At 37.1% G+C, this 72,089-nt stretch overlaps 1 protein-coding gene across 2 annotated transcripts; it reads right to left on the reverse strand.

Annotated features, from left to right (window-relative positions):
- Positions 1-15,032: 15,032 nt before the first annotated feature.
- On the reverse strand, positions 15,033-50,083 carry LOC131040331 (uncharacterized). Of its 2 annotated transcripts, none has more exons than XM_057973232.1 (7): positions 49,557-50,083; positions 46,724-47,035; positions 23,516-23,609; positions 16,295-16,416; positions 16,041-16,214; positions 15,752-15,856; positions 15,033-15,599 (listed from the first exon to the last, which is right to left on the reverse strand). In XM_057973232.1, the coding sequence occupies exons 2-7, from the start codon at positions 47,033-47,035 to the stop codon at positions 15,543-15,545; spliced, it is 864 nt and encodes a 287-aa protein (XP_057829215.1). In that variant the 5' UTR covers positions 49,557-50,083; the 3' UTR covers positions 15,033-15,542. The 2 variants fall into 2 exon arrangements, with proteins under 2 accessions (XP_057829215.1, XP_057829214.1); XM_057973231.1 differs by having other exon boundaries at positions 46,724-47,137.
- Positions 50,084-72,089: the final 22,006 nt, after the last annotated feature.

Below are 72,089 nucleotides of genomic sequence, written 5' to 3' on the forward strand. Positions count from 1 at the left end.
GAAAATGATCAAAACCTGAGACCGGTAGAATAGAGGAAAAGAATTCAAAATCTGAATCAATCCAATTCTCAGATAACAAAAACCGATCTAATCTCTCAGCAATCTGAGAAAAATCCTTTCTCATGTTTGTCCATGTGAAAACCCCATTCTGAAACTTACAATCAAAAAGGCTCATATCAGAAATGAAATCCCCAAAGTCATCCATAATCCTTTTATTAGGGAAAACACCTCCTCTTTTCTCATCTAAATCAGTGAAAGCATTAAAATCACCCCCAAAGATAATAAAGGAACCATGTTTTAAGGGAGAAGAAATCCTCTTTAATTCACCCCATAACTTACTCTTCCCTTGAATTCTTGACGGAACATAAATGTTTAAAAGCCAGAATTTAACCTTCGAAATCTTGCTTATAACTAAAGCCAACATCCAATTTGTAGCAGATGCCACTAACTGTACCTCAATATTATAATTATTCCAAAGCAATGCCAAACCTCCTAAAGCACCACAAGCCGAAGAAGAAAGAAAATTCCACCTTCTCCAAGATGAAAAAACCAAATCAGCAGACTCCTTTGACAACTTTGTTTCTTGCAACATAAAAATATCACACTTAATTAAGTCCATTTGGGACTTAATTAAGCGTCTCTTGTTAGGGGCATTTAAGCCCCTAACATTCCAAGAAATAATTCTCATTTTCCTCGAGGGGAGGCCGAAGCTCCCCTCTTCCCAATAATCAGAGAATTTTTGCGTTCCCCAAAGCAACCTTGCAAATTACGTTTCACAGCCCCTGATCGTGTCACAGGTGGACTAGTCACGAATCTTTTACTCCTCTTTCTTTTTACACTTACAGGAGTTAGGCATGTTTTCTTAGGCCTACCAAGAGAGACCGAATGCCTCCCTTGCCCACCAGCAGGAGAAAGGGACAAAGTCTTTTGAATTCCAGCATCAATTTCCATTTGAGTCTTAAGATTATTTGGAGGCCTACCTCTCCTAGGAGAAACCACCGAAGGTGAAAAAACTGGAGTTGTTTAGACAATTGGTAAACTCTTGCATGACTTTGGAGAATCCAGGATAAATGGATTATCTTCAAAACCTAACTCTATTGTAGCCAAAACCACAAAAGGATTAGCAGATGCAAAAATTGGAAGGGTCGAGTTTATACCCCCCAAATCATTCTCAATTGAACAAACAACTCTATCAGTAATACCCTCATCCATTTGATGTGCATGATTGTTAAAAATATCATGTACTTGCTGAACCATATTCTCATCTGGCATAATAACAGGGACAACCTCTGACGGATTACTATTCCCTAAGGAAGATTCATTAGCCATATTAATTTCAACATTCAGAGGGGAATTATTAGACACCAAATTCTTAATGATTCAAATTTTAATTGAAACTAAATAAGAAAAACTAAAATTATAAAGCACATAATTACACCTCTTTCATTCTCTCTTCCTTACATTTATACTTGATTATTTAAATTAATATACTAAACAAATTATAATTCAACTACTTACAATAAACAAAACAATAAGAAATCTCCTTAAATGTATAAATAATTGCTACATAAAATGATCAAAACATCCACATCAAACCACTCTATAAGAGTATATATAGATAGTTACACTGTCGGCAGTTAACAAACTATATTTCTGCATTCCTTATACAAGATCATCTTCCAACTTAACCTCATTAACTTGCAGGTTGTTTAAACTCTTCCACATAGCTAATTAACACACTGCGATATGGTCAAGTTTGGAATGAGTATGGTGAGGCTCAGAAGATGCTGAAGAATAACTGGAGTTGCTTAACACCTGGTCAATCTCCCACTGTGAAAGACCCACATTAGTTCTGATGAGGAACAGAACATTACGATCAAAGATGAGGGGATGGCAGGGAAGGAGAATGGGTCCATTTTCATTCACTTTCAACTCCTCCTCTGCCTTGTCAAGCAAAGTACTGAGAAGTGGGTGATTTAGACAAGTGGCATTCAGGGATGACAAAGCGCTTCTTCATTTCGCTGTCTCCTACAAAGACAGCCAGGTGGCCTTCTGGCACATCCGCTGGCACACACCTCGATCTTCTTCTCCCTCTCAAAGAAGAAGTAACAGATGAATGGAGAAACTGCGTATGTATGTGTATATATAGATTGGGTGAGGAGGGAGCAGAAGTAAGAAGACATCGTTGTCACAACTTATCTGAGTTGCAGGCCGAAAGTTAAAAGAGATTGACTGCTTTTTTCAACTATTGTTTCCTTTAACTGCACACGGACCAACCGACTAAACTTTTTGGCTCCTTAAATATTTTTCTCCCGCTTTTGGCTCGTGTGATAGTGATTCGTGGTCCAATACCTTGCCTATCACTCACATTTCAATGATATGCCGTACAAACTAAGAATTGATCGAGGACTAAAATTTGATGGCCGTAGAGTTGAGGTTGATATTTTTGTTGTGAAGAATCAAAATTTTAAGAAATTTGAATGAGATGAGAGAAGATATTTTGAGTAGAATGTTGTAAGATATTATTAATAATAGAAGTGTAAGGATTACATAAGATTTACAAAAAGTATTACCAGTGGGAGCATGTGATCATCCCACGATTAATTACAAAACACAAAAACAAGATTACTGGAATGAGGGGAATTTTCCATCCAACCATAGTTACATTGGAGCCCATAGAACACAAGAAGAAATGAGAGGACATTTGAGTCCCTCGGACAGAAACAAAAACAGCATAGAAACGTTTCTGCAATAATAGCTTACCATCCTGTGAGAGGCATTGGATTATGCTATCCAGCGACAAAAGACCAGCATTTGAAGTTAGAGGACAGAATATACATTGGTTCGCTGAAATAAAAATTAAAAAAAACTGGAGAGCAAAAACTTAACAAAAGTTTCCCAATCATCAATAAATTTCCATATCTGCATCAAAATGTGATGCCTGTTCCTCTTCCTCTTCTTTCACTTGCTCTCCATAGAGTAGATTATATGGGCAGACTGGAGTATGTTTCTAGTGAATGATGATCAAGAGCAATTCTTCAAATTTTGCAAAAACTTTTTCGCCCAAGTGTTCGCCCACCTCTAGCTTATGGGCTGATAAGGTTGAATTAAGCTTTGTCTCATCTTTGGCTAGCAATGACCTTTATAAAGCAAGTATACACAAAGATAACCTGAGTTTTTGAATATATTGTTTCTCCTATAGAGACCCCTAATTAAAGCCTTGCTTGTATGCAGGTTGTATATTTTAATGGCTAAATCTAGGGTGTTAACTATCGCTCTCTATATATATAATATTGTTTTTAATTAAATAAGGTGTGTAATTTTAAAAATAAATGTCACGAAAAATATATTTGATAAGGAAGGTCGAATTCAAATTTAGGTTTCAAATGGAATGTATCGATTGACTTTTAAGTTCAATCAATTCAATCCAGATAAAGGTTTTTTATCTAGTTTCAAATAAGTCGACTTTGTTAATTTTGTGTACAAACGAAGTGATTATTCAAATAGTAATTTTTCTTGCTTGTAAGTAATTGGTTGTGCATTTGAACCTTCTCCTTTCATCAACTAAAATATTACAATCAATTCACTTGTACACATAGTGTCACCAACCTCATAGTGTTTGGAGTTTAATCCATTAAGGGTGCACCTACAAGCAAACCACAATGTTTTGATCTCAAATATTTTCTCTACATTATTTATATTTCTTAGAAGCATTTTTAATATGTCATGTTAATTATTAAAAGAGTTTAAGAATATTTTCAGAATTTTTAAAATGAAGAGAAGATCAACCAGCATTCATAGCCAAAATAAATAAATAATCATAAAGTCTATAGAAATGCATAGTTATAAAAGTAAATAGAGACACTTAAGCACACATAATAGCACTAGGTGATGGTGTAGGTGGAACATCACTCCTAGGGACCACTCATTTGCACACTTGGAGCTATTCATCCATCTTGAGAAGTTAACTAACCCTACACATTGATTGGGACCAAAATTTTGCAAATACATAGTGAGTTTATCATTGATGAAGAATTCATAGTATACAAACTCACAACTAAATTGAAATGCATTACCATAGCCTTCCTAAGAAGGTAGAACACCCATGTTGCACTAACAATAAATGAAATAGCATGACTATGGGAGCAATTGTTGCTACATCTATGAATTGAAAGTAGAAATATGGTGTGACTAGCACTTGCCATTCAGAGGAACTCAACTTGCTATGTATATAAGACACTCCCTACTAGTTGATCAAGTACCATATGTGCTAAAATTCTTATGGATTTTTTTCATTTTACCCTTTAATTTAAAAATACACTTGAAAGAAATCAAATTTACTTTTGTAGACATCTATAATTAACTTAATTGATATTTAATTAATTTATCCCTTCTCGCATAATTAATTGTATTAATTGTGCTAGAATCTATTATTCTTAGAATTAATTAATTTATATATATTTAATTAATTTTGTCCTCTTAGCCACACAATTAATTTATCAATTAATTATAGAAATCCCCATTCTTCTTAAAATCTATTTTAATCACTAACCTTAGCCAACCCCTTCAATATTTCTTCTAGTCCCAATTAGTTAATTAATACCCAATTAATTAACTAATATCCCAATTCCTACAAATCCCCCTCTTAATCCATATCATTAAGCCTAATTAATCTAGGCCTAACCTTCATTATCATTTCCTCCAATTTAAAATTCTTCACTCATTCTCTCTCCTTATGTCACATCCTCCTAACTCACCTACTTTCTTTATTAATCCTCCATTATCTCACCTAATTACTTCCACTAATCACTTGCATATCCCTAATCCCTATGATTAGGGATGAATCAACAACATGCCTTAAATGGCTTTCCCATCTCACCTCCCAACCTTAAATGCCACCCACTTTGCTTATCCTTGAGTCTTCCCATATTTCCCCCTCTTCCCAAGGAATTTTTAATTCCTTATTCCTTCCCTAGTGTACTTGGGATCTCTTCCCCAAGTCCTTGGGGAGTGTGGAGACAATAAATGTTGTTATGGAAAAATATCTTGGATCTCTCACTTGACCTCTCCCAATCCACATCACTTTCCTTCAATGTTGGCCCTCCATCCTCCTTCAATCTCAACCATCCATTTTGAGCCCCTCAAGTCGATAAATTTGAGTCTCCTCCCTTCACAAATCATCCACTTCATTTGTATTGCCATGCTGTCAATTTGAGTCTACAATTCATCCATAGTATCCATATTATGCCCAAATTTGCCCTCAACATATCCCCATAATACATTATTCTCAATCTCCTTGACCTACATTGTTGTGTACTTGGAGAGCATCCCACATTCACTCAACAAAGGAGCAAATCAAGTGGAGCATTGGGAACATTCCACTTTTAGCTCAATTGGAGGGGCTTGGAAAAGGTATAAGTTAGTTGTTTTATCTATGCTTTCATAGTTTTATGTATTTTGCTTGTTCAATTAACCTTTACCATTTCTTAACACTTCCAAATTTCTTATTTAGAAAGAAACTACAATGAATATCCTCATTAGCGAAAGTAATTTTGTTTATGGAATTCTAGAGTTGGACAAGAATATTAGATTTAAAATTTCTTAAGTCTGTCAATGTAAGTACGTTGAAGGTTCGTGTCCCTAAAGAGAAGAACTCTTCATGAGAATAAATCTAGAAAAAGAGAAAAGAGGCTATTAATCCATCATCCTATAGCTTGGGCTAAGGGTTTGCCCAAAAAGAATGCCTAAAAGTCTAAATTTTGAGATAAGATAGGAAAATAAGCTTGGTATTACCAATCTGGATAAGTCATTAAGAGGTGGATCTGGATGATAAAAGCACCAAAAAACATCAAATAGGATAAATCTAAGATTGCCAAATCTCTAAAGGATAAAGAGCCAAGTATGATTGAGGAAGAATGAAGGCCTCAAAACAAAATAAACATTTAAATAGAAAAGGAGAATATAGTAATAATTTGGTAAAGCAATCCAAGGATATAGTTTTTGAAATTGGTATAATTATTCTAATGTTATTCTTTTCATCAAGTATGTGGGAGCTTAATCTATGGTCATGTAACATGACATTAAGGTTATGATCCTAAATTCATTGAATAGAAGGCCATTTTGAACTAAGTAGCTTGTATTTTTTATAAAGTGGGAGAAAGGATCTAATATCTAGAAGAGATGAGATCCCTTGGACTATAAATGTATTTTCTTAAAATATGTAGGGATTTGATCCCAAGAGCCTCAAAACTAAGTAATTTGGAAGAAGTAATGATGGAATATGACCATAGAAGTTATTCATCAAAAGACAAACCAATCATAAAACCATAACTTTCCCATGTTTGAGAAATATATTTAAATATTTAAAAACTTTCCACATTCTTTGAACAAAAAATAGTACTTGACCTTGACCAAATAGAAACAATGAGAAGGGAATGGAAACCAATTCCTATATAACAGTCTTGAAATAAGGGCCTTACCTTCCTCATTACAATTATTGAGAATAATCTTCCATATATTTAATGTTCTACTTGGTACAAAAGGCTTGAATCTACGTCTAAATGCCAAGAACACAAATGTCACCTTTATCCTAAGCTAAACAATATAGATATCCCAAAAACCCTATAGAAGATCAATGATCTTTCTACTCATTGTACCATAAAAAATCTCTAAATATTTTAGGAAGAAACTTGTGGGAAAATTTAGAAGGTATCCAACATGAATAATTAGAAACATGAGTGCATATCAAAACCTTAGTTCAAATTTAAAGTTTTATTTTTTTGGGCAATAGGCCATAGGCCTATAATTATATTAATTTTAAACCTTAGTACAAATTTAAATTATCCTCACCAAAAATAGAGATTGAGTGGAAGAATTTTTTTCAGAATAATATACCATTTTCATATAACCATGTTGAGATAACACTAGATGTATCTTAAGAAAACCATCAAAAGAGAAAATATAAACATCCCACATACTCAACATATTATCTTGATAAGAAGCCTTATAATATACTTCTAGAGTCTTCGTGCAAGCTTTTGAAGCCTCAAGAATCATAGTTGCATTCCTTTATTTGAAGATGAAAATGAGAACCATGTAGCCACACGTTCCAATCCATGATTTCATGTATGTAACCTACATTAGATACTTAGTTAAACCTAAACTAACAATACAAAGGTTACACGAGACAACATCAACAACTACTCATGTTCTTGCTTTTATAAGAGAATTTTGTCCAAAACCACAAATATTATTACATATAAACTATGTGCCTCAAAACAATGAGTTCACCAAACCATGACCCCCAAACTAAATAATTGACACTAATTTTTTCCAATATTAAATATTTTACCAATGTGACATCCCAATTAAATATTTATCCCAATATCTCATAGAACACATAGCTTCTCCAAGAATGCCTAATCAATGTGATGAATGCATCTTTGGATGTAACATAGTTATATATTTAATTTAACCTTAATAGCATTATTATTTCTACATTATGCAAGGCATACAAAACACTTTTCTCTATATAAAGATCCAAAAAAAAAAGTTCAACACTTTGCATGGGATACAATCAAAGCATAGCTAGAGATCTTTCAATTGTAAAAGGAATACCCAAGAATTTAAATATCTTTCATTTTAACCCAAAATTATTTCAACCATGGTGACAAGAGAAAGGAGATCGTGTGATAACATTATATCTTTTTCTATTACAATTTAGAGCCATGAGTCAAATAAAAAGTATTAAGACCATTTCTAGCCTAACAAAATTTTCTTGTTGCTCCAACAACACAAGAAAAGAACTATCTATGAATTTCTCATTAGTAATTTATAGTTGAATATTTTGTCTACCTTCTTCCTCACAAATCCTCTCTTGGATTGATTCAATGGATTTTATAGAATATAGAAGATGACAAATCTTAAATACTCTCCGATTAGGAAAAATACAACATGAGGTGTTTAAGAATAAAATGAAATATCACTTAATAAAATCATAGTATTTCTAAAATTATAGCTTCAAAAGGATAATTCATTCCTTAGAGTATTTATCCCACGTCATTCCTTCCTAGATAGAAATGATGTTATCTAGAATATATTGGCTTTGAATCAAACCAATCTACCTCAAACAAGTAATATTAGGTAGTAAGTGCTAGATATGTAAGCTAAGTTCTTTAGAATTTTTTTTATAAAGTAAATTAATAAAATTGATAATCATCTCAACTTAAAATAAGGTCTATATCCATAGATTTTGAGATAAACTTGGTAATACCAATATTGATGAGAGACCCTAGGGAACCTTTGTGAACAAATAAAGGAAGTCCAACACATGTGAATATCTAGGCGGAATTGTCAAATTTAGAATAAAATCCATCTAAGCCCAATTTTTATTATCGGTAATGCTCATAAGAAATTCAGACAACTTATCCATGGGAGTTGAGTGAAACAAAATAAATTAGTTGATGAGATAATTAGGTTGATAATTGCATGAATTTTTTTTGTATTGCATGACTCCTAAAGTTATTACAATATTGAAAAATAAGTTTGAAGGTTTAGTAAAGTAGGTGAAATATTTGGAAGAGATAAAATCCTCTTGGATTTGGCTTCTACCTTGAGGTAGTATGAGTGATCTTCACTTAGTAGAATTTCCATTCAAATGATGTTCTTATTGTCATTTTTTAGTCTTTGGTCATTTCATTTTACCTTCAAGTGGCATGTTCATCTTTTAATTTTTTTGTTCACATTTTTTTGCATCAAGACATAGAGTTCTTTATAGATTCTATTAAGGAAGAGATGTGAGTACTTTCATATTGGATTTGATGTATGATCTCAAGCTTGGTATTTTTGTCTTGACTCTTGAATTCTCAACTTGGAAGTTAGTATGATATATGGCAATACATCCTTGAATTTGTAGAAGCCCTAACCTTGACAAAAATTGGGAATAATTGGTATACAAGGGTCATCATAGTTTCAAATGTGAAAAATACTTTTATTTTAATGCTTTGAACACATTCACTTGGGTATCTAAGGTGTAAAGTCATCCTCATAAGTAATATTTAATAATCATGGCACTATCTCAACTTGCAAAAAATGAAACTACATATCAAAAATTGCATACCCTTGCAATTTCACACAATGTTTTGTGTCCTTCCTCTTAGTGCTTTTCTATGTTTATTTCAATTCTTGGATTAGTCTTACCTCTAATGGTGCTTAGGCTCATCCCTTATGTTCTTTTTTTGCAAGTTGATATTGTCTTTGCATTATCCTTATCATTTTATAGCTCATATTGTTTGGACTCCAGTGCTACATGTAGACACCCATGTGATGTGTTAGCGTCCCTTGATAATTTCTCATTTGGTGGTCTTTTTTAAGCATTTCACCACCTATCACCTTCCTATGTTAGTGGTAAGGGCTCAACATGAACCCAAACAATAACTTTTTCCTTTGGCCTTCTCACTTTTTAAATCAATCTTTCACTCTATCACTATCTTCTTGCAACCTTAATTGTTTGGACTCTCTCAATCTCTCACAAAAATCTTTCAAGAATTCTACAACACTTTTACAACATTCTCCTTTATCTTTGTTTCATTGGTTTCATCAAGCCTTCACAAGTGACATTGTTCTTTTCTTATTTGTGTTCTCCTTGTTCTCACTTTCTCCATAGCATTATTGTGGTTTTAGCATGCCTTTCTTGTTGTGCCCTTGAGCATATTGGGATCTTCACATCCTTTTTACCTTTCATTCTAGTTTCCATTATTGCAATTGCACTACTCTCACCATTACCTAACACACTTAAAGAGCTTCCTCACACACGATATATTATTTCTTTGTATTATTGGCTATTTTGGAGTTAGGAATGCCAAAGAAAGGGTTTAACCTAAAGGAAAACCCCCAATTAGCCCCAAATAATTTTTCCTTCTCTCTGTCTTCATAGATATTTGAGAGCATTTGAGAGCACTCAACTACATATAGGTTTTCTAATGCTTTATGTTTGTTATTGTTTTTATTTCTTCATCAAATATATTGTACTTATTATCATTTAGTGTATGTGTTTATCCATTTCTATCATCTAGTGTTTTCTAGTATGTTGCCACCTTTGGTTTTGTAGATTGGGTGAAAAATTTGATTTAAGTCCAGTATTTTTGGAAGTTCTCTTTTTTTCGTATATAGGGATTCAATGCTTAGCACAAATATATACATTATGTGTTGGCATCTTGGTCAACGTCCTCCTTTGTATGACACTAGGTTCCTATCTTCACCCTCTTTTCAATTTTGTAATCAATTTCTACAACAAAAATATTCAATCTTCAATAAATAGTACTTTCTAATTTCTACCATGCTTTAAGTAGTTAATCCAAATATTTTATTTAAACATTTTTTGGGGATTGTAAATTTGTTTTATTAAACAGTGGCAAACTTGCTCAATCCTAATGTAAAGTAGTGAAAAAATACTTAGTACACATTAGCTAAATCAAAAAATTTCCTCTTACATTTTGGTGAACCTGCATTTTTACACGTAAAACATTCTTTAAAAAAAACAAAAAATTATTTCAGAAAAATATTTTCTTAAAAATCAAATTAAATTAAGGTGTTGCTACAGACCTTGTTCTATGGTCCTAAAGGAGATATATGGCAGCCTTCAACCATCTACACCATTCTTAACATTCACTTGATTCCCAAATGAATTTCTTACTCCCATCACTTTCCAACTTTGTTAGGAATTGTTGAAGGGTATTTTGATCCACTCACCAACAAGCAAGTAGAACATGAAAGTCTATACCACCTCTCTTAAAAGGTGAACAATCTCGATATTTGTCAATCTAGTGCACGAGCAGAATGAAATTCAGAGATGCCTTTTCAAAATCTGCTCTAGCACCTTGTTGGAATTTGAGAGAAAAGAGAGCCAAAGACTCAAACATGTAAATTCTTCATTCATCAACCATATTCCATTATTGCATTCAATGATTTTATATAATCATACGACCTACAACTATCGAACAACTAACTAACTAACTAGCAACTAATCTTTATACTATTTATTCCTAATCTACCTTAGTAAATAAATGAAATTACTTTAATAAACCTGATATAAAATACAACATAATGTTGCATCAACCACCCCCTAAGTGCAACCAATGTTATAAAAAAACTTTTAATAAGACAAGCCATATTAGGTACTCATGCAATTTAAAAGAACTCAATGTACAAAGACAATCAACCCCCCAAAAGAGGAGGATATCTATAGGAAAAAATTATATCCCAAGGAGATGATAATGAATGAATATAAAAGCTACTTTCTATACCTCAATGTTGATATGGATCCATGACTAACATCAATTGATGGGATCAAGAACCATGCAAGATTGAGAGCATTGATCCTACGTTAACGGCTCTCAATTTAATATGTGAATTAGTTTGAATTAGAGCAAGATTCACGAATATTTATCATAGATAAATGGGTCTCGATTTGAGATATAAATCAACATAAATCATAATGTGTCAAGTCATTAGCATGATGTAGTTAAGAGATTAACAAGAAGATCCAAAATAGTTGATGTAACTTTGTACGAGCTTTTATCAATAAATGGAGGTAGACATGTAACGCATGTCATGTGACTACACTACTGATCCCATGATTTCATCGTGTTGAACAACTACAAGTCCATGTATCAAGCTAATATGACACGCATTAATTTGAGTGTGTTTCCATTAATCCCCAAATAACTCAATTTAACATTCAAGCTATAATGTGAGACACTTTAGAACTTCACATGTTTATAAAGAAGCAGCTAATTTTCTAGAATTAGGGTAAGGTCCCATGGAGGGAAATTTCAGTGGAGTGCACTTCAGCTTAAAAACTTCAAAATTTAGGGAAGCTGGTGATCTTATGGAAAATATTGCAAATAAAAAATTCATAAAGAAACACTATTTTCTTTCTATTTATTTTTTGAGGGAATCTAAAATATTAGCTAATTGACAGGCACAAAAATCCTTAAACTGGTGGGGCAATTTCTAGCCCCACCCCAATTGCACTGGCTGAAATATGAAATCCTGAAAAACAGTATTTTCAGGAAAAGATTCCAATCCAAATAATCCTTTAGCATAACCTCCCTGGAAAATAGAAGCCCAAGCTCCCTTATGGGACCTTACCCTTATACGATGTTCAATGTAGACCAAAAAAATTGAAGTGCAATCAATTCCACTTTACGATTGTGAAAGGAAGCTTAGAAGTTCAAAAACCTAGAATTGTTTAACAAAATCTAAGAATTGTTTTTTTTTTTTTTTTAAATCATGTCGTAACTAGAGGCAAATCACATCAACGAGAATAATATAAAATTCTGACCCATTTCAAAAAAAAATGGATCAAAAAATAATCCCACATGGCTAAGATATTATCTTCTGAAGTTTGCCTCTCAAATAGAAAGTTGCATCGTGAGGGCTCCCCAGTTCGATGGCAGGCAGTTGGCGCCTGGGTGGTTGGCATAAGTGGCATCCAATCAGCTAGATGGTGACTGTCGGACAACGATAGCGGGCTGCATCATTGATGGCTACGCGGTAAAAGCATTGGCAATAAAACCCGGTGGCAAATGGCGTAGACCAAGCAGCAGGTGGGTAGAGCTTTGGTGGACCGCTAGGGCGATGGACCAGAGTGGTGGTTGTCCAAGTATATTATCAGCTAGAATTCTTATAAGCATTGATTCTATGTATTTGGAGGAAGGCTAGCGAGGCCCAACCATCCCTATCACCCAACCTACCATGGCAGGTGTGGCAGGGATCTGGCACCCCTGTGGTACCTCTGTTCCTATTGCTGTCAACACATATGCACTTCAGAAATTTCTTTGATTTTTTTTTTCAATATTTTTTAATTTATAAATCTTTGTGATTATTGACAAAGGCCTATGCCCAAGCCATACAACCTTGACATCGACTTGCACGCATTGTCTTAAAAAGAAAATTGCCTCTACTTGTTCTGCTCCAATTTCAACAATTTGACAACTGATCTATGGGTTTTTTTGGTTGTGTCAAATGCAATGGAACTGTCAATTTTGCACAAAACTATTTCAAAATGCATGTTATTTGTGAAAAACAAAATCAAACTCTACAAGTAAATCTACACTAGATTGATTTCACAGTGCCTGATTTTAACAAAATGAAAGTGTAACCAAGCTAATTTGACCCTTTTGAATGCAATAGAATTGTTAATTTCTTTCACAAAGGCTTCCTGTAATGAATGATCTAAAAACACTCAATTTACAAGAATATGAATCCTAAGTAACTAAAACTAAAACAATAAATTGAATTATTTTGTACCTGAACAAGCTTTTTTAATACAATTTTACATTTAATGAAGAATATGCAATATTTAATCTTCTTAGAAACAATGACAAGATTCAAAGGCAACATAATAAAAATAACAAGATTTCAATATCTATATTCAAAGTGTATAAAACAAAAGAAATGCACTGCAATATATAAACTCTGGTAACAAGTCAAGATGACAAGTGTCCCACAAAAGAGCAGTGAACTAGAATATTTTGTTAACTGTAGGAATAGAGATGTCAAGTGAACTCACCTTAATGAGGAAGATGTGGCACCTAACTATCATAAATCTAGGAGATGAATGAGATAGGTGTGACAAAAAATTCCATCAATCAATAAGATTGACATGTGCTCTTATTTCTTAATTTACCTAAGAAAATAAATGAAATTACCTAAATAAACTTAATATAAACACCAACATTCATCATTGATACACACTAGGTATTTGGCTCTAATCACAAGTTTAGAGTTTTTGTACTACTAAAAAAATTGGTTTATATACTTCTTCCACTCTTATCAAGAGAAACAAACCTACCTCTGAAAGAGCTAAAAAGCTCGTGATTGTACACAATGTCTTGCATCTTATGGATCAAAAAACAATTCAGAACAGGGAGAGCACAACGTAGCAGGCTGTAGACCCTAAGGAGCTTTACAAATTTTGATAAGAATCAAGTTGTCCATAAAAGGTTTGTTGGGTTCCAATTGCAAGGGCTAGGCTAGCCTAGCAATTCGAACAATGAGTATGCCACAACATTTGCATCAAACAATAAGTAAGACTAGCCACTATTCCTTCGTGTGCCAATGTTATTTTGTATTTTGTATCTTGAACTTAATGAATAATATAAATATTATGGTATAAGTGCTAATCAAATTGTTGAACTTGCAATTTATCTTTTACTATTTTTTTCTAAATAATTTTTCAAGTAACCATCCCCAAAATTCTAAAAAGAAAATTGTCATTCATGAAACTCAGGAAAACACTGCCAAGAATCTTCATCAAACAAGAGGTGCTAGGATGACTACTAATGCATCAAGGAATAGCTGTCAAAACACGATTAAGGTGGTTATTGTGGATGATCTTTCCATTGTGTGTGGGAAAAAGGAGATAATTGACCATATCTTCTGGGTGTTCAACAGCCAAAAGATTCCAAGATTGGTTAAATGCATAATTTCAACTTCCTTTTCCCTACCTTGCTTACTTGGCAGATTTCTTCTAGGGGATTCTTGGACGGTCAAGGATAGCTACAAGAGTTTACTCATTCGTTTTACTTGGGATTGATCAATTCCCTTACAAGACTCGTGGCTACTTTTCAGGAAGCTCATCGTACTCAATTTGAGTAAGTAAAAACTTTTTGTATATGTTTTCTTTTGATTGTGCAGCATAAGTTTCAGTATTTTTCGAAAGATGTAGACACACTTTTCAAATTGGAATGTCCCTGCAATTGCTTTCTTACCTTGCCTATTTAAGGAGATATTTTCCTTGTAATTTTAATGCTGAGCTGATATAAATCATTTGTTCTCTAGAGTAATATAAGATGCATTTCTTCCAAAACAAGTTTCTTCATCCAAAGGCCCAATGGATTAAGAACACCACTGCTAAGGACAAACATAATATACCAAAAGGTAATAGATAATCTGAAATTTGAAATATTACTAAATGATCATTACATAGCAGTAAGCACTATTGAGATAGATTCAAAGTTAAAATGCAATTATTCCAAATTTAAATAATTCTTCATTAACAGTACTGTATCTGAACAAATGTTTTATCAAAACCATGGTTTCAAGAAAAAAGCCAATTACTCGATGATTCCACCTACCTATGCAGGGTTTAAATTCAGACTATTGGCTTCTAGAAAACAATATCTGACACTCCAAGAAAGGATTATACACTGATCTGCTCACTATATTATTTCTACCAAAGGAATAAGAAAGGATTCTCCTATATTGGACGTTTTGCCTCGGCAAGAGTAAGCAATCATTTCTTCCTTTTAATTTTTGTAAACCACTATTTCCAAGCATAGTGGTAGTAAACCACAAATGAACTAAAAATGTACAACGAAGACAAACCCAATCTCCTAGACTGTCAAATCACTCTCTAAAGAGAATTTCTTGCTATGACAGTTATTTGCCTAAGATCTGAGTCCCTTGGACATGTGTCAATTACTATATAAATTTGTATGACACAACGATTTAGTCCTCCTTTGTGCCAGACATGTCCATCAAGTATCATTTTTGCATGCTTGATAATGTTGATTCTCAATCAGAACTTCTACCCTCTGCAGTACCAAAATTGTTGGATAGAAAAATCATAAATGCACAACATCAATAATACCATTTGAAATAAATATCAAAATCATTAAATACAAGCTAACAAAAATGAGCATGCTACACAGAGAAGTGTTAAGAGTATCATGTATGGTAGTCAAACCTTGACTGAATCACCAACTTCTTCCAGTTTGTGCAGTAGCATCTCCCCAGAGGCCGAATGGAATGAATTTGACTCTTCGATGCAATTATTAGGTGACTCTGATATCTATTATTTTCACCACACCAAACATTCAAATAACATGATAAATCAACACGTAAAAAGCAATGTTAGAACCGGCCTTCATATAAGATAAACTTCACTAATCACATCCCAAGAGAATATTCTCGTCTTCCTATCAACAAATTAAATGCATTCTACTCCATATACACCAATGTGCCATGATACTAACCTGCCAGGATGTCAGATCTTTTCTGCTGTGTTGCCATCCCAAAGTTCGTGAAGTACAATTAATTTCAGGGCTAAATGTTGGCAATTCCTCCTCTTTATTAATATAAATCTTCAACTGAGCATCCTTATCCACAATACGCTCTTTCCTTAAACTTGAAACTGTCTTAAGAACCGCCTGGACATTGGCATATATGATTATATTAGATGCTATACATAAACCATGGAAATTTCCAAGATCACTGAATAGAGCCTTACCTTCCTAAACAGCCTAGGATTTACAACCCCCTGAATGCGAACATCATCAACAGGAGGTGGCCGACTTAAGCCAGCATTTTCTATTCTGATAGAAAAAATGCCAAAAGCAGCTTGTAGACAACCTGCAAAATAAATTAAAAAAATTCTTACTGATGCACTATGAGCTTCTCTGTGGGCCAAAAATAACCAGTTTGTTGCATACTAATTCCTACTTTCTGTAATATATAGATTATCAGGGAGAAAAACTTCAATTTCTCCAGCAGGTTGTGTTTAAGTGCAAACTACAGATCTACTGCAATGATGGCTACAGATCGATTTCTGCTGGGCTTGCTCCAGGTTCAAGCAGTCAATGTTGTGAGTGCATTCAGGATTGTCCAAGCACTAGTTGATAGTGGGATGATGGGAGACATCTCAGTGCTAATATTCTGGGTTTTTAGAGCATAAGTTATAGATTCTAGCATTTCAAATTTTTTTCTTGGTTGTCAAGTTCTTCAGGCAAGGAGAAAAATTGCACCACTTATGGACCATTCTATTTTTTTAAATTAAGGTAAAATATATTAATTGAAAAAAACAGTTAGTGCTGATTTCTCTTATTTGGATACAAGAAAACCATGACGAAACAAGGATGATGACAAAACAGTCCAGAAACCCTTGCAGGATGGAAAAGCAACAGAATTAAAGAGAAGAATCTAGGGAGAAGGTGTCAGATATATAACCACATAGAAACTAGATCCACATACAGTATCAACAGACTGCAGAGCTAAAAGTTTTTTCCAACAGCTATACTGGATCATGTGAATATTACAAGGTTAAGCAGAAGAATTCCTGTTTTGTTTTTTGAAGTTGCTCAAAATGAGAAAAAACAGTGTTACATGCGATTAGCAAAGCAGCATTTGGAGGCCTGGACTCACTGCTAGACCCCGTTCCCTTTCCAGATCTGCAGGTACATTTGCTACTCAATGGCACCAGTCATGGGCACTGGATTTGATAAGGACTCTCTTTGAAGTAATCAGTTTTCCACAATCCATGATGCTTCTTCTTGTTTTTTCTGGATTCGATAGTTTTCCACAATCCTCTTCTCCTCTCCCTTTCCTACATCTTTTTATACACCATGGGTCTGCAACAGTCTATCATTCTAATCCTTGAGCTCCCTATCATCCCGATGATGGTTCACAGAGTGTGATCCGAAACGTCTATTGATGCAAAAAATACAAACACAATCAAATCCAGAAAGAACAAGAAGGACTCTCTTTACTATGTTGAAGCATGTGTTGGAATGGTAGACCTGTATTGTGCATTTTTAGTGGAGGCGTGATACACCACCTCCCTTGAATGGGTTTTGCATATCTTCTTTTTCCCGGATCCCTGTAGCCTATAGAGGATGTTCTCAATGACAGCAATGCAATGCTATTGGTATTGGTTGTGTTGTGAGGTATTCACACATCGCCCCATTGCAAATGGGGACCCCCCACTTTTTTTTTGCTTTCTCGGTTGTGCTAGAGTCTTTGCTATTAGTCTTTGCATTCAAGGGATAGAATTTCTCAAGTATCTAGAGGGTCATCATGTTATAGGTTGAAGTAAGTCATCAAGCATGTGGCAAGAATGATTTATGGGTGAAAGACTTGAGGATTGAACAAACTGAGCAAACTCAGGTGAAAGGACTAAGTCAAGGGTCTTTCCTAAGGATGCGTACCTTGCTAAGGACACGAGACTCCGAACCTTGCTAAGGACATGACACCCCGTACCTTGCTAAGGACATGACACCCCGTACCTTGCAAAGGTTCTAGAGCGAAATTTTTATCAAGGCATGTACCTTGCAAACGTCCTAGAGCGAGATTTTGATGTCCAGTCCTTGAAGAGGTTCCAGAGCGAATTTTTGCATTTAGCTCCCGTACCTTGCCAAGGGTCATGAGCGAATTTCTCCAAGTGAAGATCAAGAGCGAATTTCACCTCCAAGTCATGTCCTTCCTAAGGACATAGAGCGAACTTTTCATCTTGACCTTGTCCTTGCAAAGGACCTAGAGCAAACTTGACCTTGTCCTTGCCAAAGGCCTAGAGCGAATTTTGCTTCAAGTCTTGTCCTTGGAGACGACATGCAACGAATTTTCTACCTTGACCTTGTCCTTGGAGAGGATCCAAAGCGAATTTGTTTCTTGTCCTTGCCATGGTCCTTGAACGAATGTTTGCCAAGTATGTACCTCACAGAGACCTTAGAGCGACTTTAAAGATGTGGATCTTACGACTTTAGGGAAAATTTTGTCCAATTGGTGTACCTTGGAGAAGTCCTAGAGCAAGTTTTGTCTAGAATCATGTGCGTACCCTCCAAAGGACAGAGAACGAATTGCATTTTAAGTCTTGTCCTTGCCAAGTTCAGAGAGCAAATTTCATTTTGAGTCTTGTCCTCATCAAGGTCATAGAGCGAAATTTTCATCAAGGACATTGAGCGAGCTTCTTCACTTAACCATGTATCTTGCATCAACTTGGAACGAATGAATCTTTTAGACCTTGTCTTTGGAGAGTACATGAAACGAGTTTTATTATAGAGCTTGTCCCCCTTAAGGACATAGAGCGAATTCATCAATTGAAGCTTGTCCTTGGAAGGGTCTTAGAGCGAAAATTGCTACATAGGTCCTGTCCTTCCAAGGGACATTGGGCGAAATCATCTGCTTGCCTTGTCCTTGCTCATGGTCTAGAGCGAACTTGAGTACATGTCGTAGAGCGAACTTTGTTTACAATCATGCCTTGTCCTTACCGTGGTCCAAGAGCGAACTTGATCATTTGAAGCTTGTGCTTAGAAGGGTCATAGAGCGAAATCTACATTATAGGTCCTGTCCCTGCCAAGGACACAGAGCGAACTGCACTATAAGTCTTGTCCTTACCAAGGACGTAGAGTGAAAATTTTATATAGGGCCTGTCCTTCCAAAGGACATGGAGCGAAACAATTATCTTGACCTTGACCACCCAAAGGACATAAAAAGAGCTCATGTGAAGATGGCTACCTTGCAAAGGTCAGCAAGCGAATTTTGATATAAAACCTGTCCTTGGAAAGGACAGAGAGCGAAAACTTGATTTATGTCTTGTCCTTCCAAAGGTCAAGAAGCGAATTTTGATATAGGACTTGTCCTTTCAAAGGACGATGAGCGAACTTCATTATAGGTCCTATCCTTGGGGAGGACGTAGAGCGAAATCATTACCTCAAGCGAATTACATGTACCTTGCAAGAGACCTAGAACAAAACTCAACAAGACAAGCATTTGGGCACCTAAACTAATTCAAAAATTCGAATTGATAGAAGGGAGAGTATGATTTATCAAGTCGGCCAGCATCAAGAAGGATAATTTACATTTTTTGTTTATACTAAACCAAGTCGGCCTTGTATCCCAAAAGACACATCTCTACCCTTGAGCAGCAAACGATTAAGGAGATAGCAAAATTTGCTTAGAACCAAGGGGTGATCTCCCCTAAGACTGCACCTATTGGACCTGCAAATCATACAAAATCAGAGATTATGTCAAATTAAGAGATTATATAACCTATATATCAAGTGTATTTGATACTTGCTTGTTTGTTTTGCAGGAGATGAGGAAAGAAATAAGGAGATCACACAAGATGCATTCATTTGCACAAAGACATGATCCACAACGTCAACGAAATGAAGGGAGCCACAAGAGAAGGAATTCCAAAGGAGAGAGACAATGCTAACATCAGAAGTTCATCAATACTTCAAAACTAAGATTTATACCTTGCACTTCCATGATCAAGACATTCGAGAAGACGGTTAGAAGATCATCATCATCATCGCAGAAGCTGGACAGTGTTGAAGTATCAAGAAATATTCCTTCATGATGATCTATCCAATCTACAAAAGTGCAAGTTAAAGGTGGCATCCTAGTCATCATCCCAGTCACCATTCCTCCAGTCAATGAAGTCCACACCGGCATGTCTAGATGCAATGCACCTAGTTCATACATGGATGCACAAACTCCGATGTACCTACCCTTGACATCTATTGGTCCACACTCTCTGAATGTAATTCTCTCATTGGCTAAGAAGAGTTTGTTGTAACAAACCCTAATTAGGGTTTTCATTGTAAAATCTTAGCCGTGGATGGAGATTCAATCCAGGCCGTTCATTGTAAATGAGCTCACTATATAAAGCTCAAACTCTTCATTTGCAAAGGTTAATAGCGAGTAGAATAGCTAATAGTCAATAGATAGTCTTAAGAGAATAGAATAGTAATTAGAGTAGAGTAGGAGGAGAAGGCAGAAATTGTTGCCTAAGTTGTTAATGAACTCCATTTTCATTGAAGTTATGGTGAAGTGTGTTGTTTCTTTATAATGTGCATGATTTCTTGTTGGATCTTCATGTTAGATGATAAATAATTAGATTGAATGGAAGAATTTGTTGAATGCATTTGTGTGGAATCCGCCCAGTCCATACCACTAGCCTCTTACTGATTGTAAGTGTGCCTTGCGTGGTCAACTGGAGTGATATGAGCTTAACTTCGAATCATTAAACGTCCATTGCTTATGCATTAACTTCAATGGTGATCAATGTTGATGGTAATGATTTGAACATCTTTGAAACATCCTTAGAAGATTACGCTGAGCTTGTGTCAAATTGTTCAATTTGATGGTGAGCCTGGCCCAATAGGATTCCAGCTAATCATTCAACTATCTTCTTACATTCTAGGCTTTAGAATAGACTCTCTTAAACCCTTCATCTTTTGCCTTTTTTTCAATTCAAGCTAGTTTAGGATCAAAAGCATCACCATATAGCAACATCAAATGATCGAGTTCCAGCAAATCAAGCATTTAGGCATTCGAATGTAAGTCCCCTTGTGATTCTAGCATAATCACATCAACCAACGGAGCTTATCCACACGTAGTGAGCCTACTTTCATGAACCTTGGAGTCTTCTCAAGTGATCCTTAAGCCAATCTTCAGCATTTGAGAGATTTTGTTCAAGAGAGGATAAGATACTTTAGATATTTTATTTTGTGTTCGCATGTGCATAAAGAAACACATCAACAAGTTGCAAGAAACCAACAGCTCATTTCTTGCCGTAAGGTTGAGTATGAAATTGTGTAAGAAAGGCATCTCAAACCTTTTTCCTTGATTTGTTTGGCTATGCCCTGTATGGATGTTTCCAAGCACTTTATGGCCTCAAGGATGTTGGCTTGAGTTTATGGAGGTTCATTTTGGGCTTAATGTGGAGTTGCATTGATCTAGAAGGGCTGAATTGGATTTTGTAGTGGGGTGTAAGGCCAAGGACCCATTGAAAAGGTATATCACCCTGCCTAAAGGAGTGTTTTCTACAACAGATGAGATGTGAGAAGACTGGGGAAATGGTAGAGAGGAAATTGTGGGAGGCAGAAAGGTGAATTTGTAGCATGTATGTTAGTTAAGCTGTGATGTCCCCTTCCCAATTTGCCCTAGATATCACAATTGCAACAAATTAGGGTTAGGGTTACATCTAACCAAGTAGAATCTCTTTAAATGGCATGATTCCTGGATTTGAATCCTGCAATTATAACAGAAGCAACATATATATACATACATACATACATATATATATAGTTTCAATCATTAGGGTTAGGCAAACCATATCATATTCATAGATTATCAATAATACTACACAAACATATTAGGGTTTGGAGGAAGAGACATGATGGGTCTATCCAAAGCCATTTCTACACGAAGCCCAAGAGTGGATGTCTAACACAGTCCTCTTGCTTTCTTGGCAGCTTGTACCTGCTTTCCCCATTCATGTCTCATCCTTTGGAAGACAGTTGCCATCTTGTGGGGTTGGGAGGAGGTTGTAATGGGGTTCCTTGACTCTGTAAGTGCCCTCTTTGTCCTAGTCCGCTATGGTCCTTTTCGGATGGCCTACTTACGAGCCCGCTCATCACCCTTGTCTTACACCTCAAGTCCTCTCCCGCAAGGTGGATTTCAGACAGTATGCATATCTATTTACTACCATAGAGGCATAAGCTTAAGCATTAATCTTACTAAGCATCATCAATATACATAAATATATATAATGGATTGACAAATATATGTGAGTATTATTTATACCAAGAATATTGGGTTGTAAGGATTATACTGAAATCTCTCAAATGCCGTTTCTTGATCTACTGATTGTAACCTTGACAAATCTGATGTTTGATGCTATAGTTTCAGTCTGTATGTGCTGGAGGATTTGATCTGCTTTTGTGATTGATGTTTTGCTGATGTGCTGATTGGATTCCGATCCATATCTCCAACTGAACCAGCACATCATACATCAATTCCAACACATTGAAGGGGTGGAACATTTGTTTACTGTACTGGACATCACCTACAGGTCTGCAACTCTATTTGTCTGTTTTGTGTTCATGAACTAAGGAAGTCTGCTCATTAATTCTGCTTATGAACTGCATGGGGTCTGTTCTTAAGACTGCTCCATACACTTAACAGATCTGCCCATTGTGTCTGCAATGTAATGTGCTTGCAAGGGTTTCTTAAGCCTGCTTTTTGAGTTCTGCTTATTGCTGCCCTCTTCCTAGGAATTATATTTGTCCTCTCTTATCCCCCCAATGACTAAAAGGATCTCTTATTTATTCCTATCCAATCAAATCTTCAACCAAAGGTTGCATCCCTTCAACCAAGTCAACCAAGGTATTTTACATTATGAGGTTGGCTAGGGAACACACACACACACATATATATATTGTTAAATTATATTATATGATATTATATTATATTATATTATAATTTATTATTATTATTTACTATTAAATCCTATTTCAAAAAAGGGGGCACTAAATTTAATGCCAAATTTTTTTAAATTTTTTACCCTTGTCAAATTTCATCCGAATTTTATTGTTACCAAACTCGAACTTGAATTTGAACCTTGTGACTTAGATTAATATGATATGAGAAACAGATTTTTATTCTCAGGTTTAGAGAGTTGAAAAGACAATGACTTTGGTAGAAAATACTCATTATTTGTTCGGTGTGAAAGATCTTATGAAAAAGAGAAAAATAGAAATCTGTTAAATGGACATGAGTCAAAGCCTTCTTAGACTTCGGTTCCTGATTTCCAAAACTAATTGCATTTCAAGCTTTAAAAGGGGTCTAAAAATACCAAAACAAATAAAAGGAAATAAAAAAATTCCCCATACTCAGCAGCTCAAAGTTCAAACTACAAGCAAATATTCACCATCAACTTTTCAAGTACCTTGTTCAATCACCACATCTGTCACTAGAGGCAGCAAAACATGTTTCTCCCTTCTTGTAAAACCAAAGCATGGAAGAAATACTGGCTTTGTCACCTGCAATCAACCATAGCCATAACTGAAGTTACAAAGAATGTAAATCTCATTCCTGAAATTTGAATCTGATTGAAGCATGGATTTAGAATAACATAGTATGCTTAGCTCAACATTGTCTTGCACTAGCTTTGTCAAGGAATGATCAAATAAATTTAAAAGTTGAAGTGGCTAAGAAATCAACTAATTCATACATTTCTATGAGGTCATCTACAAAGAAATCATGAGGACAAGTACAAATAGCCATGTGAAGAAGAAACTTCTGAAGGAAGCATATAGCTGATTAAGATCAAAGTAAGAGCTCATGACCAAGAACGGCACTGCCATATGCTATAGCCTGGATGGGGTCAGAAGGACCAATCACATTGTCACCTAAAATATCACGGAAGGAACAAACAAGGACCTGAGAGCGCTCAAAGGAGAATGTACAGGGCCGATAAGGCCAGAATAAACACTCCTACGAGGAAACCATGTACTCCCCACAGAAACTATCTTAGTACCCAACATCAATGAATCCCTTTTGGCAGAGAAAAGAACTACTTATGTAAGCCTGAATTCTTGAAACAGTTTGAGGCCAATGAGAAGATCCTCAATGCCAAAACAAAGTACATCGATGGAGCCTATAAATAGAATGAGTTGGTAGGATTCGATGGACACTCTACCCTCTCTTGAACAAAATCACTATGTGTGCCAAGATTGCAAAGAAAGACCACACGGCGACTCCAAGGTTTATATGTGCGAACAAACGACTTTATGTGGGATAGCTTCCTTGGTTATGCATGCTGAAATACAAGGGGGACTTACACTCAACTGATATCATTCACAAGCTAGGACTTAGACAAATTTAACAATATAGGCTCTCTTTTTCTTCTTTTTTTAATTGGATTTTCAGATTCGGACTTCAAAAAAGGATAAAAGGATAAGGGTTCAAAAGGTTCTATGCTACTCCTAAGAACTCAAGAGACAACAAAGATTAGGTGAAACCAATCAACAATACTCTGCTTTGCCACACTAAGGACAACTACTCAAAGTAAGTGCAATCTTCTAAGGTTGTGCTTGAGATTTTCAAACGACGAATGATACCATCCAATGAACAATATTCATCCAAAGTAGAAGTTAAGCATCCACGATATAAGCTCAGGCTAACTTTACACATTGAATAAAAATCATCTATTCAAAGAAAGTATGAGCAATAGTTTCACCAATCTATACTATCAAATCCTTTATTCATTTAACAACTTTGAAAGCAAATTTTCTTTAAGCAAACTATTCTATGTTGAAGAAAGATATGCAACCCCGTGATAATAATAATAAGACTTCAAAGCAAACTGCAAATGAACTTATATTATCAAAATAGCTCTAAGCAACAATTTCATAAATCTCTCCACACTATGAAATGAGAGAATGAGAGTTTATATAGAGTTCTGGAAAACAAATGAAAGGCCGAGATCAATCTAAGATCAACAACTGAGATTAAGACACAACAACCCAAGATAGTGTTTCCTAAAATAACATCAAGAACAAATGCATGTTAGACAAGTTGCATGAGGAGCTATCTCCTAGGAAGGCGCATCCTTATCATCTCGAGTGGCAGTGTGTTCAATGAACCTGGACACGATTGGGCTGACCTCCTCCATCGCGACATGTGGCAACATATTGACCTTGAATTCCAATCCGTCCAAGTTGTCTGCACAAGCGGCAAATGCAATCTCCCATTCCAACTCCTGTTTTTGGAAGGCATCCCAAATGGACAAGAAATTCGACGCCTTGGTCAAATTCTGCTTTAGGACTGGTCCAGTGATGGCGAAGAAAATTTCTTGAGTTCTGTGTTTGAGATTTTCCAGCCGCATATCATTTTCTCGGATGGTCTCCTTTTCAAGCAAATCAGCAATTACAAGGAAAATTTTGCTTTGTGTTTCTTTAATCTGCTCTTCGGCCTTAATGCTATCAGCCTTCACCCTCTCCAGGACTTCGCTTCATGCAACCAATGCCCAGTGCCATGTGTTGAAATCATATGCAGCCCCTACTACAATTATCTTTCCATCAATCAATTCCTATTTAGGAATGCCTTTCAACACCCTAAGGCACAAGATAATTCTGTCTTGAACATAATGAAGGTCAACCCATGCTTCTTCCATGCTCGCAATTCTGGAGAGCAAAGAGGAAGTTTGTCCATATGTCAGTATCAATTTATCCACGAATGTGGTTGCTTCTTCTCTTTTGTTTGCCATCCATTCTTTAGCCTCTCTTGCTGTCACCTTTTCTTCTTCAAAGTTTTCAATTGCTTCTTGTGAGGGATTCGAAAGTGGAGGACTTGCTGCATCGCGTTGGTTAAGTGGCTTGGTCAAGTGCTGAATGTATTCCTTCAGGCGCTCAATTTCCTTCTTGTATTCTCTTTTCTTTCTTATCTCCTTGTCCAATCTCGCCTTCATGGAAGCAACCGAATTGTCTAAGTCTTCCACCTCTTGACCTTTGTAGTTGGTCCCAAGTCATTGGTAGTGATCTCATATTCCTAAGGAATACTATCCTCCTTTGCCTTGTCCACCTTTGGTACAACACTCTAGATTGTACGACAGCCTGTTTCATCTCTCTAAATTGTGGAAAACTTCTTGGCTAGCTTGTTGATTGCCACCTTTCCTAATCTGGCCAGGAAATCGGCCGTGTCATCTTCCTCTTCTTGAACTTCTACTGGTACTTTTATCAACCTTTCTTTCAATCAATCAGGAATCATAGGTTGTTCAATGCCTTCCTCCTGATTATTTTCTTCAGATGGAATATCCTGACCTCCTCAAAGAGCGGAAATCATTCCCTCCTGAAATTCATCGCCCAAAATATCCATTTCATTATCCGATCCCAATATCTCTGTCCCTGTAGGAGATGGTGGTTCTTCTTCCTCCTGTCGAATTGACATCACGTTTCCTTCATGGATTGGAGAAGGAATCTTCAATTCTGCTAATGACTCATCCTCAATACTCAATACATCGTTCACATTCTTGGATGCTACAAAATGGGATGGCTCTAATCTTTGCTTCTTTTGAACAGGTTGCTCGTTAACAACCTTCTTTCCTTTTGTCGTTGAAGAGCCCTCAATTGCTTCCTTCCTTTTCCGAGAGTTGGTACTTTCAATTGGCTCGGCATTTTGGGATGCTTCCACATTCGAAGAATATGACTCCATTTCACCCATCAAGTTATAAGTGAGAGTCACACCTCTTCGCTTCAGCATTTGGACTTGCTGGTCAACCCACCATTGTGAATACTTTACAACTAGCCGCATTAAGGTGGCTAAATCTGCAAGCTCTGGTTCTGACCATCTTACAGGAGGAAGAGGCCAATTCTCATCAAAGTGCGCCTGAGTATACTATCCATCATCTTCTAACAAATTAGGCACCCAAAAAAGCTTTGTCATTCTGATCAAGCTTACTGGCAATCTGGACCACAGTCTTTTCCCGATGTCAAACTCGTCCACAAAATTTGCCCAAAAATCTTCCAAATCAACCCTATGCCTGTATCTCTCCCCATTCACCAATCCAATATGGTTGTGAGGATCGAAATTAGCCCTAGACCAGTAAAATGTGAATGGATATCACTGCATTTCTAACCTGGCACTCTCAACTGCTTGCGTCGTTGGGCAAGACTCCAGCATATTTCCAATGAAAAACTGAAAGGAGATGGCTACCTTCTACTTTGTTCTTTGGAAGCCTTGATACATTTCCAACTGTCTAAAGACTTCAAGCAAGATCATTCTATTAGTAGAATAAATTGGAAGTCGGTAAGGACATCCGGAAAATCCTTGGACTCTTATGTATGTGAATCTTGGATACTAGATAAACTAGGATCCATACTTGCTTATCAAATTCTTGGCCTCCTGAGTGAGCCTCTGATGAGTTCCTCCTTGCAATGTCCTGGTGATGTACATCAGAAATGCATCATTTACCCTTTTGAAGTGGGTCTTCTCGCTCAACTACAGCTGCAAATAACAGTCATAGGACTTAAACTCATTCTCGCCATTGCCTACTATGCCTTTGCAAATCAGTCCTATATATTTGTAGTTTCTTGCCAGTAGATAGACAATGTAGGAACTCATGTAAAAGGCCTTCGTCCTTTCCAAATTTTTCAGCTGTTCGTTCAAGTTGTCACTGATTATCCTGGACCAATTGAACAATTTAACTCCAGAGGTGATCTCGTCAATAAAATAATACATCCATGTTTTGAATGGCGCACCCTAAGGGCTGCCCATTACTCTATTTAGCAATAAAATGATATCACCATAGTCCTCCTTGAAGTCAATGCGGAATAGTCTCTTTGACACTTTCTTGAGACTGGGTCTTGGCTTTTCCAGCCACAGCTTATTAACATTTGTTGCACAAAGTTCAAGCTGATCTTCATAGAGTCTCCTGGTTTCTTCTTTAGTTTTATAGGAAGCCCGATTGTAATTTGGTATCCCAAATGCTTCTTGGATGGCTAACTCTCCAAGATGAGCCAATACTCTTCCATCTGGTGCAACGATTTCTCTCTCTTGGGCATTGTAGTGTATGGCACATTGAACCATAAGCTCCGCACATTCCATGGTGGAAATCCAGCTACTTGGACAATGCCATTTTTCATCATCTGGTGAGCAACAGGTGTTGGCAAAAATCTATCTTGCCCATACATTCTCCTTTTGAAATCTTTGAAGTCCCCGTGCCCGAGGTTGGTGTCTGTAATGTTTTTCCATTTGGAATTAATTTTTGATCCAGGTTGCACCCCTTTGCTAGTGAACTTCATCTGGGCTTTCCTTGAAGGTCCTCCTTTGGTTGTCATTAACCTGCAATAAACACGAGATATTTAACATTACTTTTCAAGTTTTAACTCTGATTTTGGACGTTCTGCTTGAAAATTTCACTTTCAGCCTATCAAAAGGCTAAATTTTTGTTAAAAATCAGACTTGAAATGGAAGAATTTGGCTCAGCACTTAGCAGATTTCGTGAAATAAATGATCAAGACAAAAGAAGAGTGAAAAAAATCAGTCAAAAATATGGATTTTTGTAATGTCCCCAATTTAGCAAACCATGGATTTTGGATTATTAGCCTATTATTCTAACCCTCGTAGGCTAATGAGGATGGTTAGAGGGTCTTCTAAGGCTTGTATCATCCCCAGTGTTCAATGATTAGCAATTTTGGCTTCTCCAGGACTCCGTATGCATTACTTACTATTTATAGTAAGTCAGAGTTACATAGAGAGGGACCCTTTCCATTTTTAGTAAGGCAATTGCACATACAGAGGATAAAATGGTTAACTATCGAGTGCAGACCAAATTGAGAAATAATGTTTATTTGGGGAGTTATGATTATTTAATTATTAATAAAGTGAACACTTTATTAATAATTAATTATAATAAGGCATTTAATGTTATACTAGAAAGTTATTAATATTCCATAAAGGGGTCAATGTATCATTAAAATGGAGCCAATTGATTATTTAAGTGAGGTACCTAGGCCAAGGGGGTGAAATTAAGTTTGGTAGATGATAAAACAGACACCAACAAGGTCCTAGCTTGTCCAAAGTTAACAGATGAGGAGAGGATAGAGTGTCATAGATTGCATATGGAGACAGAAATGGGGAAACAAGGTGGGGCAGTCCTAACACCTTCTTTTGCATCTTCACAAGCATCTGGGCCTACGACATCCACTATTGGTAGTAGTCAAATTGAGACAAGAGGAAAGAGGAAGGTCAGAAGTGACGAGTGAGGGTGAAGCTTCATCCGTTGGTAGATTCTTTTTTGCTAATGCCATCCCATTTCATGCGGCATGTTCCTCTTCAAACAAATGGTCAAGGATATAGCCACTTCCAATCCCACATTCACACCCCCTAGAGATCATAAGCTACAGACTACTCTCTTAGACAGAGTAGTATTCCAAGGTTAATGTGTTAATGGAGGATATGAAACGAACTTGGATGAGGACAGGTTGCTCTATTGTGATGGATGGGTGGACTAATGTTAGACATCGGCCACTCATTAATATCATTGTCACATGTCGTGCTGGTTCTTATTTTCTAAAAGTTGTGGATTGTTCAGGGAAGCGTAAGGATGCAGAGTTCCAATTTGGCATTTTGAGAGATGCCATAGAGGAGATTGGGGCTGCTAATGTTGTACAGGTGATCACTAATTCAACACGTGTGCAAATCAGCAAGTTTGATGGTGGAGGGTGCTTACAAGCACATCTTTTGGACCCCATGTTGTGTTCATGCATTGAACAATGCATTAAAAGACATAGGAACAATAAATTGGGTGAAGCAAGTGGTGGCAAAAGCTAGAGACATTCAAAAGTTCATTTGCAACCACCACACCTCACTTTCTCTCTTTAGATCATTTTCAAAGGAGTTCCTCAAACCCATTGAAACAAAGTATGCTAAATTGCTAATTCCTCTTAATTTTGTATCAAACTTCCAATTTTTTATTTTAATTCTCATTGAATAAAATATAGATATGCCACTTAATTTTTTTATTATTTTAATGAATGTAGGTATGCCACTTACTTCATCTTGTTGGAGAGGATGCTTGAGGTGCATGATCCTCTATAGTTGACGGTGGTGAATCTTGAGTGGGCTAGATGGCGGGAATCAAACTCTACTGAAGGAAAATCTGCCAGACAAAAGATTCTCGATGACAATTGGTGGTCCACTGTGAGGTAAGACATCGCTGATTTTATTATTAAATTGTTGATTGTATTAAATATTAGATTGCCGATTTTCATATTCTAATTTTAATATTTTGAACTGAGCACTTGCAGATATGTTTGCTTTGTCATCTCGCCTATTGTAGATGTCATTAGATATGCCGATACAAACTCTCCTAGTCTAGGAGAGATATATGAGACATTTGACAGTATGCTTGGGAATGTTGGAGTTGTTGGATATGATTGTTCATTGATGCTGCTAGGATATGTTGTTGTCATTGATGTCAACATATTCTTGTGATTTATTCCGGTGAGTTTGGGGAGATCTTTTGATCCGGTTTTATAGTTTGGTTTTGCTAATCACTGTTTTGCAGAGTCTGGTATTTCCTCCGGTATAATCCGGTGTGATCAGTTCTCGTGCTGAGACTTTGGAATATTGTCTTGGATGGTCTTGTGTATCTTCAATTCAGATGGTTTGTGATTTCGTGCTCCGCAAGTTATCTTTTTTCATGACAGTTGCTGATTGGTTGTGTTTTTTAGCTTCTAGACGGTGACCGATGAAGATTTGAAAAGAGGTGTTGGTGCAACTGTTCCGGATGATTCTAACATGCTTGATGGTGTTTCCTAGTCGTGTCCTATTTGTTTTGGCGATCCGCATTGATCGTTGTGCGAGTTTTTGGTGGTTTTTCATCAACTGGTATTGATTTTCATGTTATGTGTGTTGCGGTTGATCTTGGCGTGATTTCCAGTGGATGTGATCATTTGGGAATTTGAATTAGGTCCATGCTATGTAATGGGAATCATTATATTGGTCTGGTGGTTGATCTTTGTATCGTGTAATGTATTTTTTGTAATTATGAGTTGAGGGTTGAGGGTTTAGTCGACCTTGTTATCAAGGTTGATGAATTGTATATATAGGTGAGTTATTCACTTAGTTTTGGTGTCGATATAGTGTCAGCATTATCAGAGAGAGGTAAATGTGCGAACAAGAAATTTATCATTCTGTAAAGTGTTGAGGTGAGAATGGTGTTGCAAGGCAGACAATTGTGTTTAACCGGAACTGTCATCAGGCATTTGTAGATGCTATCATTGCAGTTCATTTCTTTCGAATTGTAGTCTAAATCATATTGTAAGTCAGTGAGACTTCCCTGAGGGTTGTAGCCTTCCAGACAAATATCTTTTGAGCAGTGAGCTCTAGGCAGTGTGCCTGAATGCATGTGCATTCCCCATTGTAATATTTATCACATACTACTGCAGAGTATCATCTTACTGTGGGTAGGTTCCCACCACGGTTTTTCCCTTTACAGGGTTTTCCACGTCAAAAATCTTGGTGGTGTGTTATGCTGTTAATTTGCTTATCTGTTTATTGCTGCAATTTATCAGTTTCTGTTTTGGAGTGTAATTTGTTGTATCTGGTGAAGATTGATTCACCCCCCCCCTTCTCAGTCTTCCTTCTTGATTGCTGCTAACAATTGATATCAGAGCTAGATCCTCCGATAGAAGCTTAATCACTTGAGGAGATCCGGGATAGCAGCTCAAGGTATTCTTTTCAAGAAGGACAGTCTGAGGTTTGATGGGAGTAACTATACTATATGGAAGAGCCGAATGGAGGTACACTTGAAATGTCTCGGAGACGATTACTGGAAGATTACTAAGAATGTCTTATGTTGTTCCTCAGAATGGACCATCTACTCCTGATGAGGTTAAGGAAGCAGAATATAACATCAGAGCGAAGGAAGCATTGTTGAGTGCCCTGACTAATTCTGAAATGACAAATGTCATGGGACTTCAGACCGCACATGAGATCTGGGAGAAGCTTGAGATCCTGTATGAAAGTGATAGTCAAGTGAAAGTTTCTAAGTTGCAAAGTTTGAAAGGAAAGTATGAGACATTGAAGATGGGAGATGATGAGAACATACATTCATACATGGCTAAGGTGAATGAACTTGTCCTTGGTATCAGGTGTGCCGATGGAAAGATTGAGGAAGATGAGATTGTTGCTAAGGTGCTGAGATCTTTGCCTTATGCTTATAAACATAAGGTTGCTGCTATTGATGAGATCCAGAGTGTGACTACAGTAACAAGAGATGTGTTGGTTGGAAAATTGCTACATTTGAGCTGACCGAATTTAGAGAATCACATGGAAAGTCTAAGACTGCATTTAGAGCATCAGCATCTATATCCGGTAAGCAGAAATATGATCTTGATGAGTGCAGGATATCCAGATATGAAAGAGAAAGAAGAGAAATAGCAGAGCAAGAAAGAGAGCTTGATGAGCTTGAAACATTGATTGCCTGGAGATTGCCTAAAAGTGCCGGTAAGTATGATGAAAAGTTGCCCTTGAAATGTTTTTTTTTGTAATAAGATAGGACATTTTGCTTCTAGATGCCCGGAGAGAATGGCTAGGTATGACAGACATGATAAGTTTGATAAGCATGATAGGAATGATAGATATGAGAAGCATGAAAAATATTATAAGCCTTATAAGTCTAACCAGAAGTTTAGGAACCAGAAGAACTGTTATTATGCTGCAAATGAAGGTGTTATAGATGATGAATCAGAAGGAGATGAAGTTGTGTTTATTGCCATTAAAGAAGATAGACCTGTACCTATTGATTCCACTAGCTGTTTTGTTGAGGAGAAAGCTTTGGCTGCTAAGGTAGAAGAAAAGGGTGAATGGGTGATTGACAGTGGTTGTTCACATCATGACCGGTGATAAAAGTAAATTTTTAAGCATGGAAAAGTATGATGGTGGAATAGTTAGATTTGGAGATGACAAAGCCTGTGTAATCCGTGGGAGAGGCTCTATTTCTTTTGATGGTAAACATAACACTGACGATGTCTTGTATGTTGAGGGTTTGAAGCATAATCTTTTGAGTGTTGGACAGATGGTTGATAAGGGTTATGATCTACAATTCAAAAATGGTAAATGCAAGATCTTAAATGCCTCTGATATAGAGATTGCATCTGGGACTAAGACTAAAGGTAACATTTTTCATTTGAATGCTGGTGAGAAAAGTTGTTTAATTGCTAAGATAGATGAGAGTTGGTTGTGGCATAGAAGAATGTGTCATGTAAACTTTGATTCATTGATCAAGATCATTTCTACACAAATTGTTAGAGATCTGCCTAAAATTGTTAAACCTGCTAGTCCGGTATGTAAAGAATGTCAGTTGGGTAAGCAAACAAGGATTTCTTTCAAGAATAAACAGTATACATCTAATGGACTACTACATCTTGTGCATACTGACCTGTGTGGACCTACAAATGTTAGAAGTGTGCAAAGTGATAGATACTTTATTCTACTAATTGATGATTATTTCAGGATGATGTGAGTTGTCTTTTTGAAGGAAAAATCAGAAGCATTTGAGAAATTCAAGATATTCAAAGCTAAAATTGAACTGAGTCCAGATTGAAGCTGAAGTGTCAGAGATCTGATAGAGGTGGAGAATCTTGTTCTAGTGAATTCAATTCATTCTATGAGATGCATGGAATCAAAAGACAACTATCTGCTCCTAGAACCTCACAGCAGAATGGAGTTGTTGAGAGAAAGAACCGTACTGTTTTTGATGCGCCAAGAACCATGTTGATTGAAGGAAATGTTCCGAAAGTCTACTGGAGAGAAGCTATTTGCACTGCAGTCTATACATTTAACAGAGTTCATATCAAAGGTGATACCGGTAAGACCCCTTATGAGCTTTGGTTTGGTCATGTTCCTTCTGTGAAATATTTCAAAGTTTTTGGTCGCAAATGTTATATCAAGAGAGATGAGGATATTGAAAAGTTTGATGCTAGAAATGATGAAGGTATCTTTTTGGGATATTCTACAAAGAGTAAAGCCTACCGGTGCTATAACAAGAGACTGAGAAAGATAGTTGTGAGTGCAAATGTGAAGGTGGATGAGAATCTTGAGAAAGAGATCAGAGCTTATGAACATGGTCAACGTATTGTTCTAGCTCCTATTCAACCTGAAGAGCCCAAGCAGAATGATCCGGTAGAGACTGTTAATCTAGATGTTGCTGCTGCTGGTGATGATGTGCAAGAACTTGAGGATCCGAACAAACAAAAAACTCCGAGGTATGTTAAATTGAATCATTCTAAGAATCAGATTATTGGTGATAAGAATAAAGGTGTGATGACTAGAAGAAGGTTAGTTGCAGAAGAAGTACGTTTAATTTCTAAAGTTGAACCTAAAGATGTTGCTGAAGCCTGTAAAGATGAAAATTGGATGAGAGCCATGGAGGAAGAGTTAGATCAGATTGAAAAGAACAACACTTGGGAACTTGTGCCTAGAGCTAAGGATAAAAATGTTATTGGTACTAAATGGGTATTCGGAAACAAATTGAATGAAGCCGGTGAAGTAGTCAGAAATAAAGCTAGACTGGTCTGCGAAAGATATTCACAGCAAGAAGGAATTGATTATGAAGAAACTTTTGCTCCGGTTGCCAGAATTGAAGCTGTTAGACTGTTGTTTGCTTATGCTACTTATAAAGATTTCAAAGTATATTAGATGGATGTCGAATCTGCATTTTTGAATGGTGATCTAGAGGAAGAAGTTTACATTGAGCAACCTGAAGGATTTTCACTGTCGGATGATGGAGACATGGTATGTAAGTTGAAGAAAGCACTTTATGGGTTGAAACAAGCTCCTAGAGCCTGGTATGCTAGATTAGACAAATACTTGCTGAAATTGAGATTTTCTAATTCTGAGAATCAAATTATTGGTGATAAGAATAAAGGTGCTGCTGACGGTAATGTGTACTTTAAGATTGAAAATGATAACATTCTGATTGTTGAAGTCTTTGTTGATGACATTATTTTTGGTGGTGATGATGATATGAGTATGAAGTTTGTCGGTGATATGCAGAAAGAGTTTGAGATGTCTATGATTGGTGAGATGAAAATTTTTTTAGGTTTGCAGATTGCACAGACAGGAAAAGGTATCATTATATCTCAAACTAAGTATGTAAAGGAACTGTTGAAAAAGTTTGGATTAGATAATTCCAAACTGGTTGGAACTCCTATGGTGACTGGTTGTAAATTGTCTAAAAATGATGAATCTCCGAAAGCTAATCAGAGTTTGTACAGATCTATGGTTGGTGGACTACTATATATTACTCAGACTAGGCCTGACATTATGCATGCTGTGTGTATGGCTGCTAGATATCAAGCTGATCCAAAGGAGAGTCATGTCACTGCTGTTAAGAGGATATTCAGATATGTAAAGGGAACTGTGGATTATGGTTTATGGTATCCGAAGAATGATGATTTCACGTTGTGTGCCTACACTGATGCGGATTGGGCTAGTGATGTTGATGATCGGAAGAGTACTACCAGTGGAGCATTCTTTTTAGGAAAGAAGTTGGTTTCATGGGCAAGTAAGAAACAAGATTTAGTATCTTTATCTACTGCTGAAGCTGAGTACATTGCTGCTGCTAGTAATTGCACTCAGATAGTTTGGATGAAGCAAATGTTGAAAGATATCAGAGTCATTCATGATGAGCCTACTATTATATATTGTGATAATTCCAGTGCTATAAACATGTCAAAAAATTCGGTGCAACATTCAAAGACTAAGCACATATCAATCAAATACAATTACTTGAGAGAGCAAGTCAGTGAAGAGAAGGTGAAGCTGGAATATGTATCTACAAAGGAACAAATTGCTGATATTTTCACTAAGTCTTTGCCTGCAGATACATCTATTTACTTGAGAGACAAGTTAGGGGTATCCACCCCTCCTAATGAAAACTAGATGCATTGAGTTGCATCGATACGATGAATTTCAGAGCCTTATCATTTTATCCGGATTGATGAGTTGGTGTTGCTCCTCTGCTAGAGTAGTCTGTTGATTTGGTTGTGTCCCAGGAGGAGAGAGATTCATGTTTCTGTTTTGGGAGAGTCTGATTTTCTGTTTTGAAGATCTTTGGCATTGCTATCAAAAGGGGAGAGAAATCATGTGAAAAACTGCATTATCTATCTTGATCTTAGGGGGAGTTTGTTGGTGATATCTTCTTTCTTTGCATTGACTGTTTTTCACATTCATATGTTGCCATCAATGCCAAAGGGGAAGATTGTTGGAGTTGTTGGATATGGTTGTTCATTGCTGCTGCCAGGATATGTTGTTGTCATTGATGTCAACATATTCCTGTAATTTATTCCGGTGAGTTTGGGAAGATCTTCTGATCCAGTTTTGTAGTTTGGTTTTGCTGATCACTGTTTTGTAGAGTCCAGTATTTCCTCCGATATAATTCGGTGTGATCAGTTCTCGTGCTGAGACTTTGAGATATTGTCTTGGATGGTCTTGTGTCTTCATTTCAAATGGTTCGTGATTTGGTGCTCTACAAGTTATCTTTCTTCGTGACAATTGCTGATTGGTTGTGTTTTTTAGCTTCTAGACGTTGACCCATGAAGATTTGAAAAGAGGTGTTGGTGCAACTGTTCCGGATGATTCTAACGTGCTTGTTGGTGTTTCCTAGTCGTGTCCTATTTGTTTTGGCGATCCACATTGATCGTTGTGCAAGTTTTTGGTGGTTTTTCATCAAACGGTATTGATTTTCGTGTTATGCGTGTTGCGGTTGATCTTGGCATGATTTCCGATGGATGTGATCGTTTGGGAATTTGAATTAAGTCCATGCTATGTAATGTAAATCATTATATTGGTCCAGTGGTTGATCTTTGTATTGTGTAATGTAATTTTTGTAATTGTGAGTTGAGGGTTGAGAGTTTAGTCGACCTTGTTATCAAGGTTGAATTGAATATATAGGTGAGTTATTCACTTAGTTTTGGTGTCGATATAGTGTCTGCATTATCAGAGAGAGGTGAATGTACAAACAAGAAATTTATCATTCAGTAAACTGTTGAGGTGAGATTGGTGTTGCAGGGCAAACAATTGTATTTAATCGAAACTGTCATCAGGCATTTGTAGATGCTATCATTGCAGTTCATTTCTTCCGAATTGTAGTCCGAATCATATTGTAAGTCAATGAGACTTCCCTGAGGGTTGTAGCCTTCCAGGCAAATATCTTTTGAACAGTGAGCTCTAGGCAATGAGCCTGAATGCATGTGTATTCCCCATTGTAATATTTTTCACATAATATTGCAAAGTATCATCTTACTGTGGGTAGGTTCCCACCATGGTTTTTCCCTTCACCGGGTTTTCCACGTCAAAAATCTTGGTGTTGTGTGTTGTGCTGTTAATTTGCTTATCTGTTTATTGCTGCAATTTATCAGTTTCTGTTTTGGAGTTTAATTTGCTGCATCCGGTGAAGATTGATTCACCCCCCCCCCCCTCTCAGTCTTCCTTCTTGATTGCTGCTAACAAGGAAGATTAAGAAAACAATTTTGGCTAAAGATCCTACTTTGGGGTTCTACGAGCAACATATTAGGCCCATTGTGACACGGAGGTGGAACATAATGAACACCCCGCTTCATATGGCAGCCTATGCAATGAATCCCAAATGGTATGCACCAAGGGATGGAAGGGTGCCTCCATGTGATGATGAAAAGGTTTTAGATGGGTTCACGCAGGCCATTGATAAGATATATACAGAGGAGCAGAATTCCATACTTTGTGCACAATTCCTTGACTTCACAAATCTTCATGCTCCTACATTGAGTAAACCACAAGCGAGGTTGGCCATAGCTATATTAGCCCAAAGAGACCCTATTGGATGGTGGACATGGCATGGGAGGGATACATCACAATTAAAATTGCTTGCCACTCGCCTACTTTCACAAGTTGCTAGTTCCTCTGCTGCAGAGAGGAATTGGTCCACATATGGTTTTATCCACTCTATCAAGAGGAATAGACTTACCTCTAGACGAGCGGAGAAGCTAGTGGCCATGCATAGTGCTCTTCGTCATCAAAATCATCAGACTCCAAAGTATCGACAAACTCCAGCTTTATGATGGGATGTTGATCCCGAAGATGTGGCCCAGGTTGATGAGGAGGAGACACAATAGGGATTGGTTGGGATTCCATTGGATGAGGTGGACGTGGACCATGACAATGGCATAGACTCAGAGGACTTTGATTTTGATGCAATGTTAGGAGATGTAGATTAGGGGCAGCATTATACTTTGCTTTTTAGTATTTACTTAGTACAATTTAGTATTTTGATTTTCATATCGTAATTGACAATGAAACAATATGGCATCAGTGTAGCCTTTGGGCATTTTGTACGTTATTTCTTTAATATCTATTATGATATGCATATTGACAATGTGAATGAATTGAAATTCTGAATTATGAGTGCATATTGAGTATTGAGTGTATTGACAATGTTGTATGTTCAAAGTTTACATTCCACAATGTTTTCATAGTATCATACACATGCTATATCCATGTTTTCATATGAATATAATGTATATATGCATTTTGTATCCATGTTTTCATATGAATGTTTAGAATTTTCCTATATATTTTGAATTTTCCCTATATTTTATAGAGCCATCCCCTTTGCCATCCCCCTCGTTCCCAAATTTGGCAAAAAAAATTGCCATTCCGAAAACTCGGGGTAACATAGCTAACAATCAACCTTCAGCTCTCCTTGAGCAATGGCAAACAAAAAATGAAGTTCAGCAATGGAACAAAGAAGTTATGTTTTTCATTCTATTGTGCAAAAATGAAGTAGGTTTTACCTTTTTAGTGTTTTAAGAGGTCAAATTAAGGGTGGGAGGGTCAGATTTGCATTTTTGGCATTAAAAAACAGTTAGAAAAGTTAACAAAATCAACTTTTCTGCCAAGTTCCTGACAAGTTCTGCGAAGTAATCCAAAATTCCTCCTAGGTTCTTCTAGGTTCGGCAGGGGCAACTGGCAAACCCAGATTTTTTTGGCAGTACCCTCTCCAAACCCAAGGTGAATTGGACCCGAACCAGGACCTGGGGGAACCAGACCGGGACCCAAGGGTTCCTAAGGAAGAACCCGGTAACTTCGGTCAACAAACATGGAATAAAAAGTTGTGACTCCCTCAAACATGAGATATAAAAGGGAGAAGAGAACCTCATTTGAGAGGGCGATAATTTGGGAATCAGAAGTGCAGATCAGATCATGAAAGGTTGTGTCCCTTTCAAAGGGCAGATATAGTGAAGAGTTGCACTCTTTCAAAGGGTGCTAATGGTGGAAAGGGTGTGTCTCTTGCCAAAGGGTATACATGATGAAGAGGTGTGACCTCTCCCTCATATTGAGAGATATAAAGGAAAAGAATCAAAGCATCCACTGACATCACCATGGATCAGATCAGATCAGAACTGTTATTAAGTTACAGGCAGTAACATCCTTGATCTTGGTGGTATGCATGGGGATGTGCTGAATATGTATACTTAATATATGAAGCCTGATAATGTTCTTATGCAGAATTTAGTAGTAATATTAATATAGACTGCAATATGTATGACAGTCATACGTAATTTCATATACATTCATAATTTATGAAATACTATTATATATATAGACCAGTCCTTAGTCTTCCGCTAATGCCTATGTAGGGATAGGGGATTTGTGTAGGGAGGGGCAGAGTAAATTGGTCACTAGATGGGCAAATCCCAAGATGGGTAAGGGCATATATTTCTGAAGCCTTGAGGAAGAGTTCCAAGATGGGCATAAACATATGTTCCTAAGAAACCTTGAGGGAGCCTGCTCGAAGACTGTTTCCAAGCACCCTAGCACAGTAATTCCACCATCTTCCATAGGGTTAGGAAAGAAGTGAGGGTGAACCCTAAAGTTAATTAGTTATTTATTGCATTATATATACTTCTAATCTCAATAACCTAATTTAAGACATAATGATGTTAAATGATGTATGTAACTATTGGGAAATAGGTAGTGTTCCAATAGGGGACATTAAATGTTTGTTGTAGATGATTGTTGCAGATTGTGTTGTCATTAATTTTGAAGTGCAGATAAGTTCTAAATGATGGATTCAGATGAGCGTGTAGAAGGTTGATGTTCTTGTTGCAGATTGTTGCAGATTCTGTTATCATTAATATTGAAGTGCAGGTAAGTGCAAAATGATTGTTGGCTAGATGTCTATCACTCTTAGTGTTGATATCCATACTTAGTATGTTGTAATGGATGATGTGATATGTTGAATGCAGATGGCTGATGGCTGTTCTATTAGATATGTGTTTCACTTGGTATGTTTTGGTATCATACATAATAATGATGATGATGTAGAAATGTTGATGTTCCTTATTGTGGATATCCACCTTCTTGGTGCTGATGTCTACACTCAGTATGTTATGTTGGTGCTAGGTGTTGATTTGAAGTGTAGATTATTAGAATGCAGATGCATGTTGTGCAGGTGGTTCCTGGTTGATGTTGATAATTGATGATATGCAGTTGAATAGAGATGTTGTTGATGATGTCCTTGGTTGGATATCCACCATCAGTATGTTGTTGATATGAAGAACAGTGATAATAAAGATGTTCATATGAGGCATGCTTTTGTATCCTTATGGATGTGATGGTGGTGATGCCTACATTCAGTATGTTGTAGGTGTGTTGTAGAACAGTAATAGTGATGATGCTCATGATTGATAGCAGTGATGGCATCATGATGATATCATATTTAGATGAGGATTAGAAGCATGATGACGAAGTGATGTTTTCCAGATTATCTTGTGCAGATTACAAGTTGTTGTAGTATCTCTTTTGTTGCTCCGAAGTGAGAAAATAGTGTTTCAAGGTATCCAAGTCTCCGAAATTTGATGAAGTGAGTGAATGCAGAAAAGTATATTGAAGATAGTCTGGAAGAATGCTCTGCATTCCTCCACATTTGAAGATATGGTCTTGCAGTTTTGGATTTAATGTTTATGCTCTGTCAATGTTGCAATCCTATCTTTTCAAGTCCCTGGTGTTGCGGCTGATGTTTCTGGTAAAGACAGTATGTTGGCAGTTTGATGATTGGTTAGGACTAGTCCGAAGAATGCTCTGCATTGCTCTGTATTGTTGTTTCTGGTGCTACAGCTTGGAGGAAATACTTATAACATCTATGCAGTGTCTCAATTCATATTTCAAGCGATGAAGTGTTCCGAAAGTATGTTTGTGATGTTCTATTTCATGACTATGTTTCCTATCCTTCCGAGTATGAAGAATCCTATATCTATTTCGGTTGCGCCAGCTTGTTTTTTGTCAACATGGAAGAAGCGTTTGGAAGTGTTGTTCGATGGTTAAGGCATGTCTCCATGTGGTGCACATGATGTTGGTTGATCTCTTTTGTGCAGCATTATATCTAGAGTTGGTTTTCAGTGTAATTTGCAGTTATCTGGCCAACAAGACTTGTTCTCTTGCTTGTGCTTTGTTCCCAGGGGTTTGCGCGAGCATTGGAGAGTTTGTTGGGTTGTATCTAGGTCCTATTATGCCTTATGGGGATCCACATTGAAAGAATTCATTTGGAAGATGTGTTTTGAGCCAACTAGTTTTGTGCTACATTTTATCATGTTGCTGACTTTGGAGGATGTGTGCCATGTGTGTGATGTTTGGGACTGCATTGGATGATTTGTTAGGATGTTTTAGGTCCTCACTATCTCCTGGATTGGACTGCTTTCACCGCAATTATGTTTTGGTGGCCAACTTGTTGGGATCACTCCTTGTCCCCTGTTCTAGCTAACCTAATTTATTTTCTGTGATGATGCGGATAGTATATATAGAAGAGCACATCGGTATGGATGTGTGTGGATTAGAGTGGATTGTGGAAGATGCGAATATGAGGCAGTAAGATTGTGTGGTGTAAGTACTGGAGCTGAATTGCCTAATGGTTGCTTGAGGAAGTGAGTCAAGAGCAGCTACATTCAAGGGAGATTGTTGGATGCATTGATGTTGAAGGCTTACTCATCGTAACTCAAATATTCATGTATCTTGCTCAGAGATAGCGTGTCTCCCTAGCAAGTCCTTTGTATCTTGCTCTAGGGTAAAGAACCTCAGCCTGCAAGTCCTTCCGGGAGCAATGAGCTTCCTTGGGCAGTGAGCTCTAAAACAAATTGTAATATTGCTCATATAGTACAAGTTGACTCTCACCATGGTTTTTCCCTTTTTGGTTTTTACACATAAATTTGGTGTTCTCTTATGTGTAGATCAGATTAAGGTTTTAAGTTGGAATTAAATTGTGCTATAAAGGTTTTAGTTTTGATAAAGACTGATTCACCCCCCCCACCTTCTCAGTCTTGGGATGTGTTCAACAAAAACTCCATTTCATATGGCAGCATATGCTCTAAATCCCAAATGGTATGCACAAAGGGCTAGAAGATTACCTCCTTGTGATATTGAAGAGGTGAAAGAAAGGTCAATGAAGGCCCTTTGAAAGATAAATAAGGAGATTTTACTTTGAAAGCAATGGATTCCTTGGTTGATCTTTGGGGTTCAACATTCAACAAACTAGAGACGAGAACAAATAAAGATACATTAGCTCAATCCGGCCCTATTGGATGGTGTACATGGTATGTCAAGGATGCAACAACATTGAGGATGCTTGCTGCTCACCGCCTTTCACAAGTCACTAATTCCTTTTCTACAAAGAGGAATTGTTCCAAGTAGCTCCATTCAATCAATCAAAAGGAATAGGCTTACTTCTCAATGAGCAAAGTAGTTGGTAGCCATACATAGTGACTTGCAACTTTAGGACCAAAAGACTCTTGAGTATCCACAAGCACTAGCTTTATGTTGGGATGTTGATCCCAAAGATGCCATACACATTGATGAAGTATAGGAGGGATTGGTTGGGGTTCCACTAGAGGAGGCAATCCCTCATATTAGTAGTAACTCAAATTCAAACTCTAGTTTTGATTCAAGTAAAGATGAGGTAGAGGCATAGCAATAGTCGATCTAGTTGTAGCCCTTTGGCCTTTTCAATTTGTTATATATGCACATTGGTAATGAAAACTCAACTGATTAGGCATTGAATATTCATTATATTTGTCAACTTGTATGTCAACTCACACCAGTTCTCAATTCCATTGTAATGTTTCATAATATGGTTATATAATGAATATGGTGAATGTATTATGTAGCGATTCCTCACTACATGTTTGTTTTATAGTCATTTTTCCTCATACCATGAAGTTCAAGTCTATTGTTGGGATTTTTTAGGCCTTTAAGACTTGAGAGAGCATGCATTGTTGATCAACTTTGATATAACAATGTGTCATAATTTTTAGGGTTACCCACTTCAAAGAAATGTGGAGTGTACAACATCCATCAATCTCACTATCTCATTGCACTTGAGGACCAGTTTAGGTTTGATGGCCTAATAGAGGGAGTTAGTAGTCAAGAGCTCCAACATTGCTTAGTTAAAACTTTGTGAGGCACATATATTGCTTGCAACAAGTGTCAACAATATGTAGAGTTACTAGATCTATTCTAATTGGTGATATGTAGAGGTTTAAAAGTGTCAAGCTTTGTAGTTAAGAGGATTTAGTGGGAACCCTTTGATCTATCAACCTCGCTCACCAACCAATAGCTCACAAAGCCCTAGCCCATAAAGAAGCATTGCAAAGGAAAAGAATTTGCAACACCTATTGACCACTCCACGTTGGCAAATCTAAGAACTCGTGACCTTTCAAGGTCAAACTTGGCAATGATAGAAAGAAGCAGCAATGGCCATTAATTTTTCTACCAATGGTTTGCAAGTCTTCAAGAGACAAGGGCAAAATTGAATGCAATCTTAAGATGCAAAAGTTTTTCAAAGTGCAAAATAGGGTGTACACAACACTTTCAAGGCCACCAACCGCTCTCTTGCATATTTTGAGCATACAAACACTTTGTCACTAATAGTCATGAATTCCTACAAATGCATGCATTAAATGGAGATATTCTTAGCCCAAAAATCTCTAGGTCACGCAATCCTTTAGCTACACAATTGACAAAGTCTTTATTCCACCATTCATGTCAGCTTTAAAATCATAGAAATATATGAAGAGTCTTGTGCTCTTCATTAGGTTAGATCTAATTTTGTAAACTTGTGTGGATGATGAGCCTTGTATGGGATACTATTTCTTTTTCTTTTTACTTTTAAGCCTTGGAGTGGCATTTATTAAGTGTTTAGAACTTTTGGATTTTTGCAGAATGTAACTAAGCAAAGCATAAAGTAATTGACGTATGAGAAGTTGTGATTATATCTATCCTCCTCCTATAGTTGTTTATGAACGAATGGTTGTCTTTTACATGCTTGTGATCAAGCTAAATTTAGTTTTTGCTTACTATTAATATTGTGCCAAAGCAATCAGTGAGAGATTAATACGAAAAATCTATTCTCAATCATCGCCTTATTTATTTCAACTTTTACTCCAAGCAGTTCCTATCTGTTTTCTCTTCTCAAATTAGATTAGCTAGAATAGATAAGGAATCAGCCTTCTAACTCCAAAAACTATCTCACACTTCAAAGTGTTAGTTATAACACTTTCAGATTAATATAAACTCAGAAAACCAAAATTTAGTTTCTAACTAAATTGATTAGATGAAAGATTTATAGTTTTCCAGATTTAGGCATAACAAATAAATGAACAAAATAAGAACAAGACACAGTTACCCTGGGAAAACCTCCTAAGAGGAAAAACCTAGCCAGAAAAGATCCTCAGATCTGATTATGAATTATGTTCATATGAGGGTTACAACACTTATCTCAAGTACTTGAAGGTGTTTGTACTTAGGACTGATAATGTCTTCCACAAAACTGCACTTTCACAAGCATCAAGTAGTCACATCTGCACCTTTAACCCTTCCAACAGCAATCAGGTCCAAACCCTAGGTTGGTAATGTATGAAGTCTGCTCTTTGATGGACAGCAACCTTATCCCTTAGTTCGCTCTTTTCATTAATGAATTTCGCACCACAACTGGCATGTGTAGTTCGCTGACATGACAGGGATAAATCCCTTTAATTGCAGATGTAGTCTTCCTCTTGAATTCGCATTGGTAGGCACATATATTTCGCATGAATGGAAAAAACTGAATAAGTGAATGATAGAGTGAAGTTGAAGTTTATTTATATGGGGAATGATAATCTTAATCATGTCGGCTTGCATGATGATTTAATGACTTTAATTTATTTATTTAATCGAAAGCATTAGGATAGGGTTGGCCCAATACATGGTGGCGTGTTGGCTTGAGTGTAGCGTGGGATCTTCATTTGATGCCGTGAGGTATAGGGCCCAACCCTACACATTGGGGAAGGGGCTGGCCCCCTTGGGCGGATTCCAATGTTGCCCATGGCAATTGGAATCCGCCATCCCTAATTATAATCAACACAAAGTCCCTCACATGTAAGACTTTCCATACTGGTGTTCTCTACAAGACGATGATATTTAGAACATATCTCAGCATCAACACCTTATCATTGAATATTTGAAATTTTCTATATTTTAAAATTTCCCTATTTTTTTAATCATGATCCCCTACTGTCCCCTAAAAAAGGCCTCCCATCCCCTGTCATCCCCCAAAAAATGGCCTCCTGTCCCCTACTGTCCTATAAATGTGTCCTTGCATTTCCTGTCATTCCAATCCTGAAAACAACATGGAACATAGCTGTTGACATAATATGTACTTTTGTAGTTAAATAGTTGTCATCCCCTACCATCCCCCCCAAAAAAACCTCTTGGATTGCTATCCCTCATCATTCCTATCCCAGAATCACCATGCAACATAGTTAAACTTGTTATGACGACCTTGATTTGAACAACCTACAAAGCAGGGGCAATAACTACGAATATACTGATGTAAATCTCAGATTAGCAATGCAAGTCTTTGCTTCAGTTGTAATTGAAAAGAGGGAAAAACAGGGTAAAAGGATGAGGCAAGAATGCATCATAAAAGCAACGAATTGGATTGAAGACATCTCTTTTAGTGTAACAAAACTTCAAACAACAATATATTCGGTTTCTCTACAATGATAACAATATGCTATCCATGTCACCATCTCTCAGAAAAAAATAGTGTGAAACTAGAATTCCTCTATTGTGCAAATGCTGAACATGCATCTATTGATACAAAATAATGTTACTATATTTTTCTACTCCCATCAGCAATAAAATTGATAAAAGTAAAAGTCAACATATAGGGGCTTTAAGCATCGAATTCCAGTTGTCATAATGAAAAGTAACCTAGAAAATTTCAAGCAATCCTCTTCTATTGAACACCTTTGTCCCTATGAAGAAGCATCTATAAGTAGCAATCAAAATCATTATAACTTGGTTATAGTAGTCATTCTTTACTAGCTGAAGTAAAGAGTGCTATCAAATACAAGTATACCTAACATCACATGTTTGTTATTCCATATCTACAAATACTCCAGAAGGACTGAGAAGAAACTCCTATTATCTTTTAAAAAATGTTCATGCTTGATTTCCAATATCTCAAGACAGAATAACTTAAAATTGATATTACGCTTCTAAAAGAACTCAGACAAGAACATCAATAAAAAACAAAATAATATCAATATATGAGCACAAGGTAACAGTATCAACAAACCTTATAGACTATCGCATTTGAAGTGACATACAACTTGCGTGATCGAAAGTCTTGCCGCACAATGTATCTTCTCAGTGGCAAATACAGTAACATTATCAAACCAACCCCCCAAGCCAAAATCAAAAGCAATGAAATTAAAAGCCAATGCACAGTTTGATAGTTTACATAATTTTCTTCCAACTCTTCAAAGGATGCCCTATAGAGAACCCGTGCACCATCACCATCTTCATCATCTTCTTGATATGAACAGTGGTTATTTAACAACTGTGTTTCCAGATAATTATCATCTATCTGTCCATCTAGCGATCCCATCTAAAATATAGTCAATCGAGTAGACAAGTTATGATTATGCACATAACTGTCTACAGTAATAGAATTCCCTTTCTTCTACCCTAAAAAATGAATTGCATGCACCTACACAAACAACAGAGAATGAACATTTCACTAACATTAAACTAACATAAACAGCATACATGGTTTACAATGCGTATTATAAATATCAAATGCAAATTAAAATAGCAGAGCAACTCAGAAATGAATTGATCCACTTGATACCACAAAAATAGTATACATTGCTAAAGGCATTTTGTAAACTTCTTCCAATGCTTCAGCAGCATAACACAGACAAGGTAAAAGAAGAATCAGTTCTACTAGTATTTTAAAGTCAGAAATCAAATGGTATCATCAGTTTATATATGCCCAAATGGAATTCTACATATAGCACGGAAAGATTCTGTTGTTTTAACTTGAAAGCCATGTACAGAAAAATTGAATTGAGGTTATGTGCATGCTCCCCAAATTATAACACATAGTTGAAAATTAGATTTATCTATGCATGGTTCCTGAAATAAAATAGTCATTCATCTGAAAAAATGACATGATGAATTCCCATTCACTGCTTACACAAAACATAAAATATATGGTGTTTGAAATTTTAATAAAAGAAAATAATTCAGTATGTAATTAATAGTTGTATGAAAAGCCGGTAGTGGCATGGTGTGATGGTTAAGTTGTGGTGTTGTTCTTGGCATCTTGCCATCAAGGTTCAAACCCCACTGGGGTGGTATTGTTAAAAAATTAAATGTTTAATGGGGATAAGGTCCCCCATTCGTGACCTCAACTGTTCATAGCTCCAGATCATAAGCATTTACCCCTTCTTTAAAAAAAATAGTTACATTTAAAAAAGGTAGTTCAGACCTTTTCCTTGTAATAATTGGCCTATCCCAGTAACATATCAGAGTTAAGAAGCACTTCTAAAACCCGATCCTACCTCAATCCTAGATGATGTGGTCACCCATCTCTATAGGCATAACATGAAAAGATTGCATTTCCTCTATAAATGAAACTAGAAAACCTGATTATGGCATCTACTATCATTGCCTACAATTTACATTCTTCGTGGCAAAAATTTCAGATGTTTCTAGCCATCCATTTTTCTTCCTTGGGTAGGACTATTACAAGAGAGAGTCAAAGTCATCAGGTGCCCCTGCAATATTTTATGCACACAACAGGGGCAGTGCATATACACCAATGACCATTATAACTTCAAAAAAATTCCAATTATATTCTTTGCAAAAGCTGTTCATTCCAAAATGATGATTCTCAAGCCAAAAATTTACGACTAAAGGTTTGGATATGGGAATCAAATTCATCTAATTGTTGACTTAATATATGATTCTCCACCAAATAAGGGTCCTACATCGGCTTTGAAGATTATACGATACAAAAAAATCACATTCAATAAAATTGGTCTTCTCTATAGTTCTATGGAATTCTTGAGTCGGGCCACTTGAATATAGATGAAAGGGAAATAACTTTCGAAACTGACATGTTCTCCATTGTAGGTAGAACTAATTGACGCTGCAGAAGAAATAATTTATATTTGATATGCTCTTTCACACAGCTAAAATCTTGCAATCCCACATACTTCCCTTAATCCTTGTAGCAGCCCACAAAGCCAATGAAGACTGCATAATTTAATACAACATCATTCACTCTTTAATTAAACCTTCTCATATAACAATCTCAGGCATTAGAGCATACAAGTTTAAAATCATGAAACACCATATACAAGATAGGATGCCAATAATCTTGTTAGTCAATCCGTAAACTGGCACACAATTTACAAGGAATTTAGAGCCTACATGATCTGTTTCCATAAAAATCTTAATTTTTTATCCCCATCTATTGCACCAGTCATTACGACTGCAGAACAAGGACTTATCAATGTTGGCCTGTGATCTGGAATCTTTGTTACCAATATTACGGTTCAAAGAAATCAATTTGGGAGCAATTATATTCGTATGTCTTTTGATGGCCATTGTCTAGTTGATAACAATATTGCCCTTAAATTGATTTTATAGAACTGTGCATCTACGCTTTGTTATCACCATCCCCATCATTTGATATTGAGCGGTGTAATTGACACAACAAATTTAAAGAGGGTTTGTTGGACTCTGAAAATTTGCAACAGGTGGTAAACGTTTTCAACCCTAACTCTCATTTCACTTGCACGATGGGAGGACCATTCTCAAAAGGTTGGGAGTAAGTGAGAACGGATAAAGCTAACCTAATCCTTTTAGTTATTGGCAATTATATGGTTCCATAAATATGCAATAACCAGGTCATCGTTATCTCGTATCAAACAATCGCAGAACTTTTATCATTTTACTAAATTCCTCACAATAAGTTATCGCATATGTTATCAGTATGCTTTCAGACAATGATTTTGCATTGAATCCAAGCACCCAACAAAATGATTTAAAGAGAAATTAGATGGTAGATTGAACTCTAATCGGATAAAAACATAGGGAAATAAAGAGAATGATGGTACCTTATCATAAATTTCATTTGTTACTGGGAATAACTTTCAAATCCCTGGACATCTCTCTCTTGTCTGGCGCTACACTATCTGGCTCAAAACGGCAAAACCTAAAATAGAAAATGAATACATGCATAATTCCACAAATACTTTCAGGCTACAGAGGAACGGTACGAATCAAACCGGCCAAAAAAGTGTTTTTATTGCTAATAATTTTTCTCTTGCATCCACGTATTACTTGTAAGGATTTGTTTTGTTGGTATGTAAGCCTTGTGTCAGCATCAGTACAGTTGGTGATATGGTTGGGCGATTATTTCTATATCTTATTGTCTACAATTCAGAACCTTTTATTGTGCATATTCTTCGAAACATCTGTGTCAGTTCTCCCGCCTCTTACAGCTAGAAATACATCTGAACTACCATTCAAAAGGGGATTCTTTGAATGGAAGATATCAACATACATATAGTTCATCAGAAGAAAAGTGCAAGCATTTACGTCTTAAAAGCAATAGAATGAAATGTCGGCAATCTTATTCTGAACGATAATCTTGGGGAAGAGCACCATTAGTTATTATACTTCTAACTTCTAATAAGTGCATTTATTATTAATTATTAATTCTATAAAATAAAATAAAATTTACATGTGTTAATAGCCCTTCACTTTATAGCTTTTTGGGAACATAAGTAGCTTATTTGTACATTCTGGGTTATTTATGCACAAGTATTGGCAATATTAAGTACACCATTATTGGGACATCTTTGAGTGGGTATGAGAAAATACTTTTAAAAGTTTATTTTTTGACCCTTGCGCGCATAATGGATCCCACATCTGTGTCATTTCTACCTAAAAGCCAAAACAAGCAATTATCAAGTAATTTGCATACTAAGACAACCAAAAAAAATTGTTGAAATCTGATGTACTGTTTAGAATCTGTCGGTGTGCGAAGTTGGCTATAACGACTACTAGTATGTTTCCCCTATACTCTAACTTTATAATTGATTTTTTAATTTAATAATTTTGAAACTATCATTTATTTATTTATTTTTCTATTGAATAATTAGTACATAAATGAAATTATTATTTAAATTTTATGATATTTTGAATAAAAGAAATTACTTGTGATAAAAAAATTATTATTTTTTGTAATAAAATTTCAACTATATCAATAATGTAAGTCTTGTGGGCCCTTGCTAATGTTTACTTACAACCTTTTTATGTTCTACATGTCTGATTTGGAAATGGTGCTTGAGAACTATTGCTTGGTTGTTGGTGAGGAGCCCATTAATGGGTTTATGAATTTGATGGACTTGGTGTTGAATGCTAATTGTGCAAACCTCCTTTTCGTTGTTTGTGTAGGTATCATTTGTGATGAATTTGACGAATCAATTTTGGAATTGGAAAGGTTGAATGATAAAGTGTCTCCCCAAGTTTTATCAGATGCTTTGGATCGTTTCTTTGCTCTCCATGTTCTGTTCGAGTACCCTATGCACCCATGAAATGACCCTCTACTGATCCCTCCTTTGTAGATGGTTCCACTTGAGGTTGGCCCTAGCTAGATGGAGCTTTGAGGTGCTTCTCCTTCAGGTATTTGGATTCCAATTTGGTGTATAATTTTTTGAGTGCTAGTTCTTATGTCGTTTCATATGTGTATAGTTAGGGGTAAGGAGGCTAGCCTCCTATTTTTACTTGAGGGGTTGATGGCACCTCTCTTTTTGGTTGTCTCTACTACATTGTATCTATCTTTTTATAATATAATATATATAGTGCCACTAGCCACTTCCATAAAAAAATAAAAATAAAAAAAGTCTTATTCAAACATAATTTGAGGCTCAAATTTAATTCTATTAATGTTTTGTTGTTGCTCAAATGATATTGAACAATATTATAGGCATCATAAGAATCCGAGTGAATAAATTTAAAAATTAAAAATGAATTGTCTTTAATGAAACCCTCTTCTATAAAATTATATTGTTGACTTTTAAATTATTATTACTTTAAAAAAAATACTTACACTAAATATACTAAAATATATGTTTTCAAAAAAAAAAAATTCACTTAATGAAATAGTGTGCTATTATCTAATATCATTTTATTGCTCAAAAAATGACTAGCGAGAATTTAAGCTATCTACAATTAATTACTCACAATTACTACAATAGCGCACTATTTATGCAATCTAATAAATATTAACCTTCACTCCAACTACAATTTCAACTATCAAATCACCAATAAAAACACAAATACAATGTGTTCAAACATATTGTTGATTCTAAAATCATATTGTCTATGACTTTAATTTGAAAATCCATAACTAGATGAACTCTAACAACTCTATTGTCCTACTTGACAATTAGTATTTCTTTATTTTTATCTCCACTATAAACATAATCTAATCAACGACAAGAACTAAACACAATATGCCTCTTATTAGTACTTGTCTTAAGTACTATTTGATTCATCTTTTTCATTATTATCTTAAAATTCATGCAAAAATAATCATAACTAAGTTTCTTAAATTTGATTGATTTGTTATAATTTAGTTAGTAATTTTTTATTTTTTATCAAAAAGAAAGAAAAATTACATCATGCAAAAACTTAAATTATCTTCTAATGTTTATATGTATGTATATTGCATCCAATTTATGATGTGACCACAAATCAAATGTCATTGAAAAAAAAATATTTATTTTCTAATGTTTCTATATATGCATATTGCAAACAAGCAAAAATTAAATTGCTTTGTAATTTCTATATATGCATATTGCAAGGAACCAAAAGATTAATGTGCAAGTTGTGTAGGAATCAAGTCATCAAATTCAGGTTGTGTGGAAGGTAATGAAATTAATGTTTATGTTTAATTTGTTGTGCATATTGTATGTGTTGTAATTCATAACACACTAATTGGAACAAATACAAAATGTGAAGGCATGCAAGAGGGTGAGTTTGTGAGTAGAAGATGTATTTCATCCAAGCTCAATGGTTGTATTGAAAAGTTTTTATTTTGTTAATTTGTATATGCCTTTCAACTTTGTGTGAATGTTTCTAAAATGTGAGGCTTCCAATTTATGTTTATTCTATAAACACATTTTGTTTTCTTGTCCATCGTTATGTATTCTTCGTATTTTCAAAATTTATTATTTTAACTTATTAAAAAAGAAAAAGGAAAAATGTTGAGTGTATAAGTTTTTGTTTCCACCTAATAGTTTATGGTTAAGGGCCTACACTTGCTAAGAAATTGTGGATGTGTTTTTTTGATATTAGGATTACAAAATTCTAAATTTGCATTAAAGTTCATAAAGATTTTGAAGAAAATTTGTTAGTAATGGATCTCATTTAATCAAGAAATCAATGTCATGCTTCATTCTAGCTAGAGGTGTCCCTTGAAAGGGTAGAGGCTAGATCTAAAATTTAAAATACTTGAATGGAAATGCTTGATCGAAATGATTATAGCTTCAATTGAATATGCAATTCTCTTAGGATAAGTCATTCATGTGTTGATGGTATAACATGATAAATCATCATAAAGTCCATCATGAATCATAATTGAAGATGTTTTGATGCAACTTGATGCTCTTTAGAAATAGATTTCTCTTGAATTGGAATAATTGCTCTTGAATTGAAATGATAATAATGTTATGCTAATAAAAGATGATGAAATGAATTGTGAATGATGCCTTATATAGGGACCTCAAAGTAAAATCATATTTTGGTTGACTTAGAGTTATCATGTTTTTGCATAAGGGATAGTTTTGGAAATGGTAGGATTGATATATTATCCCATTGAATACACCACAAGACTGGGAGGGGGGGTGAATCAGTCCAGACCTCAAAACACTTCACTTTTAATTTATTAAACTTTAAACCATAATTAATTTATCATTGCAATTATGAAACATGAAAGCATGGAGCACAACAAACACATGAACACCAAATTTGCATGGAAAATGCTAAACAGGGAAAAAACATGGTAAGAATCACACTCACAATATGAATAAATGATTATAATGTTTAGGCTCAAGGCCAAGGAGCTCACTACCCTAGAAAGGTCTTGCAAGAATAAGGTGCACAACATTAGGGAAAGATACAGAGGGTTGCACAAACTACCAAAAGGAACACACCTTCTCCTGACAAGTGTAGAGGATCAATGAACTAAAATGAATAAGATCTCATGATCATGAAACTTCCCTTGAACTATTGTGTCAACTTACCAATATCATGGCAAACGCATTTGCTCACAAACATTATCTCAACTCTCTTCCTGGCTGTCTTTTTCACTTCTACAATATCAAATTTGCTTGCACATTAGTCATATACACTTCACATCAATTCACATCCATCCCATGCACAACTCATACATATGCACTCCTATTTATAAAAGATAATTCACTGAAAGCCTAAACTAGGTTGGCCACAGACAGAATATACAATATTACACAAATTGGGCCACCCAAACCTATAACGTCAAATCTGATCTAGTCTAGGAGGTAGAGAGAACCCAAACACACCACAACACAACCTTTCTAATTGATTCCAATAAAACACACATGCTAACACATCCACCAAGGTCATGTAAGAAAATATGATCTACAAAGTCAAACATAAGCATAATAATATTACACAAAATAATGTTGTGCTTCTTCAATTTTTTTAATCAAATACATTACATATTTATAAGATTATCATATATTATTGTAGACACCCATTTTTGTCAACTTAATTAAATAGATATTTGGTATTTATTTTATTATTTAACCATTGTTCAACTACTAATTAAATTAATATTTAATTAATTCGCCCTAGCTATGTTCTATTAATTAACTAAATTATTCAATTTATTTGATTTAATTCATTTAACCATGTTCTGATTACTAATTAAACAAACAAAACATATTTGTATAATTAATTCATCTAATCCTAAAACCCCCACTCTCAAATTAAAATAAATTATTTATTTAAATCCCTTTATCCTCCCACACAATAATTTAATTAAATAATTATTTTATTTTATTTAAATCCCCTTACCTACTTCCATTTTCTAGAAAATGAAAATTGCACACTAACCCTCCCCTTAATCATTTCTAAACCCCCTATCATAATCCTAATCACCCCCTAAGTGTTTGCACATTCCTAAATCTAAGGGGTTAAGAAGAAGTCACTTCTCAATCATTAAGGCTCTTACAAAGCCTTCAATGCTGATGCAGAGTCCACAGGGAACCAGTGGCTTACCTAACCCACAACCCACAATCCTTTCCAACACTCCTTTCCTCACCCAACCACCCTCCAATCTCCTTATTACAACCTCTCAAATGTCCAACTTAAACTTCCCCCCATTGATCACAATCCTTTATCTATGAGACTCCAACCTTCCAAACACACTTGGGATGGACTAAGGACCCTTTTCCACCATCCTATGACCCTAATAACCCAAACCAACTCAATTCCAACACTAATTTGTGATAGACACACTCCCAAGGGTGATTTACCTAATTAGGACCTATTTCGGCTACTAGCCCTAAGTTTACATTTTTCCTCCCTTAACTCCCAATATTCTCAAACAAATTAAGGAAAAAATTGCAGTTTTGAGTACCCTTTTGGGGCTTACATAACATATGTCGAAATGGGGTTTTGTTGCTACAAACCAGTGTCAACAACATTGACTATCCTATTAGGCCTAATGTGGCAATTAGGCCACTTTTACAAAGCAACTACACTAAATTGGTTTGATCCTCCTGATCCAATGGTTGTTTTGGGTTTGCACACATCCCTAAACACAAAATCCACTATTTATTGGCCTATTCCATCCACATACCCTTCCTTCCAATTTGTTTTCTATTCACCTGGAACTAGTCACATGAGGATGCATGGTTCTTCAATGGTCATTCCTCCTTCCTCCAGCACTTTCCTTGCCAGAATCCTATGACACACACATTTCCCTGACTTCCCATAAAAGGCCATGAGATTTCATGGATGGAAAGTCAGGATAAAGCCATGTGAAGCCAAAACCCTAGGTAGGTGAGGGTTTCTGACCTACTTCTACAAAATCGGATGGATCTCACAGAATTTATCACCACATTGCACCAAACTAGAATAAAATGGAATCTAACTCACTTTTCTACTCAAACAAATGCATTACAGTCCTTGATCAATCCGTACAATCAGGTTATGAGAGTCAGAACAGTGAAAATGACAGGAAATCTCGTTTATTTTCTTTCATTCACATTCCAAACTTCACCACAATACCAACAACCAACATAAACCCCTCCTCCTAGACCATCAAAGACATTAATAGTCATTCACAACTGCCATCCAACCAAAATTCAAACTAAGTGACCGTTGGAGGCGAGTTGTTTGCCCAATTACATGTTGTCACCCTAATGACAACTTTGACAACATTAGCAACTTTTACATTTGGGCACGAAACCGATACATGGATACCTTCCAATGATGAATGACATGTAAAATCATCCTAAAGGACCTACCCAATCCATCCTAAACATCCTATTGACCCTTTCACTAGATTTGACCATGATGGCTTATACATGCCAATCAAGGTCAATGGTCTTACAAATGGGTCCAAGGCAATCCTAATCAACACAAAATGGTCCTATGGACCTTATTACATTGAGAATAACTCATGAACCATCATGAGGCCCTCTGAGCCTTCCATTATCCATGCCGACATGTTGTCAAGGTGCTCATGCACCATACTCCCCGGGTAGAAGAATCTCAAGTTCCCCTTGAGATGAGGTCCTCCAAACAAGTGCCATGTTTGATGATATCCTTTTCATCCATCCACATTGCTTCAGATTCAGGTAACCCCTTCCATTTTACCAGATACTACTTATACACATTCCTCCTGGTCTTTTTGATAACCTTGGTGTCCAAAACACATTCAAATTGTAGTGGTTGATTAGGTGGAAGATCCTTCAACCACTCCACATCATTTGAAACCTGTGAACCTAATCCATCACCTACAACAACATCACCTCTATAGGGAATAAGATCTGTAACATTAAAGATTGTGAGATACCAATATCAGGAGGTAATTCTATTTCTTAAGCATTAGGGGCAAATTTATGAACAATCCTGCAGGGACCTATCTTTTTCATCATCAGTTTAGAATACTTCCCCTTTGGCAATCTCTCCTTCCACAAATGTGCCCACACTAGATCCCCAACTTGGTATTGTACATCTCTCCTCTTTTTGTCAGCCTGTTCCTTGTATTTGAGTACATTCTCCTGAAGTGTACTCATCACTTGATCATGGATATCTTGCATTGCCTCTGCAAAACTCTCTCCTTGTGCACTGATCCTTCCTTCATTTGGAAATTCCCTAAGCTCCAAAATTCCTCTAGGGTTCATCCCATAGACAATCTGAAAAGGACTCTTCCCTGTGCTCCTATTGACAGAGTCATTGTAAGAAAATTTTGCTTGGGGAAGGACAATATCCCATGCTTGACCATTCTTCTTGGTTAGACATCTCAATAGGTTTCCAAGTGACCTATTTACAACCTATTTTTGCCCATCTGTTTGGGGATGATAGGCAGATCCAAATGACAAATTAGTCCCCAATTTCTTTTATAGGGTCCTCCAAAAGTGACCCACAAACCTCACATCCCTGTCGGATACAATGCTTGAAGGGAGTCCATGAATCCTAACCACCTCTTTGAAGAATAAATCTGCAATATGTGAGGCATCATTTGTGCTTTTACATTGCAGAAAATGTGCCATCTTACTAAACTTGTCCACAACAACAAACACACTATCAAATCCCTATGGTGTCCTTGGTAAACCTATCACAAAATCCATGTTGATTCTATCCCAAGGTCAATTAGGAATGGGTAAGGGTTGAGACAACCCTGCACTGGTGGTGACTCCCTTGGCTCTTTAGCAAATCACACATGATTCTATGAACTTCTTGACATCTGCCTACATCTTAGGCCAATAATAATATCTCCTAACCTTCTCCAAGGTTTTTATCCAATCCAAAATGACCACTTAGGCTTCCACTGTGTTTCTCCTTTATGATGTTCTCCCTCATTGAACACCTTGGAATGCATAGCTAACTCCCCTTGAACAATAATCCTTCCTACATCAAAAACTCAGAATACTCCACATGACAAGAGCTAGACAGCTTATAAATTTCATGGAAGTCCTCATCCTTCTCATACATGGACTTAAGAGACTCAATCCATACACTTTGTAACTAAATCTCTTGCACTATCATCACTCTCCTACTAAGTGCATCTACTAATTTATTAGCTTGTTGTTTCTTGTGCTTAATTGTAAAGGTGTAGGCTTGGATAGACTCAACCCATTCATGTGTTTGTGACTCAACTTATCCTTACTATTCAAGTAACTTAAGGCTCGATTGTCAGTGTAGACAATGAACTCTTTGGGTAGGAGATAATGTCTCCATTTCTTAAGGGCTTCACAAGTGCATACATCTCCAAATCATAGGATGAGTACTTCCATTTGGCCTCATTTAATTTTTCACTAAAGAAAGCTACTGGACTTCCTTCCTGACTTAGGAATACTCCTATGGCCATATTACTAGCATCACACTCTATAGTGAAAATTTTATCAAAACTAGGAAGAATAAGAACAGGTTGTTGAGAGACTTTTACCTTCAATGTTTCAAAAGTCTTGTCTATTGCCTCTATCCAAATAAACTTACACTTTTTCCCTCCTTTTATGGTCTCCAAGATTAGTGTATAAATCTGACTAAAGTTCCTGATGAACTTCCTATAAAATGTAGCTAAGCCATGAAAACTCATGACTTCTCCTACTGTCCTAGGAGCTGGCCAATTTACAATGGTCTTAACCTTTGATGGATTCATCCTAAGGCTTCCCTTGGAGACTACAAATCCCAAATATATCAACTCTTGCTTCATAAATTCATACTTCTCCAAATTGATGAGTAGTTTCTCCTCATGCAACTTCCTCAACACCACCTCCAAATGTTCTAGGTGCTCCTCCTTTGTCCTATTGAAGATGAGTGTATCATCTAGATACACCACCACAAATCTGCCTATAGAAGGTTTTAGCACTTCATCCATTAATCTCGTGAATGTGCTAGGGGCATTACTCAAGCCAAATGGCATCACCATCCACTCATACAACCCTTCATTGGTTTTGAAGGTTGTCTTCCATTCATCTCCTTCCCTTATCCTTATCTGGTGGTAACCACTCTTCAAGTCAATCTTGGAGAAATAGAAAGATCCCCCCAAGAAATCCATAAAATCCTCTATCTTTAGCATAGGGAACCGGTATATTATGGTTATCTTATTAATGGCTCTTGATTCGGTGCACAATCTCCATCTTCCATCCTTTTTAGGGGCCAAAATTGTGGGTACTACACACGGACTAAGACTCTACCTAATGAGCCCTTTGTCAAGCAACTCCTGCATCTGCCTAGCAATCTCCTCATTGTGTGTAGGGGTCATTTTATATGCTTCCTTATTAGGCAAGGTGGTTCCAGAGATGAATTCTATATGATGGCTCACATCCCTAATGAGTGGTAAGGAGTTTGGCATGTCCTCCTTCACCACTCCTGCATACTTCTATAGTAACTCCTTCACCATGGGTGATATATCCTTCTCCTTACTATTAGATTGTTCTGCTACATCTTTAGGCTTCAATATCAAAGCAAATCCAACAGTCTCCTCCTTGAGAGTCTTCAACATCTCCTTCTCCCCAATCAAAATTATCCCCACTTCCTTTTTCCTATCTCTTGCATTGTCAGGTAGTGGATTCAAAGTGAAAGTCTCACCATTCTTGGTGATGATATAGGCGTTCAACTCACCATCATGTTGAGCCTTCAAATCATACTACCATGGCCTACCCAAAAGTAAGTGGCATGCATCCATATCCACAACATCATATGACATTCTATCCTTGTAATTCCCTATATAGAAGTCAACCCATGCTTTTTCATCCACAAGGGTTTGTTGTACTGTAGTTAACCAAGAAACTTTATATGGAAATGGATGAGGTAACCTTTTCAAATGCAATTTCTCTACCATTTCCACAGATACTAGATTATCAGTAGATCTGGAGTCAATTATTACCTTACATACCTTTCCTCCTGAATTTTAGGTTGTCCTAAATAAGGTCTTCCTTTGGGGTGGTTCTTGAGAAGTTGGAACTTTCAACAAGGTTCTTCTCATCATCAAACTCTCCCCTACTTCTGCATTTATTCCTTCTCCTCTAGCCAGTGAGTTCACACTTTGACAGTCCTCCTCTTGGATCAACTATGTTCTTTTATCTCCTCTTTGAGTGTTGCCTTGAACTTATTCAGGGCATCTTTTTGCAGAGTGTCCTTCCTAGCCACAATTGTAACATCTGCCAATGAAAGTGACTGCACCTTTCCTTGATCCTCTGAATCTACCTCTATCATTGGGTCTTCTCCCTTTGAAGTTCCCTCTAAAACCATTGCTTCCTTGTGATTCCCCTTGAATAGACTCTCCTTGAGTCTTTTTTTATTGTCCCTTGCCACCAAAACCTCCTCTCCCTTTGAAGTTTCTTCCTCCTCTTCCTCTTCCACTCTATTCACCCTTTCTCCTTAGCTTCTCCTCTGCCCTTAGTGCTAATTGGAAGCACTTGCTTACTATGTCTGGGGCTAAAATACTGATTTTATCTTAGATGCTATATTTTAATCCACTCAAATACCTTGCCACTCTCTTGGGCCCCTCCTCGTGATACGTGGCACTGAGACTTAGCTTATGGAATTCTTATGTGTATGCATTTACATCCATATCCTTTTGTCTCAAGCCTTGCATCTTTTTGTAGATTTGAACATCATATTCTATAGGCACAAAATGTGTCTTCACCCTTGTTGACATCCTCTCCCAAGAGGTTATCATGTTCCTTCCTTCCTTCACCCTGTCACCTTGTAGACAATTCCACCATGTGAGTGTTGCTTCCTTCATCTTGGACTTAGCAAACGTAACCCTCTCGTGTTCAGGGATCTCCCTACATTCAAAGTAGTTATTCAAGGCCTCTATCCAATCTAAGACTTTCTCTACATTCCATGCCCCACTAAACATAGGGACATCATCCTTGCCACCTAAGGATTTTCGGCTAACTGCATTTAGGGTGTCCATAAATGTCTTTTGATTTGCAGGCAATTCCACCTCTTGCCTTGGGATTCCTTCCTCTACCCCTTCTCTCCTTCTCCATCAAAATCACATTCTCCTTCCTTCCCTTTACCCTTAGCCTTCTCAAACTCCTTTACCTTGGCATCAAACATTTCCTCAAACATCTTCCTTAGGGCCTCTTGTGACATTGCCTTAGGAGGCATTGTGTCACTCTTCTTCACTTCCTTCTGACATACACCAAGATCACCAACCCCTACTGACCTAGAACTTGCTCTGATACCAATATGGTGCAGAGTCCACAGGGAACCAGTGGCTTACCTAACTAGCAACCCACAACCCACAATCCTTTCCAACACTCCTTTTCTCACCCATCCACCCTCCAATCTCCTTATTACAACCTCTCAAATGTCCATCTTAAACTTCCTCCCATTGATCACAATCCTTGATCTATGAGACTACAACCTTCCAAACACACTTGGGATGGAATAGGGACCATTTTCCATCATCCTATTACCCTAAGAACCCAAACCAACTCAATTCCAACACTAATTTATGACAGACACACTCCCAAGGGTGATTTACCCAATTAGGACCTAATTTGGCTACTAGCCCTAGGTTTCCAGTTTTCCTCCCTTAACTCCCAATCTTCCCAAACAACCTAAGGAAAAAATTTCCATTTTGAGTACCCTTTTGGGGCTTACATAACATATTTCTAAATTGGATTTTGTTCCTACAAACCAAGGTCAACAACATTGACTGTCCTATTAGGCCTAATGTGGCAATTAGACCACTTTTACAAAGAAACTACACTAAATTGGATTGATCCTCCTTATCCAATGGTTTTTTTGGGTCTGGACACATTCCTAAACACAAAATCTACCATTTATTGGCCTATTCCATCCATATACCCTTCCTTCCAACTTGTTTTCTATTCACCCGGAACTAGTCACATGAGAATGCATGGTTCTTTAATGGCCATTCCTCCTTCCTCCAACACCTTCCTTGCCAACATCCTCTAGAATCCTATGATACACACATGTCCCTAACTTATCATCAAAGGCCATGAGATTCCATGGATGGAAAGTCAGGATAAAGCCATGTGAAGCCAAAACCCTAGGTAGGTGAGGGTTTTTGACCCGCTTCTACAAAATCAAATGGATCTCATAGAATTTATCACCACATTGCACCAAACTAGAAGAAAATAAAATCTAACTCACTATGATACTCACACAAATGCATTACACTCCTTGATCAATCTGTACAATCAGGTTACGAGGGTCAGAACAGTGAAAATGATAGGAAATCTGGTTTATTTGCTTTCATTCACATTCCAAACTTCACCACAATACCAAAAAATAATATCAACCCCTCCTCCTTGACCATCAAATACATATATGGTCATTCACAATTTCCATCCAACTGAAATTCAAACTAAGTGATCGTTGGAGGTGAGTTGTTTGCCCAATTACATATTGTCACCCTAATGACAACTTTGACAACATTAGCAACTTTTACATTTGGGAATCAAACCGATACATGGATGCTTTCCAATGATGAATGAAATGTAAAATAATCCTAAAGGACCTACCCAATCCATCCTAAACATCCTACTGACCCTTTGACTAGATTTGACCATGATGTCTTATACATGCCAATTAGGGTCAATGGTCTTACAAATGGGTCCAAAGCAATCCTAATCAACACAAAATGGTCCTATGGAACTTATTACATTGAGGATGAATCATGATCCATCATGAGGCCCTCCGAGCCTTCCATTATTCATGATGACATGTTGTCAAGATGCTCCTGCACCAAATGCCTTCTCCCTTTTACAAGCAAACCCAAATCGGCTTTGACCATCCTAAACCCCAATTTAACCCTTGCACATCCTCCCAACCCTTGGTTCAAGGCTTACCCATTAACCTAGCCACCCTTGTTAATCTTGAAGTCCCCTCAAGCCTTTAAGGTTTTATACAAATTTCTCTCTCAAGTCTTCCCTTGTTGACATTTGTCAACATGTGATTTCTTGAGGACGAGCACATGGATTGAAGATCATGCAATCCTCAAACAATCTTGACCCCTCTTAAGCCAATTGATCTCAACCCTCCATTGCCTCATTTTCTCTATAAATAGACCCATTTTCTTCATTTTTGAGGGAGACAAGAATTATCAATATGCATTATTATTTTGTTTGGGATTTGAATATTTTGTAAGAAGGATTGGTATCATGTCTTATCTCTTTCACTGGTTGGAATTTCTATTTGACATCCAATACTTGATTCACATCTTCGCTCAAGCCTTCTCTATCATCAACCATCTCCAAATATTAATTTTCCATCCTTGTGTGAGTGCTCAAGCTAAGAGCAACATTCATAGCAACATGATCTTGAAGAAGAGGAGGACAAGGAAGAGAAAAAGGCATTAAAAGAACATGGAGAAGTATTATGTTCATTTAGTTGTTTAGTTTCCTCATTTGTTTATTTTCTAATCCTTCTTGATATGTTTTGAAATGGTTTGAGTTCATTTTTCTTATGGTCAGGCATGTTATATAAAAAAATTTATGATCGATATCCACTAACATCCATTTCCTTAGCATCATCCAAGATCTTATTGATTTAGGAGAGGTAGATGTTGATGGCAACAACCATAAAATCTCAAACACCAACCATACAATGTTCAAGAATCCACTCCCATTGTATGAAAAGGGAGGTACCTCCCATCAAGGGAAGAACAATGACAATAATTATAATTATACACGAGCATCCTATGATTATACTGTCAATAATATAATTGAAGATACTAAACACATTGCGATGATAATCATAAAAGCCAAGAACCCTAAATGCAATGTTGTTACCCATTGTACCAAGGTCACACTGCAAGGTGTGCCATAAAAAACAACATATGTTCCAAAGTAGTGCAACCTTGTTGACCAACTAGAAAAGATGTATGTGCTAATTTCTATCCTTGAGCTTTTGCGATTGTCACCATCGCGTAAAATGATCTTGGACAGAGCTCTCCAAGAAGTGTTTGTCCCATCCAATCTTAATACCGATCAATTTCTAGCCATGGTGGATAATCTCAAATCATCTCATTGCCTCACTTTCATAAAAAATGATGATTCCTCCATACAACAACTGCATAATGCTCCCCTTCACATTGAAGATTTCATTCACTAACACATAGTCAAGCGAGTCTTGATAGATGATGGAGCTAGTTTGAAAATATGCGCATTGCAACTGGTAACAACATTGGGATATTCAAATAATGCAGTGGATGCTAGAAAGAAGATCACCATCAAGGCCTATGATGAAGCAGAACGATCCTTCAAAGGATGTGTCACTCTGCCAATCAGCATAGGACCTTTGGTGAAGGATGTGGTTATCCAAGTCCTAGATCTCCCCCTCCCATATAACCTTCTTCTAAGGATACCTTGGATACATTCAATGCAAGCAATACCCTCCACCTATCATGAATGCATCAATTTTCCCCATAATGGAGTGGAAATAACAATCTTAGGTGATGCTAACCCATTTTCCTTTTGCAACAATATAAGGCATTAACCTGATATTATTGTACCTAGCAACAGAGAAGCCACTTCCTCATCATCCTATGTTAACCCTACTTCTCTCACCAATAATCCAATCCGTTCACTAGATAACACCAAACCGAAGATGAAGGTAAAGGATGAAGGCCCATGAGAATATAAGATTAGCCAACTTTTTTGTGTTGGCCAACTAGCTCTCTCACCATATACATATTTCAAACCTCAACCTTCACGACAAACATCTACTACAACTAGAACATGTACACTTGCAAAGTTCACCCTGGGAAGAAGCCAAGATGAAGAAAATGATGAAGAAGACTTGACAAAGTGGATCTTAAAATAGGAGTTAGACAAGGGTACACAACCTACAAATATACCCACATAAAAGTACAACAAAGGCCTTGCAATGATGCAATAAATGGGTTATAACATACATAGTTCTTTAGGCTTACAAAAGCAAAGCATGCAAGAACCTTTGCAAGCCTCATTACATCCTAGAGATAAACTCAAAGGATTAGGCGTCAATCCAGGCCAAGGAAGCAATTCCAAGGCAACCCCTATAATTGCAAAACACAAGAAGCAAACCTATGTTTCGTAGAAGTCAATCATTCCAAGGATAAAGCTCTTGTCCATTTTAGACACACAAGCAATGTTAGCAAGACCATCAGATACAACACCTCCAATAACAACTAAAATACTTTTCACACCTAAAGACATACCCATAAGATATAGTCACAAAGATCTACAAAGTGATTCTGGGATAGATTCACATGAATATGAATGAGATTCTTGTGATTCTTATGAAGATAAAAGAGTCGAAGGAGAGGAATGGACTAAAAATTTATGGGATCCTATTGAAACAACAAAAACTCAAAGACAACGAAACAGACCACAAAAGTCACAATATCCTTCTGATAAATATGTATCACCTCCTAAGCTTTCATATGAAGAGGAGAGTACCAACAATTAACTCAATACCTTTGTCTTCACCTTATGCCCCACATCCTACAACCTTAACCTAGTCTTTGACGTAATACCACTTATCCATCCCCAACTCATTGACTAGGACCAACAAGGTCCCCCACTCTTAGATGTGTTCCAAAATGATGACACAATCATTGACTTCCTCGAACTTCAAGATAACATACCGAGTGTGGATCATAGGGATAGTTTTTCTATTGAAGTTGATAGTGAGACTTAATTTGGAGAGAATGCCAAACCTTTCAGTCACAAAAATATAACAATCAAGAATTGATCTTCTAGTGAAAACCGCACTGCGACACTCTTAAATCTTGAAAAAGTAAAGGATGAAGATAATGGTGAAAACCTTTTTGAGGCACTTGAGGATGAAAGGTTTGAAATTCTCCCCTTCAACACAAATCAGAAAATATCAACCATCCTCATGGAAGAAACAAAATAAATAAATCTGGGAACAACAAAAAAACCCCACATGATACACTTAGAAACATCATTGACTCCAGAAGAAGATCCTAGTTTTGCAAAATTCTTTCAAAAATGATAAATCAACTTTGCATGGTCATATGTAGACATGCCAGTACTGGATCCAAATCTACTGATGCATCACTTGATGGTAGGATAAGGATTTAAAATAGTGAAACAAAAGCTAAGGAAAATGCATCCTTGGATTGCACTCTTAGTAAATGTTGAACTCAAAAATCTATTAGATGTTGGTTTCATTAGGTCAATTGACTACGTAGAATGGATATCCAATATTGTACTTATGGCAAAACTAACTGAGGGCATCTTCATTTGTACAGATTTTAGGACTTAAATAAAGATTGTCCAAAAGATGATTTCCCCCTTCCTAACACCAATATTATTGTGGATTTGATTGTTGGACATGCAATGCTCTCACTCATGGACAATTGTTTTTGGTATAATAAGATCGAGATAGCACCCAAGGATCAACATAAAACAACCTTTAGTTTCCCATGGAGCACTTACTGCTAGAACGTGACACCATTTGGCCTAAAGAATGTTGAAGCTACATATCAGTGAGCTATGACCACCATGTTTCATGATATGATGCATACTCTAATGGAATACTACATGGATGACCTCTTATAAAAGTCCTTAACAAGAGATAATCACTTGGTGGTCCTGTTATCACAAAAGCTTGCACCCTTACTGAGCCATCAACTTAGCAACCTTGTGAAACATGGAAACAACCCCGAAGTGTGGGACCTTGCGCGAGGTTGAATCTTCAGAGAAGGCCAACTTCCTTTTCACTCTAGGTGCAAGTGTTGAACTAACTCAACACTTCAAAACTAACTCCTAAGCCTATCCTAACAATTTACAGAGGTAAAAGGAAGAGAGAATTGCTTGAAATAAAAGGAGGTGATGCACCAAGAAGAGATTGTTTCTCTCCCCACCTGAAATGGCACAAGGAATCAACTGAAAAGCCTAAGAGATGCACAAGCTTCAATTGCATGAGTGACCCAAACGCATGTGTGGAGGGTGAAATTTCTAAGTGTTAAGAGGGGAGAAGGATTCCCACAAAGTCACACTTAGAAAACCAGTTAACACGGCAAACATGTGAAAGGAAACCACGAGCATACACTTATAATGAAGGTAAGAACACATACACATCATACATAAGTTGAAGGAAGGAAAGAATATAGATTTTCAATTAATCACAAGGCCAAAAGCCAATCTTACAGTTGCATAAATTCAAAAGATTACAAGTCTTCAAGAGAAGAGAAGAGCATAAGAAAGCTCAAGGCAACAGGGAGAGAACCCTTTACAATGAGGCTTAACAGCCTTATATAGAGAAATGAGTTACAATGGTAATCATGACCCCTACATGTCAGTCTGGGAGTGTAGGGAAGTGCATGCACTTGGTTTGTACATGCAAGCAACCTAGCCATACCACCAAAGACAATCCCGAGAAGGTGGACTGACTAACCTTCCAAAGTCAGTCATGGCATAAGTCACAAAGCATGGCCCCGTACGTTCCTTGATGGAAATCCTACCAAAAACACTTAATGCACCCTTGTGGCTCCACAAAAGAAAGTGTACAAGTCACCAAGATGTCAGAGCATTAAAAAATTTGAGTGTCGATCACACCATCCAGAAGTGTCACTAGGAGACTTCGGAAGCTTGGACTTCCAAAGTGAGGAAGATAGGGGAAGAAATTCAGAACCTCAGGGTTCCGAAGTTCTGGGATAGAGAGAAGAAGAGAAGGAAAAGGCCTTCGAAACCTCAGGGTTCTGGAGTTCTGGAGGAACTAGAGAGAGAAGACAAAAGGGGAAGGAAATTTGGAACCTCGGGGTTTTAATGTTCCGGGGAGAAGAAGGAAGAAGGGGGAGGAGGGAACCTTGGAACCTCAGAGTTCTGGGGTTCTAGGCAAGGCAAGGGAAGGGAACTTTGGAACCTCGGGGTTCCAGAGTTCTGGGGAACTGCACAAAGGAACTTCAAAACCTCAGGGTTTTGAAGTTCCGAAAAGGGAAAGGGCTAAAGAGAGAAGGGGAACTTTGGAACCTTGGGGTTCTGGAGTTCCGAGCAAAGGAGAAGTTGGAGAAGAGGCGAAGGAAAGGAAGGTTTGAACTTCAGAACCTTGGGGTCTTGGAGTTCCAGAGAGAAAGGAGAAAAGGGATAAGGAACTTCAGAACCTCGGGGTTCTGGAGTTCTGGGCAAAAGGAGAGAAAGGCTAAGGAGAGGAGGGGCTAAGCTAGGGAAGGAACTTCAGACCCTCGGGGTTCCATAGTTCCAGAGAAACTGGAGAAAAGATGAGGGAAGGGAAGGGAACTTCAGAACCTTGTGGTTCTGAAGTTCCAGAGAAGGAAAGAAAGTGGCTAAGGCAAAGAATTTCAGAACCTCGGGGTTACGGAGTTCCAGGGAAGAAGAAAAGGCCAAGGGAGGAACTTTCTCCGAACAAGGAAAGACTTCACACTTCATGATTCTTCTCTTCTTGATCAACTGGGGTCGTTCTAGTCCATGGAAGATATCTTTGATCGGTTCTCACTGATGTACCAAGGATGTCATAAAATGACAACATTTTTGGCGATTTCTATGGGATGCTTGCCTGTTAAGCATGAAGTCCAGGATCCTTAAGCATCCATTGGGCACTGAGTCGTTGAAAGATCAGAACATGTGTGTGCCATCACTTAGAGGAAAACTGAAAACTAGAGCGCACGCCCTCTTAAGGAGAATGTGTCATGTGTGTAAGCACTTATGAAAGAAAAATAACTTCTAATCTAATATTTACATAGTCATCAACACCCTCTTCAGAAGCAGGGCTTGAGATGAATCCCATTCACTGGGATTGGAAAAACTTCGCCATCAAGACTGGAGAGATGAAATGCATTGGCCTCCTTGCAACTAGTGATGACATATGGGCCACTCCAGATAGTATCAAACTTGGATTGTCACCCAACTTTGGCTCTGTCTGCATCCCACTTGAGAACTAGATCTCCTTCTTTTAAGACCCTATTAGTTGCCTTTTTGTCAAAAACATTTTTGACCTGTCTTTGATGAGTCTCAAGTGTATACATAGCTTGATTTCTAACCTCCTCTAGCTCCATCAACTCTTCCAGCCTTACTGTCATGGCATCATTCGCAGTTAATTCTAACTGATGCACTATTTCAAGAGAGGGTAACTCCAGGGAAGTTGGGAGTCTTGCTTCCTTCCCATATAATAGCATGAAAGGGGAGTTACCAATCGCCCTCTTGGGTGTGATCCTGTCAGCCCATACGATTGTCCTCAACTTAGTGTGTCATGCCCTCTGATTGTTTTCAATTGTCCTTTTAATTATCCCGATGAGGTTCTTGTTGGAAGATTCAGCTAAGTTGTTACCCCGAGGGTAATAGTTGGATGATGTCTTCAAATATACGCCATGCTTAACTGCCCAAGAACTGATTTGGGTTCCAACAAATGCCCTGGCATTGTCTGATATGATGGTGGAGGGAACACTGAATCTTGTCACAATTCCCTTAAGGAATTCCAACATTGAGGCCTCACTGGCATCCCTTAATGCAACTGCCTCTATCCACCTAGTGAAGTAATCTGTTGTGGCCAAGATCCACTTATGACCACTAGAAAGTGGGTTTATCATGCCAATGAAGTTTAAACCCCATTGGGCGAATGGTTGATCTGATTGGATGTGATGAAGAGGTAGGGTAGCTAGTCTTTGCTTCCTAGAGAAGAGAGCACATTTCTTGCAATTATTCACCCATCTATGTGAGTCACTAAATAAGGATGGCCAATAATAACCAACCCTCATTATTTTGATAGTCGTAGTCCTTGCAGAGAAGTGGCCCCCTGAAGAGCCATCATGAAATTCCTCTAACAGTCTGCTAACTTGGTTTTTCTCGATGCATCTTAGTAAGACTCCATTAGAGTCTTTTGAGAAAAGAGTGTCATTTACTAGGGTATAGGGAATGGACTGCAACCTGGAGTGTCTTCTTTTGGTCTGGTCCAGACCTTGGGGGTATCTACCTTCCATTAAGAAGGTGGTCATGTCACTTACCCAGCTGAATTGAGTGTTGTTGTCAGTTGGTTGATCTTCTTGTAACACAAGGGCAACCTCTGAAGTAGTCTCAGAAGATGAGACAAGTTGTTCACATAGGCCCCTGCCTCTTACAAGCTTGGTGATCTTGATGTTTTTGTCATACTCCATGACCTTGGTTATCCACCCAGCCCTCTTCTCACTGATGTCCTTGTTTAGAAGGAAATATTTGACACTCACATGTGGAACTAAGAGCTAGATCCTGTTGTTGGACAACATGTGTTTGAACTTTTTTAATGCCCTTACAATAGTGAGGACCTGCATCTCTACATAGTTATATCTAAGCTCATAGTCCTTTAGCCCCTCACTAAAGAAAGCAATAGCTTGCTCCAACTTGTCGTCATTAAGCTGTGTTAGGACAACTGAGATACTGGATTCTCCTCCAAAGGTATAGAGGATGAAATCCCTTTAATAATTGGGATTGACAAGGGTAGGGGCCTAAGCAATTGCTTGTTTGATCTCTTCGAAACTGACCCTTCCCTCCTTGGTCCAACTGAAAGCCAAGTTTTTCTTCAGCATGGAAGTGAGGGGTTTTACCATGGTGGTAAGGTTGGGAATGAACCTCCCCACAAAGTTGACCCTACCAAGGAAACTTTGCAATCCTTTCTTGTGATTGGGGAGTGGAAGAGAAAGAATAGCCTCCACTCGCTCTGGATCAATGGTCAAACCCTCCTTGGATACGATGTGTCCTAGAAATCTTCCTTGATTAGTAGCAAATACACACTTGCTAGGGTTCAAGGACACACCATACTCTTTGCATTTCATGAACACCTGCTCAAGATGACCAAGATGGTCAGTTGCATGCTTCGAATAAACACTTATGTCATCAAGGTATACAAGCACAAACTTTACTAATACACCCTTAGAAGCCATGCCCATTTCTCTTTGGAACATGGAACCTGCATTGGTTAGCCAAAAGGGCATTTTACAATAAGCATAGGTACCCCACTTAGTAGTAAATGCAGTCTTGTAATGGTCTGATTCTTGGATCAAGATCTGATTGTAGCCTGAATACCCATCCAAGAATGAAAATATTTTTGAGCCACTGACCTTTTGGATAATTTTCTCCATAGAGGGAAGGGGATAATGATCGTTGAGATCCCTAAAGTCTACACATAGCTTGATTTCCCCATTCTTCTTCCTTACAGGGACAAGGTTGGCCACCCAGGAGGAGTGCTTGATAGGAAATATGATATTGGCTTCTATGAGTTTGGTCAACTCCTTCCTCATTAGTGGCTCAATTGTGGGGTTTATTGGCCTTTGCTTTTGTCTAATTGGCTTTGAATCTGGGTCTAGTTCTATGGTATGCTGGGCTAAGCTAGGGTCAAAACCCTTCAAGTCTTCATAGGTCCAAGCAACTATGTCATCAAACTTTTAACAAAGATCAACAAAGGCCTCTTGCTCAGTTGAGGAACACGCCTTGCCCAAGTTCAAGGACCTACCCTCAGCAACAACAACTAGCTTATAATCAGCCCTCTTTGCAGCCAAGTTCATTTTTTTCTTCAACTGATCGTTCGAGTTGAAAATGCTTTCCAAGGTAACTAGACCTTTAGGCAACTTGTTGGAGTTGAGTTGCATGCTTTGATCTCCATACTGGTCCTACAACTTAGACTTATTTTTAGCAGAAAATTTTGCTTCATTTTGCAAGAAGTTGATGATCTGTTGATCGCTTTCAAACACTTGCCAATTCGCTTGATTGTCTAGGACAATAGGCCTCACAACAAGCCTGATGTGTTGCTCCTTTTCACTTGAAACATTCGTTGGTATGTCGAACTAAGCACCAACCGCTGCAAGCCTATCAACATGCTTGTTCTGACCCCTAGGAATGCTCTGGATATTGAAGGCCTCGAATCCTTCAATCAAATCCCAAACCCTGTGTTTGTATGATTTGAGTAGGTTGTTCTTTGCTACACTCTGGGCTCAGATGTGTTTAACAACCAACTCACTATCTCCAAATACTTGCAAAGATCTAATCTTTCTTCTTTGTGCAAGTTGGAGACCTTGGATCAAGGCTTCATACTTAGCAACATTGTTAGTGCAACCAAATTTAAGCCTAAAAGAGAAAAAACATTTCTCCTACTCAGGAGAAACAAGCATCACCCTGACACCTGCACCATTCTTGTTTCTTGAACCATCAAAAAACATGCTCCATAACCCCTCTGAATCTCCTTGTGTCTTGATGAGGTTAGGGATAGGAGTATCCTCTTCATGGATACAATAGGTGCCAAGCTCGGTCTCTTCAGTCTCAGCTAATGGATCGAACTGCAAGGCATTGGCCCATTCATCCAACAAGAAATCATGAACCTCTTGCAAGAGAGTGGTAGGCTCATGGACAACACACTCCTCCCCCTCTTCATGCAAAGTGTAATTC

This window comes from Cryptomeria japonica, chromosome 2 (assembly GCF_030272615.1).
Source record: "Cryptomeria japonica chromosome 2, Sugi_1.0, whole genome shotgun sequence".
Taxonomy (NCBI): Eukaryota; Viridiplantae; Streptophyta; class Pinopsida; order Cupressales; family Cupressaceae; genus Cryptomeria; species Cryptomeria japonica.

Excerpts from the sequence above, each read along its gene's own strand:
- LOC131040331 (XM_057973232.1), bottom strand. The coding sequence starts at position 47,035 with ATGGGATCGCTAGATGGACAGATAGATGATAATTATCTGGAAACACAG. Across the intron at positions 16,215-16,294 it reads ATCCTAGGCTGTTTAGGAAG|GCGGTTCTTAAGACAGTTTC; the intron begins GTAAGGCTCTAT and ends GCCAATGTCCAG. Across the intron at positions 15,600-15,751 it reads AAGTTGGTGATTCAGTCAAG|AGGGTAGAAGTTCTGATTGA; the intron begins GTTTGACTACCA and ends TTGGTACTGCAG.